Raw genomic sequence first — 70,155 nt, forward strand, 5'->3', positions numbered from 1 at the left:
AGGTAATTATCAGATTGCAAAGGGCCAGGCCTTTCATATGCAAAAGCCTCTGTGCACACCTTGGGTGGGGTGGGTCCCAGGGGATCAACAGGGCGGAGCGAGCAGTCATGGCTGCTCTCAGTCCTGCCCTCAGAGGTCCTGCTTCTCAGTGTCCCGGCAATTGCTGCAAGCAACCCCGAGAGAAAGCTGCCCTGGAGTTCCAACCGATGCCAGACAGTCCAGTTTCTCCCGTATGAGTCTGGGTCCCCAGAGACTCACCTGGACCTGGAGCTCAGAGCTTGAGACTCCCTCCCAATTGAAAAAGACAACGTGTCCTCAGCCGCCAGCTCTCTCCGCATGTGCCTCTGTACTGAAAGGGCGAGGGCTACGCCCTCCATCTTACCCCAGATCCTCCATTTTTGGGCAGCAGCCATTAGCCATGTGCTCAGCAAGGATCTTCTTCCCGGAAGCCCAAGCCTCTGCTAGAAACTAACCAATGACAATCAAGGGAAGTGCACACCATAGGCACAACCATATCCTTTGTAACGAGACCCAGACTTGCACCTGGCCAATCGGCAGGGCCCACAGTCCTCTCTCCTCCTCCCCTTACTCCAACCCCCCTATAAAACCCCTCTTCCCACAGAGCTAGCTCTCTTCCCCCCCCCCCCGCCGCTGCGTCGGCAAGTGTGGTCGGGGAGCTCGATCTAGCACGAATAAAGACTCTATTTGCTTTTGCATCGGACTCGGCTGGCTCCCTGGTGGTCTATTGGGGATCCTGAAATCTGGGCTTAACAGGTACTTCTGTATTTTACTTCTGCACCGCACCTCCTCTGAGTCTCAGTGTGCTTTTCTCTTTCCTTCTAGTTGTAGAATTTCCACTCAGCCAGCCTTCCTGTGGTTCTGGATGATGTCCATTCCATCTTTTAGTTGTATTTTTGAAGTGGTTGTGCGAGGCAGCAAACTCCGGTGTTTACCTATGCCGCCATCTTGGTTTTCTCCTGCAGGATTTATTTTCATTGTTACAAATTGAACATAATTAAAGCATATTGATTAATCACAAAAACAATATGTAATTATATACGTGTTTTCCAATGGTCTTAGGCAACCCCTGTGAAAGGATCGTATGATCCCCAAAGGGGTCGAGACCCACAGGTTGAGAACTGCTGCTTTAGAGGTTAAGGTAAGCAGGTGTGGGTGGAAAATGGCCTGTATTGTTCCTGGTAGAGCTGCAGAGGAGCTGATGTAAGGAAGTGGTTCTGGTTCGAGGGCAGGTTACATGGTGCGTACATAGTAATCTTTGGCCTGGAGTTCTCGTAAATGCTGTGGGTTGTTCTAGAATAGATGCTCTACATGCATGAACTTACTGAATCCTCACACCTAAGAGAAGGTGTTACTGTCCCCGTTTCCAGGTGAGGACAGGAGGCACAGAGGCTGGCACTCCCTGTAGGTCACAGCTGGGAGTGCAGCCACCCCAGGTGGACGGCTTTGAGCCTGGGTTCTGAAGGCCGCTCACCACACCGCCTCCACCAAGGCTACGGAAACACCGTCCCTGGGGACACGAGCTTTGGGAAGCTTCCCTAAGCCAAGTCTGCACCTTGACCCCACATGCAGTCCTCCGTTCAGAGCACCACCACCTTCATGGCCCCGTCTCCGTGTGCCCTCAGCCCAGCTTCAGACTCAGGGCTGGAAGTGGGTCACAGGATGGAAAATGAGAGGGGCTGGCCTGAGGGGAACTGGAAGTGTTTGCTATGACAGGAAAGCAGAAGAAAGGGAAAGTCCCTGCCTTCACCCTCCCTGGTGACGGGAAAGGGGTCAGGCCCTGTGTGTGCGAAGGTAGGGAAGGAAGAGAACGACCAGGGGAAAGTGGGAAAGGCAGGGAGGGCATGTGGGCAGACAGGCAGGGACCTGGAGCCACAGCAGCTTCTTCAGAAAGCGCTTCAGTTTGCAGCGTTAATGGCGGACGTGAACTTGCAGAGAACGCCCAGGCCTATAGGGTTTTCTAGCACCAACTCCTTCCCATACCCCCACCTACCAAAGGGCTCCACTCTCAGCCACACTCTCCCCTTGTGTAAATGTTTCCCCCCACGTCCCGTGTGGTTCAGGGTTCAGGATCTGGAAGAGGGCCGCACGCAAATGAAAGAGACAAGACAAGAAATAATAATTTGGAAATACTGGGGGGCCAGGCGGGCAAGTCCAACTCAAGGGGAAGGACTTCCCCTGGTGCTCAGGCCTCACCAACCTTTTATTGGTTTGGGATACACCCATAGCCCTTAGGCAGGCAATTTCCAGAAACAGGCAGACTAGCCCATCAGCAAGGATTTACATAATAAATGGGGAAGTTGCTTCAGCTACCATTGTCTGGACTAACAGTGGATGCACAGCCCTGACATTTGCCAGGGCTTCAAGGGTCTCCAGCCTTTCGGGTTCCTTGTCCACACCTCTCTGCTAGTGAAGACAATAGGCGGCTTCCCACACCCCTCCACCCCCACAGTGTTGGGAGGGACGTCTAGGATGAAGGCGTGTGGCCCCATGTAGGTCTCCATGGCAGTGAGATGAGAGCTGGACAAGTTCTTGGCTCTGCCTGTGCACAAAGCTGCTGGGCTGGGGAGAGCGAAGGGCAAGATTGTTCACTGGTGTGAGTCACTGTGAACCCCACCCACTTGAGGCAAACTTGGCCAGTTTAATTGGTGGGAACTGTCACCCAGGCGAGGGACTGTGGCTTTTTCAGCAGCCTCGTTAGCTCTCAGTCAACGAGGAAGCCTCTGGGTGAGGAAACTGTGGCCAGACCAGCAGCGGGCCGTGCTCTCGGCCCCCCGACTGGAGGCTGTGGGGCCTGTGCACAGGGCGCCTGCAGACGGAGCCGCCCGGCCACCTGCCTGTGGAGATGCTGGGGCCAGCTCTCGCCTTCCTAGTCCTGTTCCTGCAGGGACGGCACAGCCCAGGTGAGGCCCCATCTGCATGTAGGGGAAGGGGGGGACGGGGGTGCGGGGGGTGGGGGGATGGGGGGCGAGGGGGACGGGGGGGGGGGCGGGGGTGGTGGTGCTGCATGGACTAGCGGCCAGGCCCATGGGCGTCAGATCCTGCCCCCTCTGGGTGGTGTGGCTCGCCAGGATCATTTGGAACTGGGCTGAGCACCTGACGGGGGACAGGCTGGTGGAGGGTGGTGGGCACAGCCTCAGGCTTAGTTGACTTCTGTGTGGTGGGAGGGTGTCCTTCCTGGCTGCGAGGAGGGCCAAGGAAATAGCCTCTAATTGGGTGCTATTAGCAGCAGAAAGGAGAGGGGCCCTGGGCGTGGGTTTCCACCAGGAAGCGAGTGGTTCTGGGGGTCAGAGACCACAGATTGTCCCTGAGGCAGGAAAGCTGGTGCCCAGGTGTCCTCTGCCTGGTGGCCTGGCCCCGCTGGCAGCACCCAGGCCACAGGCGCCCGAAGGGGGAGAACGTGCTGCCACTGAGAAGCTGCACAGAGAAGCAGCTGGAAGCCTGAGGGGACCAGGCCGCTGCATTCAGTGGTCTCAGCTGCAGGCAGCCCCCTTTGGAGACTTGGAGGCATTCCAGGTTGACTAATCCTCCAGGGCATTGTGGGCGGGTGCGGGAGGGGCACACTGGGCATGAAGGGAGGAAACTGAGGCCCAGGAGTGTGTGTCCGGGGCCTGTGAGAAGGCTGAGGTCGGGCTGAGGGGTCAGGAGCCTGGCTTTGGGGATAGAAGGTCGAGGCCAAGATGAGATGATGAGACTGCGATGGGGCGAGCTCTCCTTCAGCTGCCGGCCCTGCAGACAGCCCCGGCGGGTGGCGCTGGGTGCGGGGTGGGGGCGATGGGCTCGGTCTGAGGAAACCGCTCGCAGTGTCCTGCAGGGCTGGCCTGGGTAGGCTGACGGAAACCACTCTTGTTTTTAATCTTTAAATGTTTAGTTTGAAAAAATTTCGGAGTTCCAGAGCAATTGTAAGAAAATGCTTGTATATATTTCTTCACCTGGACTCACCAGTTACATTTACTCTCCTTCGCTTGGGTCCCTCTTCTCTCCACATGATGCAGGTGCATAGAAATGTTTGCTGGTAATGGTTTTTGTTGAACCATTTGAGAGTGATGCCCCTTCACTCCTAAATGTTTTGGTCCACATCTTTTAAGAACAGGAATATTTCCTATCATATGACTTCATCACAACGATCACATTTAGAAAACCTGATACTGATCCCATCGAATACACAGTCCACTCGCAAATGCTGCTCGTTATGCCAGCAGCGCCGAGGCCATGGCAGTTCCCTGCCGCCACCGGGCGGACTGGGCGCTCCATCCACCGGCTCGTCCTCTGCAGCGCGCCCCGCGCTCCCGCTCCTCGCAGGCCATGGAGGGACAATCAGATGCTTGAGGCTCCTCATCTGCTTGGTCGGCTGTTTCCTCGTGTGGTTCGGGTCAACGCCTTTGGCAAGAATGCCGTCAACGCGATGCTGGCTTTCTGTTTTTGTGTTTAATCCTCACCCGAGGATGTTTTCCACTGACTTCTTTAGGGGGGAAGGCGGGGGGGGGGGGCGATTTGAGAGAGAGACACTGATGTGAGAGGGGCACGTTGATTGGTGCCTCCCACACACGCCCCAGGGCTAGTGACTGAAACTGCAACCCAGGAATGTGCCCTGGACCCAGAACCGAACTGGCGACCCTTTGGTGCTCGGGACAACGCTGTAACCACTGAGCCACCGGGCAGGGCCTGGGTGGGTTGGTTTGTTTCATTTCATCCCCTCAGGAGACACGATGACAGTGAAACGTTTTCTTAACAACTTGGGTTCCTGGGGAATTTAATGACACGTGCGGGAAACTCGCTCTCCAGCGCTGCCGTCTTCCGCAGGCTGCACCCCGTGGTCTGCGGGCTCTGCCCGCCTCTGCTGCTCATGGCCTTGCAGCCAGGCCGGCCTGCAGGCTCCTCCCCGCCACCCCTCAGGGTTCCGCTCGAACCCCGCCTCCCAGTGAGGTCTTCCTTCCCCAGAAACGCCCTCCCTGCCGCGCGAGGCCCTCCCGCTCTGGGCTCACTGTCTGCAGCGCAGCCTCCATTGCTCACCTCCCCCGATCACCTACTTATTTTGTCTCCCAGGCTGCTCTGTGCTCCGGGGCGCAGGTCTGAGGCCAGGCCTCTGTCTGTCCTGCGCAGACTCTCGGAACCAGAGTGAACGAGCCAAGTGCGAGTTGCGCTTCTGTGGCCGTGAGGACGGGGACTTGCCTCCTGCTTCCTCGTCTCTCGTGTGTCGAGTGGGGACAGCAGTGGTGCCCGCTCCCTGGGGCGGCGAGGCCCGGAGCAGGGGGCCCAGACCCAAGTGCTGGGAAGCCAGGCCCCCAGCCCGGCGCGCCCGTGGAGGCCGGGCGGCCGGGCACTGAGGCCCCTAACAGAGTCCAGAGAGACTGCGCAGCAGCCCTTCCTCCACCACTTAACTGAATGGAAAGTAAGAAAGTCTTGCGATGATGATAAACCTGCACCGTGTGGCTCTTGGCTGAGGTCTCTCATAATCGTAACCAGGAATGTAGGACCAGGAATGTAGGGAGACCTCAACACTTTTCCCTTAAGGAAGCATGTATTTCCCTTAGGAGACATTTAGTTGTATTATTGCATCATATTGTGAAATATTTTAATTGTTTTCTCGGCAACATCTCCCTCTCCATTCCCACTCCTTCCCTGGACGTGTTTTGAACAGCTGTCTGAGACCCTGGGTTCCACGGTCTTCCTCTCACATGGCTACAGGGTGGTTAGTGCGAAACACGCAGGGGCTAAGGCACGCCGACTGAAGAGGTGAATTCTTTTCAAGCAGCTCAGAGGCAGAGCGGGATGAGTGTGGGTCAGGTGAGTGGGGGGAGGGGGGCCTTCAGATCCCTGCCCACAGGAGGGGCCTGTCCTCAAGTTCACTTTGGACCCTAAACTCCGGTTTTGGCTGTGATTCCGAGGAAACCCCACAGGACATACTGGAGGCTGCGAACAAATGGGGGGGGGGGCGGGGGGGCGGGCAGCACCTGCGGGTCAGCTGAAGGGCTGCGGCCACAACCACTTCCCAGGAGGAATCGCCTGGCTGCAGGGTGCCCGGCAAGCTCTTCTCTTCCTCACAGTGAGTGGGGCCTGCGGGGCTCAGGAGAGCGCCTGGCGCAGGGGCGCTGGACCCGCTGGAAGGAGCCAGACCTGCAGAAATCACCGTAGGGCCGGCTGAGCAGTTTCAGCACCACACCTTGCCCACCGCAGTGTGACCGGCACAGAGGACACCGTTCGGGGAACAGAGCCCCGGGCGGACGCGTTTCCTCCCGCGTTTCTTCCCCCCTTTCCAGACCCAATCCCCCCCCCCCCGCCCCCCCACACACCCCGGCATCCTTGGCCAGTTCCCCGTGAATGGGGACAGCAGGTACTCTTGTGTTTGGCCTCTTTTGCTCCACATCTGATGAGATGGTCCTGTGTGTAGCTGATCATTTCATGGCCGATTGAGATTTCATTGTCTGACTATATGATAGTTCATTCACCCATTCTGCCATTGCGGACGCTGCGTCGCGCCCGGGTTTTCTGTGTAATGCTTCTGTGAGCCTTTTGTGCGTGCTACGTGAGTCATTTCTGGGAGTTAACTGAGGTAGATTTGGGAATTTTAGCAGTTAGGTAATTAATTAAACAGCTCCATTAAGCCCTTGTTATGTTCCAAGACATGCAAGATTTTGTGAGGGAAAAAGATGAAACAGATGTGGATTCTATCCTTAAGAATCTTCCCGATTGTTAGAGGAAGAGTCATGTAAAACAAGGAGAGACAGAAAATGCTGAGGGTTGCTCAGAGGCAAGCTGTGCTTAGAGAAGAAAGGCCTGAGAAAATGGAGCTTCCTGTTGGTGCAGACCCCGGGGAAGGGCCTTGCAGGATGAAGAGGAGTTCGGGAGGAGGGAGCAGGACAGTGCTAGCCCCGAGCAGCCTGGACAGAGTGGGGCGCACGCGGTGACTGGCACCCGCAAGGCGCCGCCCTCCTTTTCTTGGAGAGACGGTGTGAGTGACAGGATGCAGGTGAGGCTGGAGGTCTGGGCTGCCCTGGGAGAGAGGCCTGCGCGCGGCGGGTGCGGGTGCGCGCGGGGCCTGGGGGGTGGGGCGCGGGACCCGCCGTGGGGCTTTGCGGGACGGTCCTGCGCCGGCATCTGAGTCTCAGGCTCCGCAGACCCGCAGCCGCCTCCGGGCCGCCCGCTCCAGCCCTGAGCTGGGGAACCTCAGCGTCCTCTGTCGCTGGTGGAAGTTCCCCTCTCCGAGGCCCCTGCGCCCCCCGCCCTCGTCCAGAGCGACTCCCGGCTGCGGGGTCCGAGGCCTTGGGGGGGGGGCCCTTCCCCCGCCTCCCCCCTCCCCCGCCTCCCCCGCTCCCGCCTCCCCCCCTCCCGCCTGCCTCCCTCCCGCCTGCCTCCCTCCCGCGCCGGCGGCGGAGGCCGCAGAACAAAACGCAACAACAAAAAGCAGCTCCAAGTTTGAGGCCTCGGGACCCTCGCGCCGGACCCACTTTCCTAAGCGGTGGCTCCACAGGCCCGGTGCCCCCGGCGCGTCCCCAGCCTCCGCCCTCCTCCAGGCGGGCTCCGCCCACCGCCGCCGGGTCCCCACGTCGCGGCCAGCGAGGCCTCGGGGCCGCCCCCCGCCCTCCCGTCCCCCGCCCTCGCTCCTGCCCTCCCGGCGCCGCCGCCACCTGCCCCGCCGGTTCCTCCACCCGCTTCCCACTCCCTCCGTTTCCCCGCGATCAGAAGCCGCCGGGGCGCCCCTGCCTCCGCCCGCCTCGCTGCTCCCGGGCCGACGGGCGGGAGCGTCCCGGGTCGTTTCTGCGGCGCGTTTTGCCAAAGGCCCGGGCCTGGCTGTGCGGCTCAGTGGTGAGCACCCGCCCAGGACCCGGAGGCACAGTCAGGGCACGTGCTGGGCTCATCCCCAGCCGGGAGCGTGCCCGAGGCGGCCCGTCGGGCTTCTCGGCAGGGACGGTTCTGTCTCCCTCGCCCTCCCTCTCTAAAATCGGCTTAAAAAGGGCCAGTTTCGGAAGCATCTGCAAAGGAGGATTGCCAAGGGAATGGCCGTCTGCATCTGCCGCAGTAGTTCATGCTGGAATTCTCAAACTTACCCTTTCGTCCCCCGAACCTGAGAAACATCATTACTTTAAACTTACAGCCGATTCCTCCCTTACCCAGAGGCCCCTGGGCCTGTCTCTGTGGCTGTTCTCTTTCGATGTTGGGATGTGTTTCCTCTTGTTGGGCCCGTTTCTTTTGTTTGTTTGTTTTGTTTCATTTTGGGCAGCATATATGAAAACATCTAGAAGTAATTTAATGCTCTGGTTTATGGCATTTTCCTCCAGGAATAACTTCTAGCTGCCTCGAGTAGCCAGCCGGGTTGGAAATAGGAGAGATTCTGGAACACTGTGATCCAAGTCAGGGTGCACGCGATTCCAGCCTGGGTCTGAGCCTGTGAGAGCTGGCCGGTTTCTTGTTCCCTCTTTAAAAATGTTTTTACTTACTCATTTAGAGGGAGAGAGAGAGGCAGGGAAAGAGAGAGAAACCAGTTTGCTGCTGCACTTAGTGACGCATTCACTGGTTGACTGGGGATCGAACCCACAACCTTGGGGTGAGGGGGTGCCGCTGTCTGGGGGGGTTCTTGTTCACTCTTTATTTTTTTATTTTTATTTATTTATTTGTTTTTTTAAATCTTTAAATTCTTTATTAGTTAAGGAATTACAAATGTGTCCTCATTCCCTCTTGTTCACTCTTGATTCTCAGTGTGTACGCATTCCTGGCACCAACCCCGAGCCTGTGGGTGAGGCACCTGCACCTCCTTTCTGACGGCGGCTCCTGAGCTCCGTGCTCTCTTGGTTCCTTGAGTTGCTTGTAAACTCTGCTGAGCTGCTCAGCCTTTCCGCTGCTTTTATGGAATCAGAAGATGCCTCCAGGGAGCAACGGAAAACCGCTAACCCTCTGAATTTCCTTCTTTCCCATTCTGGCCCTTAATATTTCACCATTTTTGTTTTTGTTTTGTTTTGCTCTGGCTGGTGTGGCTAAATGGATAGAACATCGGCCTGCGGACTGAAGGGTCCTGGGTTCAATTCCAGCCAAGGGCACATGCCCAGTTTCAGGCTTGGTCCCCAGGGAGGGGGCAGGGGGGAGCGGGGGAGGACACGTGCAGGAAGCAGCCAATCAATGTTTCTCTCTCATCATTGATGTTTCTAGCTCTCTCTCCCTCGCCCTTCCTCTCTGAAATCAATAAAATAAATATATTTTTTTAAACAAAGAAAGCTATGCCAAAGTGTGTCTTACCATCTAAAACCCAAAAACGCTTTCTTATAAAAAATTTTTTTTCACCATTTTATTAGCTCCCTGATGCCTCCGTAATCACAGAACCCAGACCTCAAATCCCCCGGCGCCAGCAATCCCGAGGATCTCCTTTCCCCAGTCAGGGGCTGTGCCTGTCCCAAGAGACTCGGCTGTCTGCCATGCGGTCTCCCTCTGACCCTCTGGGCTCAGAGGTCTGGCCCAAAAACGCTTTCTTATAAAAAATTATTTTCACCATTTTATTAGCTCCCTGATGCCTTTAACAACATGCTCTTACATTTCGCCCATTTTTTCTTAGTTATTCTTAGTGGGAGCATTGGTTAGCATGTGTCTACCTGGTCTTCCATGATCAGAATTAAAATTCCTCAGGTGATTACTTCCTCAGGCACTAAGCGGATGCTGTGGAATTAAAAGTAGGATCTGGTCCCAGATCCCGGATTCTGGGGTCAGGAACGTGCTTACACAGGAGGAGGTCCGGGCTCCTCCGGGCTCTGGCTCCAGTGGGGGCAGTGCGGACGGAGCGCCCGAGGCCCTTTCTGTAGGCTTACTCATGACTTTCCATTCCCTGGGCCTTGGCGTGCTGGCCTGCTCTCAGGTGTAAGAGTCTGAGGACCACGGAGACGGACATGTGGCCCAGCCAAGCCCTTTAATTATTTGGTCAGTGTCTGGCGAGAATGCTGGGGTGAAGGTGTGGCCGAGTGAGTGCTTATAACACATATGGACATCCAAACCCCTCCCCCCATCGCTCTGTCTCAATAGCCTCATTTTAACAGGTCTGTTTGTATCAATATCCCATCTCCTAATCTCCTCCAAATTCTCTTTGACCCTCCCCAGCCCACCCAGACAGGCTGGTTTTCCTGCTTCATTGGCGATGCCTTGCAGCTCTCCTGCCCCAAATGACCACAGGGTCAGCCCCTTCTCTTCCCTGCCGCTGGCTGCTCTGTGAGGGCAGGGGCACCATCCTGTGCAACAGCTCCCACCCTAAACCAGGCAGGAGGCCTGGGAGGGAGGGGCCGGGCAGGAGGTGCTGGGGGGGAGGGACCGGGCAGCAGGCCTGGGAGGGAGGGACCGGGCAGCAGGCCTGGGAGGGACCGGGCAGGAGGTGCTGGGAGGGACCGGGCAGCAGGCCTGGGAGGGGCCGGGCAGCAGGCCTGGGAGGGGCCGGGCAGGAGGTGCTGGGAGGGACCAGGCAGCGTATTTTTCTTCTTGCCTTTCAATTTTGTTTCTACGGAGCAATACTGTGGAGACCTTCTGGTGACTGAAAACCTGGAACCACGAATAAAGAATGACCTGTTTGTTGCGCCAAGTTCTCCAGGGTGGGTAGGAGCCCAGCTCTATAGGAGGGCAGAGGAGGGCGCTGGGAATTCAGTGTGGAGTGTTCGTCTTACTTGGTCTGACTCTTCAGAACGTGTAGTGGTCACCGCTGGCCACCAATGGTCACCTCAGTGCTGCAGGGGGATGTCACATCAGATAGGATGTTTATTGAGAGCAGGGGTCCTCAAACTACGGCCCGCGGGCCACATGAGGCCCGCCGAAAACATTTATCCGGCCCGCGGGCCACATGCGGCCCGCCGAAAACATTTATCCGGCCCGCCGGGTGTTTCTGCCGCCGCCGCCTGTCCTGCTTAGCAGCCGACTCATCCCGGCCCGCAGTGCGCACGTGTGGAATGTCTGAGGGACAGGGAACTGGCCCCGTTTAAAAAGTCTGAGGGCCTCTGAAGAGTGTTGTAGTTAAGAATTCACCCTCCAGCACTAGCTGGTTTGGCTCAGTGGATGGAGTGTTGGCCTGCAGAACAAGGGCACATGCCTGGGTTGCAGGCTCCATACCCAGTAGGGGGTGGGCAGAAGGCAGACGACCAATGATTCTTGCTCATCATGGATGTTTCTATCTCTCTCTCCCTTCCTCTCTGAAATCAATAAAAATATATTACAATTCACCTTCTAATGAAGTGGTTCTCAACTTCCTAATGCCGCGACCCTTTAATACAGTTCCTCATGTTGAGGTGACCCCCAGTTTCATTGTTACAAATTGAACATAATTAAAGCATAGTGATTAATCACAAAAACAATATGTAATTAAATGTGTGTTTTCTGATGGTCTTAGGCGGCCCCTGTGAAAGGGTCGTTCGAACCCCAAAGGGGTCGCGACCCACAGGTTGAGAACCGCTGTTTAAAATGAAATTGAGTGGGTTGTAAGCTCGTTTTTCTCACTGTATAATTAGGGGTCGTGACTTTTAAGTTCTTTCTAAATCTGTTTCCTCGCTTGTAAGATGGGGATGAGAACCTTGTAGGGCCACTGTGAAGTGCAATTGTTAACACATGCAGAGAGTTTATCACCTGCCTGCGCCATGGTGAGAACTCGAAACGTTCACTCTCATGAGGGGCTGTGGGCGCCTTCCGAGCTCGGGGAGGAGGGGTGCCCATGAGGATATGTGCTCTCAGGTTCAGGCTCTGGGCCCCTCGTAGCGTCCAGCTGCCCCCATGCTGAGGCCTGGCGCCCTTCCTGCCCGCAGCCGCTTCCTCTTGCCCGGAACCCCTGTCTCCGGATGGACCTGTGGTGAGACCTTTGGGCACGTCTTTCTGCTTAGGGCCCGGCCACACCCTGACAGCGGTGAGGTCTTTTGACTGGAAGGTACGGCTGCGCTCAAACCCAAGCCCTTGTGTGCTGTTCACTTGGAAGAATGATTCTAGGCTGCATCATGCGCATCGGAATGCCAGTAACTGCAACAATAGGCTCAATTTTAGCATCAAGGAGTTAAGGCTCCTCCTCAAGGCCGCTCAGCCCAACGACAGCGGCACCTACTCCTTGGAGGTCACCTTTGAGAACGGCACCGTCAGGACCCACCGCTTCCACGTGTCCGTGTTGGGTGAGTGCCCCTCCCGGCGCGCAGGCTGGTGCTTGAAGCGCCTTCCTGATCAGAACCTCTGCTTCCAGACCCTGTGAGGAAGCCCGAGCTGCAGCTGCTGGAGCAGACGGCGGCCCTGGGCAGTGGACAGTGCCGAGTGACCCTGAACTGCTCGGCCTCCGGAGGTGGCGATGTGACCTACACCTGGTACCGAGGGGGCGAGAGGATCCCGACGCCCAGGAGCCCCTTCCGACTGGAGGAGCAGGTCGATGTCAACGGCGGGCACATATACACCTGCAACGTCAGCAACCCCGTCAGCTGGGCGCACCAGAGCCTCCAGCTCGGCCAGGGCTGTGGGAGCGCCCCCCAGAGTGAGTGCAGCGCTTGGGGCGGGACAGGGCGGAGGGTGCTGGGCCATCGCCAGGCTCAGGAGCAGGAGACGGGAGGACACCCCTGGGCTTGGAGCCCTTCTCCAGGGTCCTGGCCTCTAGGCACACAGGTCCTGGGCAGCCAGGCCGGTGTGAGGCTGGGAGGAATTCTGTCCCCATCAGAACCTCCGGGAAGACAGCATCTTCCTTCCATAGGAAATGCCTCGTTGTCTGGTGAGTGACAGCCCAGCCTGGCTGTGAGTTGTTTTCTTCTGAGGCTGTCGGGGACCTGCTTCCTCCTCTCAGGGGGCACCTCCCCAAGCCCTGTGGTCCCAGAGCAGCCCTGGGTCGTGGCAGCATCGGACGGGCACCTGGCGGAGGCACTGCTCATTGCTGTGCTTCTCCGAGGGTTACCCGGAGCCCACTTTGCACCCCTTTTCTCAGATAAAGACCTAATGTGCGTCCGCGTGGGCAGCACCTCCTGTGGCCCTGTCTTCAAAGGCCTCATAGCCTAACAGGGACAACAACATAAGCTCCCACCGCGAAGGGAAACAAGCAACTGAAGGCGGGGCCGGGGCTCTCGTTCCGGCGTCTAGAAGGTTCAGCAATCTGGAGAAGGGCTGTGCGTAGCTTAATCAAGAGTCCAGAGACGAAGCATAATTTTGAAAGGCATTTGGGGGTCAGAGGAGCCCAGCTAAAGAAACTAAGATCTCCTCGTCTCAGGGCCCCATGCTTTTTATTAACACAAATTGTCCTGAGAGGAGGCAGATATACACTTCAAAGGGTCAGGGTTCATATACAGAGTCCATTGTCAGATTGGAAGAATCGCCTATGGCTGTTCAGGTGTTTGGCCAGTAGGAGGCAATAACATGTAGATTAAGATGCCCTGAGCTATCTGGCAGCAAACAATCAATTTAATGCTTCCTTTTCAGGTGGGGAAATGCCCTGGCCACTCCAGGTGATTCAGCCCTGCTGTCATGCAGCGTGTGGCCAGCCAGGCCGGGTCTCTCACAAGCTCTGTGACCTCAGGCAGGTCATCACCTCTCTGAGTCCAGACAGTCTCCCGGGCACAATGGGAAGCTCCTACTAAGCACCTGGCAGAGCTGCTGCTCAGGGAAGTGGGTGATGTCTGCGAGGAGCCTCGCCAGCAGCATCTGGGGCACTTCCCTCCTTTCCCTGCGCTGCTCGCCCGCGGCACTTACCTTGGCTGCGGCTGCGGCTGCGGCTGTGTGTGTGACAGGCCCTGACGCAGAAGTCCACGCAGGAAGGGCAGAGGTCGCAGAAGGCGGGACAGAGGTGGCCTGGCCCAGAGCAGACATGTTTGTTGGGTTAAAACACAGGAATGTTCCTGTGTAACAGTTGCTGAGCTTGGCATCTGTCAGATGCTCTTAACTTGCTGTGTGGATACACTGACTCCTTCCTGTAAGTGAGAAAACAGGCCCAGAGAGTCTAAGGAGCTTGCCAAGGGCACAGAGCGTAGCGTTAGCATCTGGTCCTACGTCCCCTGCTCTTAGTGTCACTGGGCGGCCTCCTAGTTGAGCGGGAGACACCTCTGACCTGAATGCACAGGGTGTGAGAGCAGCCACCCCAGCGAGTGGGGGTGGAGCAGCCACTGCAGCAGGCGGGCAGGGAGGGAGAAGGTGAGTCCACGCCCATGTCTCGTCTCCCTCAGAGCTCGGCCTCCTGCCCCTCTTGATGATCATCTTGGTTCTCAAACTCACGCTGCTGGGCACCCTCACTAGCGTCTGTGTGTGGAGAAGGGGGAGGAAGCCGGCAGGTAAGTGGAGGGTCCTAGGACACGCTGCCTGGCCCGCCTCCCCGCACCAGGCTGCTCCCAGGTCTCGCTCCTGGGCCCCGATGGGCCCCGTCTGATCCCTAACAGCAGCTTCACTGGCTGGGGCTGGTTTGGGGAAACTGTCAGGCGGGTGCTGCCCTGAGCTCCCTGAGTCTCCTTGGACGAGCTCAAGCCATCCTCCCTTCTAGAACCTTCCTCAAGGTCTTGCCACCTGGGATGAGGGTGGGATGCGGGAGCAGGCGACTGGCCCGGTTCCGCCAGGAGGACTCTGTAGCTCTGCTCTTTGCTTCCCTCCCCCCAGAGTCTGGCCCAGAGGCATCGCTGACAGTTTATGAAGATGTCAACCACCCGCCAGGCAGGAGCGGCCAGGTGTTGCCCCGAGGGCTGGGGTTCCCTCCTTCCCTCTGGAAGTGCCCTGGGAGGATGGCCCTGCTGAGCAGGGGCCAGAGAGCCCGCTGTGCCCCAGAGTGGCCTCAAGCCCTGTCTCTGTCCCCCTCAGCGTCCTAGCTCTGGCCCTGGGTGGAGAGAAAACTGGGTGAGACGATGAAATGCGGCCGAAGGGCATTTGGGTGCAGAACTGAACCTGCTGAGCCAGGATGGGGACCCGGGCGGAGGCTGCCTCTGCTCCCTGGTGGCCCTCTGGTGCTCTTTCCTGAGGCCGGGCTAAGGCTCAGGGTGGTGCAACCTTGTCTGTTGCGTCGGACACAAATTCTCCTGCCCCTATAAGCCCACGTTTCCTTTTGGGGGCCCTTGGTCGTTGCCCGGCGGGGAGGATGCTGGCGGGTCAGTCTTGCCCTGGCTCTGCGTCTGTGCTCAGACGCTTGGGAAGAAGAGGCTGCGCCTGGCCGAGGTGCTGGGAGAGAGCAGCCCAGGGCGGTGAGCCGGGCGGCGCTCGGAGGGGCTGAGGACAGGCTGTGGGGTCAGGCCGGGACGCAGTGCTCGCTGAACTATCCGGTGGGGAAGCAGGGACAGGAAGGACCCTCCTCCCACCACTGTTCCTGGGGCTTGGCTTGGGGCAGCGAAGCAGGAAGTCATGTGTGGGGCCTCCTGCAACCACCAGGACAGAGAGCCTCCCTCAGGCGCTGTGGGGCCTTGTAGGGGCGCCGCAGCAGAATACCGGGTGTCTGTGCCTCCCTTCAGAGCTGAACCCTAGTGCAGTCACAGCAAATACAAATGCCCACAGCCACAGAGGCCCTACTCAGTGAAGGTCACTTTAGATTAGGAAAATGGAGGAGAATATTGGGGAAGATGAGGATTTAGGAGTAAAAAGTCTATTGGGGATTCAGGCCCGTTCCTGTGCTTCTGAGCCAGGGCTTTGTACCTCCTGGCCTCGTCCCCACTGTCTCCAAGGTTTGGTAAAGGCCTCAACCTCCACCCCCACGGGGTCCCCTAGGCCTTCCTGGGGACGCTTCCATCTATGAAGGGGTAAGATTCTTAATGGGCTTAGTGCCGTAGCATATCTGGGAAGTTGTGCACTTGCGACAACGTCATCCACAGTCTCAGGTCTGTAGGGATTTTAGGAGATTCTAACCCAAATCCTCACTTAGAGGTGAAGAAACTGAGGCCCAAGCAGAGTGAGGGTCTAACACAAGGTCACATCATGTGTTGGGGCTTGGCTCTTACTGGGGAGATTGAGTTTCAAATTAGGGCCATCTCCAGGCTAGTTCCCCAGCTGTGAACCCCACAATGGACACCTCTCCCTTCCAAGGGTGTTTGTGGGGGTGGGGAGATCAGAGAAGGGAGGCTTAGCAAGTCTGAATGATTTTCTAAAGTTAGCAAGTAATTGAGAGTCATTCCAGAATACAGGTGATCTTCGCTGCTTCTAGGGTGAAGACTGAGCAGAGGTGCCCCTGAGCATGGACCACTTAGGGAATGGAAAGCAGGGTCTCAACATTGACTAAGGGTGGGATGCTGCAGGTGGCCTGCCAGTGACTTCATACAGATGAGCTCATTTAATCCCACAGAATGTGTGAAGTAGGTATAATCCTACTTCCCATTTGTACCCATAGAAAGTAAGGCGCGAGAGCACCCCACTCTTTCCCCCTTAGCCTCCTCCTGCACCCAAGCTTCTACCTGTGGCCCAATAATAATGTTGCCATTGGTCCCAAGGGAGGGGAGGCTGGGTGCCTGCTGTGCTTCCTGGCATTTTGACAGCAGCTCCACATTAAAGCCACCTGGACAGTCCAGAGTTGCAGAGGACGCTGTGTGGCCCCAGGCAATCTAGGGGGAGTCAGGAGGAAGCATGGTTAACAACACTAGACTTGGAGCCAAAAGAATTGGATTCAAGCCCCTCCTGTACTCCAGTCAGTCATTCTGAGCTTCATTTTCTTAATCTGTAAAATGGGGTTAACAATTCATACCCCACAGAGTTGTTATGGGGATCTCCTAGTGGGAGTGTCTGAACTTCGTTTCTTCTGCAGGTTGGAAAGATACAACCCAGAGCTCAACACGCTGCCTGACTCAACACCAGGAGCTGGAGAGCTTTTCTATATAATCCCAGGGGCCACTGCTGGCCTCCCCTGTGTTAGGACCCGGCGTCTGTTTTGGGAATCAGTGCAACGGATGACACCATATGAGTCTACATAATAGTTCCTAGTCTGGGAGTTTGTTGATGGACTATATTTAGTTTTGAAAATGATTTTTAACAGCCATTAAAATGAAGCATCCATCTTCTATAAAAACTGCTGTTTGAAATTTTAACCCTGCTATTTCTGGCTTCTGTAGATGCTTGCTGGCTTAAATAATAAGGAAAATAAGACTACTCCCATTTCAGAGAGGCCATTAGACCTTCCCCAGACGAAGTTATCATTGCTGGCCTCAGGCCAAGCCTTTGTTTGAGGTCTCAAAGCATCAGCACATAGGGCCCTTTAAGAACTTGTAAAGGGAACCGGAAAAAACCCATATTGGGGAGACCAAGAGGGTAAGATAGTATAAATACAGGAAACTTCCTGTGTGATTTCACCCAGAATTTGAGAGACCTTTTCCTCTGGGCCCGCGCGTAATAAATGTAACTCCATCTCTCTAAGCGTTGCTTGGTTCTTCTCCGGTTTTTCTGTAACATTATTGGTTCCCTGACATTCTGGGAAAAGCAACCCATACGTGACCTTTTGGCCTCTGGTGTGGACGGGGTTTCAGGACTGGGGTAGCCGGACAGGCCTCCGGGAGGCGCCGCCCTGCTGATTTAGCAGAATTGAACTGGGGGACTCTGGGCGCCCCTGGACCTCAGCCCAGGACCCAGCCGGCATCTGGAGAGAGTGGATGGACACCTCTGGACCTGTCAACAGAATTGGTAAGATAGGGGCCCCAGTTAGTCAGGCCCACTCCAACTGAGTGGAAGGGGGAGCTTGATCACCTCCCTGAATGTCAAGGACTTCCTCAGGCAAATTAATCAGGAATTAGGTGGATTGTTTAAACGCTGGCTAAATATCTGGTAGAAGTAAAAACTTGTGCGGTCTGGTATATAAATGTGGGACTCCGGAGGTGAGTGGATTCAGATTCGATGAAGGAATTATGAGTTCACTTTGCTGTTTGTTGGTGTGGGACCAGCCAACTGCTACCAAGAAGGGGGACTAGATGCAGTCTTAACTCCTCCGGTAGGTTCTCACCAAAACGTTGGTCGAGAATTCTGTTCTGGCGCATGGGTGCCAGGAGTGCCCCCACGCCCGTCTGGGGAGTTGGGCATTGCTTCGTTTACCTGCTCAGCTACAGTTGGGCTAGTCTCCTGAGAGAGTGTGAGTACGGGTGTTTGTCTGTCTGGGCTGCTCATCAACTGGTCTGTGTGAAGCGAAAGCTACTTTGATTTATTCTGCATTTCTGTTGATTCGTCTGGCTAAACATTTGGGCTGGACCCTGTGATGGTCTGCCAAAGTCTCTAGCAGCTGCGAGATTTATTTTTCTGAGTCTTTTTCTCTCTATCAGAGAGGGAATTAGCCCACTTAGCTAATAAAAATTTCTGTCTATGTTTGTATAAGTAAGGGTTTCAGTTTGCTCTGATTTGTAAATTTGCTGTATTAAATTGAAATTTTGAAGTTCTGGGGTAGATTTAAAGGCTAAAACAAAGCTGGCTAGGTTCTAAGATTGCTTGGTTCTGAGATTGCTTGTAAAGAAAAGCAAGAGAGAAGTCTTTTCAAGTTAACTATTTGCTTAGCAAATTAACACATTGTATGCGGGAAAAGTATTTATACGTTTTACGTTGACTGGTAGTAGAGTGCGGGACACGTATTAATACGTTTTTTATAGCCTAGCGGTAGAATGCGGGCAACGTATAAATACGTTTATTTTTATACTTTTTTATTGCTCTAAAGGGATGCTAACATGCAGATATACGAATTCCAAAGGACAAAATTTGGGTCTCTAACACATACAATGGTGAATTATGTATGTACTTCCAGGTATAACGGTAACCTATTCAACTGCGTAGAGTCATCCCTTCACACAATTCTCTGCCTCGCCACGCATTCAGTGGGATTCTAAGAAAAATAATTCAGTATACATTTTATAGTAAATCACAAAAAGTTTCATTGAAAAAAAAAAAGTAAAACTAAAGTTATCGTAATTTTACTGAACGTTGCCATTTGCGCAAAAAATTAGCAAAAATGGCCCACGCCACCTGTTAGCTTGTGATAAAAACTACCTGCAAACAATGTGTTAACAAGTAGTAAATTTCAAAGAACAAAGAACTTGTTATTTATGGTTTTCTTATCTCTTTTGGTGGATGGAGACTTCCAGGGGCAGGGCTTACAGCTCTGCAGGGCGGAGAAATTTGCAGGCCCTGTCTCTGCCTGTGGCATCATAGTCCAACATGAGTCACCTGAGGTGGAACTAAGGCTGAAGTTATTATTAACTGTCTATGGACCCCGTTAACCCTGGTTGTGTGTCTTGTGCGGTCTGTTGTCTTCGTGGTTGTGTGTTTTGTTTGACTTGTCGTTTTCAGTTATTTACTAGGATCCTCATAGAGGATATAACCTGGTCTTTCCCTTCCTCCCTCATCCTGATTCTGACAGCATCTGTAACTGGATTAAAGATCTTTTCTTTCAGGAGGCCCTTCAGAGCTTTCAGTCTGCAAGAAATCTCCCTACACACCCTTATCCTCATCCGCTAATTTTCCAGGCCGACTAAGAGTCATTTTTCTCCACAGGTACGACCCCAGCCTCCGGGAGGTAGGACTGCTACAGCGGCAGTCTGTGGTTTTCTCTGAAACTCCCCTCTGTAGGAATTGTCTTCCTCTGACTCACAATAGGAAAGGGAGACAAAAAACTGGACTGGGGGACAGGGGGGTTGGTCGAGAGATCAAGAGTAGTAAAGGATGAGGATTTAAGATCCTCTAGGGCTTAAAGAGGAAAAATCTATAAGGGAAAGCAACTGTTACAGAGAGAAAGTATCTTTAAATGTAAAAGCCTAAATATACAGGATCTCAGGCCATTTGCCTTATTTCAGGACAGAGTAAATGGTTAATGCAGAGAGATGGTATGGGGGTGTCAGCAGTTAATTATGAAGCAGGGAGAGATAGGTTTTTGTTGATTTTACTGGCTGCGGACCACTCTGCAGGCGTAGGGGTCTTGTCCGTAGCCTACCACCAGGTGCCTTATCAGAACTTTGCTAGATTCAAGGTTGCAAGTTTTCTGCGAGCACAATTAATCTTTTTCTGCCCCGGTTTATTCTTTTTAACCCTTCCAATACTAAATTAGACTGATACAAAATACTTGAAATTACATAAGGAAAAATATAGCCGTTTGTACTAGACAAGTTTCAATTTACCTGTTCTTAGTTTTATCACAGAAGGTCTAGGTATATTTTCTTGAAAGTAAAAGTACATTTAAAATGTGTTCATAAATATTAATCTAAAATTCTGACTGTTCACTTTTGGTAATCATTAAAGAATTGAGGTTTCTAAGAATAAAGAATTCTAATACATTAAAAAAACAACAACAATTAAACTCCCAGGAGCCAAGTGAAGGAGAAACAGAGCTGAAGTCCGCAGCTGCCCTGGTGATTTAGAACTGGTTGCTAGGCAGACTCAGTTCCTGAAAGCCAGGTCGAAGAGGGGGGCATTGGATGCCCAAGCTGCCTGCAATGGCCCTGGAAGAAGCCGCCGCATCGAGAAAAGTGGGGGACAGCAGAAATTTACCTGACACTAGAGCTGCCCCACTGCCGCCCAATGAGTAATGAGTGTTTTACAACAAGCAATACAAGACTTGGGCTTTTAGCTTGCTGGCTACAGTAGTTAAAACAGAAGCCAGTGACTGCTACTAGCCTTCCTGCAGCCCCAGGAATAGAGCAGTGAGCCCAGGATCTATGAAAGCTGCAGCCAGAGCTAGTAAAAGGTCCCTGTTTGCAAATGTGCTGAAAGGGTTCAGTACCTATTGCTGCTGGAAGAGGAGAGGCTGATACCCCTTCCAGTGCACTCCCTTGGGAGAGGCCTGGTAGCTGCTCTGCCACAAAGGGGACTGATGGGAAGACAAGGATAGCAGGGCCCTGTAACTAATAGCAGGGTTAACAAAAGGGCAAAGAAAAGAGCACTCTCCCTGGACCCGGGAGCCATCAGGACTTTGAAATTCTCCAAGAGAGGAGGAGTCTGACTCAGAGACTGGCTGAGACCCCGTTGGGTTAGGAGGACCGGAGGCTGCATATTGAACTTACAGACTGCAGTTTGCTAGGCAGAGGTCCAAGCCCAGTTGTATAGGGGTTAAGCTGCCTGCGTATAGCAAAACAACTTTCTCCTGTGCCAGAATATATTTTAGGGAAATTGGACAGACTGTGTTTGTGGCTAGAAAGAAGAACTGGCCACAGTGCACAGCCCTGAAAGTGGCCTGCAGAAAACTGTATAATAGACTTAGATGGTGACTGCGTCTTCATGGACATGGCTCCAGAGAGACAAGGACAATTTTGCCTTGTGTGGGAAGGTCAAGAATAGACTTTAGTCACCTCCCTAAGATGTTTGTGTAGCCCTACCATGTGTCATGTATGGTAGCAGAAAATTTGGCTGCCAGAAGTAGCCACAGTGCCCATATTGTACCTCATTATGTTGATATGTTGCATTAACCTTAATTCTCTTACAGATTTGAATGCAGTTGTCAAAAGGGCAGGTGCCCAATTGGGCAAAGAAGAATACCCATCAGGTTTTGGTCTCTATTGAGAGACAGTTGGCAGCCTGTATACTGTCTTGCAGGCCTGTATGACCATGCCCATGTCAGGGGTGGCACAAACCTCAACTGTAGGAAACTGGGGAAGGCCTGTTTGGAACAGAGGGAAGTAGTGAGGTGGTGAGTACTAGCCCTCTGTTACAAGAATTACAGACCCTGTGAGGTCCTGTGACATATGAGACCCTATAAAGAAATAAAGCTCCCTTAGTCCGTTCCAAGAGAACAAGTCAAGTAAGGGGAGCCCTATTACAGGAACAGATGTAGCTATCTATTTGACTATAGACATATTGTAAATTTCTTTTTGCCATTTGAAGATATATTACTCTGAAGAGTCCATGAAAAGGACTGACAAGGAAAATCAGAAAATCTTAAAACAGGTCAGTATATTTTTCTCCTTATATAATTCCTCTGAAATTTGGCAATGCTTAATAAATCATGGCAATACATTTCTTTGCATATATTCAATAAGATTGGTTCCTAATAGTGGTTTTATTAACCAAAAACTTTGGAGTATCATGTTTTAAAGAGACCTGCCTGGACTCTGAAGACTTGAAGCCAATAAGAGTGCCATGGGAAAAGCCTGGTATCCTGCTTGGGAGCCCTGAAGATGGCTGGCGCTGGAGCGTCAGGCCCATGCCCTACCATCACTGGCAGTTGGTCAAGTAGAAGGGGAGCAATAAGGGCACCTCTGCATCCCTGCGGAACCCCCACACACTCTGGGCCATGACGAGTAGGAGGGCTGCTGAGAAGGGCCTTAAAACCTAGAGTGTGGGCCCAGATGGAGTCGCTACAGGTGAGGGATTCACCTAACTCAGCAGATACTGCAGGCAGGCCTGATGGCAGCTGGATGGCTTGGCTTCCTGGCCCTACGGGGCACACTAAGATTCAATCATGAAATTCCGGCAAAGGTAGTCTGTCGTAAGTGTTTCCCTCCACGTCCTGTGTGGTTCAGGGTTCGGGTCTGGAAGAGGAGCCGCACAACAAATGAAAAAGAAAAGACACAAGATAATTTGGGAATATTGGGGGACCAGGCGGCAAGTCCAACTCAAGAGAAAGGACTTCCACTGTGCTCAGGCCTCACCAAGCTTTTTATAGTGAGGGGTAAACAAGGTAGTGGTTACCAAAGTTACACTTTTCTTGTGAGTTTCACTTGTTTACACCATGGCTATACTTCCTGCACTTCCTCAGCCCATTAGATTCCCAGATAAGATCTAGGGAGTGTTATAAGGTCAAGCCTATTATGCTAAGAGGACTGCGCCCTCTAAGCTAGGACTTGTTTGTGACTTTGCCAGCAGGTCAGTCCGAGGCTTAACCCTATATCAGTTTCCCACAGTAGTCAGTTACCATTCTTGTTGTGTTTATGCAAATGATCAGGCCAAATTGAATACAATAGAAAAATTGATCTTGATTTGGCTTTTTTGATAAACATAGAGGTAATTTTGAGGAGAAAAATTCTATTTCAATAGAGGTTATTAAAACTGAAATATTTTCTTTCCCTTCCACCAGACCATTTGTTACAGTTTGTCTCCACCAGGTCACAAGCCCCCCTTCTTCTGTGCCCAGGCCTCATCGTCCCTCTGACAGACAGCAAGGATCTCTTGGCTCTGAGAGAAAACTCCATCCCTCCTCAGCATGAAGCAGCTACAGAAGAAATTCAACGTCCATTTTCCCTGAAAGAATTCAGAGCCAGGATCCTTGAGGTAATATATTAGGCAGTTAGACAGACATGAGCAGAGCAAGGACAATAGGCCAACTAGCGCTACCAGATGTAACTAAGTATTTCCACCTCTAGGTATGTAAGACAAGGGCATAGCCAAAGAGGTACTCACCCAAAGTCTCAGTCCCTAGAAAAGGTTGGTAGACTATTTGTCCAAAAGACTGGACCCCTTTGCATTTGGGTGACCTACTTGCCTCCGGGCGGCAGCAGCCACAGCTATGCTTAACAATTTATACTGATAGCAGGTACGTATTTGCAATGGCTCACGTATATAGTGCTATTTACAAGGTCAGGGGACTCCACAGAAGCAAGAGGGAACCGAGCCACAGACAAAGAGGCCAGGGAGGCTGCCCTAAAACCAGTGGGGCCTCTACAGATTCTAGTGATTTTTCCATACGCTGACCTACTCACCTCACCAGCTTACGTGGAAACCCAATCTAGAAAAGCTGAAACCTATAACCAATTTTTACTTGAGTTCCTACAGGTTTTACAGTCCACCCAGAAAGCAGTCCAGGAGCATGTCCAAGATGCTCTGCATGAACCCACTTCTGATCTGGTCCGTCCCTTCCAACCTGGTGACTCTGTTTGGGTGAAGAAATTTGCCACCCAAGGACTGACTCCTGCCTGGATAGGACCACCCCCACAGCAGTCAAGGTCAACGGGATCCCGACATGGCTTCATCACACCCTCTTAAGACAACCAGGCAAACTAGAGAGTCCAGGACTCTTCTAACTCTCTAGAGATTGTTCCTGGCCCTCATTCTGGGCCCTTATCTTATAAACAGGCCCACTGACTTTATTTGGCAGAGAATTAATTATAGTCCTCAGGGGTCAATATAACTCCCTCCCCAACAATGACCCAAAAGAGTTAATGATTTGACTCATGTACATAAAACCAGTGGGGAATGAAGCATCCATCTTATATAAAAACTGCTGTTTGAAATTTTAACCCTGATATTTCTGGCTTCTGTAAATGCTAGCTGGCTTAAATAATAAGGAAAATAAGACTACTCCCATTTCAGAGGGGCCATTAAACCTTCCCTAGATGAAGTTATTAGTGCTGGCATCAGGCCAAGCCTTTGGTCGAGGACTCAAAGCGCTAGCACATAAGGCCCTTTAAGAACTTGCAAAGGGAACCGGAAAAATCCCATATTGGGGAGACCAAGAGGGTAAGATAGTATAAATACAGGAAACTTCCTGTGTGATTTCACCCAGAATTTGGGAGTTTCAAGCTCCCGACTGCTCTGAACTCCAGTTCTGGGTGAGTCGTCTCTGGGGACCCAGACTTATACCGGGAGAAACTGGACTGTCTGGCATCCTGCGGAACTTGAGTTCGGCTTTCTCTCAGAGTTGCTTGTAGGGATTACTGCAGGACACTGAGACCCGGGACCTCTTAGGGCAGAACTGAGGAGCAGCCATAGCTGTTTGCCCTGCCCTGTTGATTCCCTGAGACCCCGCCCCACCCAAGCTGTGTGCAGAGGCTTTTGCATATGAAAGGCCTGGCCCTTTGCAATCTGAAAATTACTAACAAACTGCAGCTGGGTCAGAAAGACCCAGAATTTCCAAAAGAAGGCCCAAGGCCCCACAGCAGCTTGCATTGCTTCACAGCTGGGCCTCATCTGGGCACCTCCAAACCCCAAACAAAGAAGAGGAATCTGCAGATCTCTCCATAGCTCCTGTTGGGTAGCCTCAGGCAGAGGCTAAATTAACACCTCCTTAGAGATCCAAGAGCCCGTGTACATAGTGGTCAGAGTGGGACCATCCAGATTACAACTCCTCAGATCCATAAGGGACACACTCAGGGGGAAGACTCAGTGAGCACCAAAGCCCCACTGAAGCAAGTCTTGCCCCAGAAGAGTGTCTCCAGCACAGAAGTTCTCCCACTGTAGACACAGCTGATTCTCACAGCCAATTGGCCTGGAGGTTAATTCCTCCCAGTGATACCTACAACAATAAAGGCTTAACTACAACAAGACTGTAAAAATCCCACAAAGGGGTGCACCAAGAGTGTCCACCTCAGGTAATTGGGGAGGTTGAGCCACTGGGCCCTATAGGACACCTAGCACAGAAAGCCACTCTATCGACACGGCGAAGCATAAAAAATTGCAGAGACAAAGAAACAGGATACAAATGACAGAAATGGAGGAAAGCAAACTACTGGATATAGAGTTCAAAACCACACTTTTAAGGTTTTTCAAGAATTTTCTAGAAACCGCCGATAAACTTAATGAGACCCTCAAGAAATCTAATGAGACCCTCGAGGTTGTGATAAAGGACCAACTAGAAATTAAGCATACACTGACTGAAATAAAGAATATTATACAGAATCCCAACAGCAGACTAGAGGATCACAAGAATCAAGTCAAAGATTTGAAATATGAAGAAGCAAAAAACACCCAACTGGAAAAGCAAAATGAAAAAAGAATCCAAAAATACGAAGATAGTGTAAGGAGCCTCTGGGACAGCTTCAAGCATACCAACATCTGAATTATAGGGGTACCAGAAGAAGAGAGAGCGCAAGATATTGAATAACTATTTGAAGAAATAATGACAGAAAACTTCCCCTACCTGGTGAAAGAAATAGACTTACAAGTCCAGGAAGTGCAGAGAACCCCAAACAAAAGGAATCCAAAGAGGACCACATCAAGACACATCATAATTAAAATGCCAAGAGCAAAAGACAAAGAGAGAATCTTAAAGGCAGCAAGAGAAAGACAGTCAGTTACCTACAAGGGAGTACCCATATGACTGTCAGCTGATTTCTCAACAGAAACTTTGCAGGCCAGAAGGGAGTGGCAAGAAATATTCAAAGTGATGAATACCAAGAACCTACAACCAAGATTACTTTATCCAGCAAAGCTATCATTCAGAATTGAAGGTCAGATAAAGAGCTTCACAGATAAGAAAAAGCTAAAGGAGTTCATCACCACCAAAGCAGTATTATATGAAATGCTGAAAGGTATCCTTTAAGAAGAGGAAGAAGAAGAAAAAGGTAAAGATACAAATTATGAACAACAAATACACATCTATCAACAAGTGAACCTAAAAATCAAGTGAATAAATAATCTGATGAACAGAATAAACTGGTGAATATAATAGAATCAGGGACATAGAAAGGGAGTGGACTGACAATTCTCAGGAGTGAAAGGGGTGGGGGAAGAGACTGGACAAAAATTGTATGCCTATGGATAAGGACAGTGCGGGGTGGGGGAGTAAGGGCAGAGGGTGGGGTGGGAACCGGATGGAGGGGAGCTATGGGGGGAAATAAGAGGAACAACTGTAATAATCTGAACAATAAAGATTTATTTTAAAAAAAGTGTTGGACTTTGTCAAATGATTTTTCTGCATCAATTGATATGATCATGTGATTTTTGTCTCTCAATTTATTTATGTGGTGTATCACGATTATTGATTTGTGCATATTGTACCAGTCTTGCATCCCCAGAATAAATCCCACTTGGTCATGGTGTATGATCTTTCTAATGTAATGCTGGATCTGATTGGCAGACATCTCCCATTCTTAGGAAACTATGATTAGTCTCAAAGGCCGTGTGATTAGAGGAAGCTGAGTCCGGGATGGTTCTCTCTACTTCAAAGCTGAGTTCCTACTGGTAGATGCATGGAGGGTGGGCTGTGGAGGAAGATTGGTCCTGGAAAGGGCCTTTCAGCGTCTGGATGAGACACTGCTAGCAGGAAGGCGAGGAGAAGCAGATGGATGAAGGACGATGCTGAAGGATGGGTGGGTGACGTGAAGGCTGGATATGCCCGGGGATGGTGAAGGGAAAGAACTGATTCTGGACTCTGGGTTTTAGGCTTGAGCAACCGAAGTGCATAATGTATCATTTCATGTTAAAGGGACACGTGTTTGAAGAGTTTGTCCAGTGTGGGGCGGGGCTGGGGGAGAAGCGTGGCGTTTGGCTTTAGCCCTGCTGTGTGTGTCGATGCCTGTTAGGCGCAGAGGGGAAGGTGTCACCTCAAAGGTCACGGAGCACCCGGGGAGCCGCCTGGTGGAGGTTCACAAGCACCTTCCTCGCGGCTCTCCTCTCCCTTAGGAGCTCCCCCCAGGCTGCGGGCTGAAACCGGTTCGCCTGGGCTCAGTGACTCCCCAAGTCTAGGCTGGAAACCTGCCAGCTCTTTAGTTTTTTTAAATAAAGAAATGCACTGAGTGGCCAGATTATTATGACCACCTGACGTTTGTAGGCAAATTAGCTATAATTTCACACTGAAGTTGCTAGAGGGCCAAACCATTATAAATAGGGAAGCGGGTTGTTTACTATGACAGTAGAAGTGATTTTTTTTTCTGAATATATGGGTAAACAAGGCAATTTAACAGCCTTTGAATGTGGGATATATTTGAACATGAGTGGCCAGATTATTATGACCACCCCATCAATACTTCGTTGAACCACCTTTTGCCTTCAATACTGCAGCGATTCTTCTTGCGAGGCGAACGTGATAACCACTACACTACGGAAACAACTGCGATTCTTCTTGGCATTGACTCCACGAGATGTTGAAAGGTGATGCGAGGAATCGGACACCATGCCTGATGAATAGCACTGTCCAGTTCTGTGAGATTTGATGGCTGTGGAACCAGCTGCCTGATGGCTCTTTTAACTTCATCCCACAAATGCTCAACTTCATCCCACAGATCTGGTGATTGTGGGGGCCACCTAAGCAAGGTAAAGTCTCCATCGTGTTCTTGAAACCACTCCTGCACAATACGAGCACCGTGGCATGGCGCCTTGTCTTGTTGGAAGAAGCCATCTCCATTTGGATACGCCATCAACAAGATAGGATGAACCTGATCAGCAACGATACTTAGGGATGTGGTGCTATTCAGACGTTGTTCCACACGAATTAAAGGGCCCAAATCATGCCAGGAAAACATGCCCCAAACCATAACACTGCCCCCACCAGCTTGAAGGGTTGTACTCATGCATGTGGGGTGCATGCTTTCATGCTGTTTCCGCCCAATTCTCACTCTGCCATCTGCATGATGCAACTGGAATCTGATTCATTGGATCACATGACTTTTTTCCAATGCTCGACTGTCCAATCCTTGTGTTCCTGTGTGAATTGGAGACGTTTTATCTCGGTAACTGCAGACAGCAAAGGTGTTGGTTCGAATAGGCCTTCAGCTTCCATATCCCATACGATGCAGTGTATAGCTAATTTGCCTACAAACGTCAGGTGGTCATAATAATCTGGCCACTCAGTGTATATTCTAAGTTTCAAACAGTGCATGCCTGCCCTGGGAGCACTGCCGCTGTGGGTCAGCGCTGCCCTGCTTCCCGCCTGCCCCTCTGGCCCAGTCAGCATGGGGAGTGGCGGGGAGGGACTGTGGGAGGGCTCGGCTGGGTGTCTGCACAGATGTCACTGGCATGAGAATCACATTTGCGCCGCACAGTGCCCTGGATATTGTCGAGTAAGACTCCCTCCACGTTCTGCATGGAGTAGGGTTCAGTATCTGAAAGAGGAGCCACACAGCAAATGAGAGAAAAAGACAGGAGATAATTTTGCAATATTGGGGGACCAGGCAGCAAGTCCCGAAGGACTTCCTCTGTGCTCAGGCCTCACCAAGCTTTTATTGATCTGGGATGCACCCATAGCATAGCCCTTAGGCAGGTGACCCCCTAGTAACAAGCAGACTAGCCCATCAGCAAGGATTTACATAATAATAAATGGGGGAGTAGTTTCAGCTACCACTGTCTGGACAAACAGAGGTGGCGCCTAGCTCCGACCTTTGCTAGGGCTTCAAAGGCACCCAGCCTTGGGGGTGGGGGGTGGGAGTGGGGTTTCTCTGTCTACGAAGGCAATAAACAGTTTCCCACAGATATAGCCCAGTTCTCGGACAGGACGGACCCTGTGCTGGAGAGCTGAGAGGCGTGGCTCCGGGGCCCGCAGCCACACAGACACCGCACCGTGTGGTCTGCGAAAACAGCACCTGGGGGAGTCCACAGACACACCCACAAGCCGGGACACCAGTGGCACCTGGGACACACCATGGACAGACCCGGAGTCAGACAAGCCTGACTCCAGCCACAGCGGGTGCCTTCACCTGTAAAAGGGTCACTTCACCTGCGTGAGCTTTTCAGTGTCCTGACCATGAAACGGAGGCGACAACACCCACCTCATTTGCTTTCTCACTGTTGATTGGTGCATTCATTCATTCATTCATTCATTCATTCATTCAACAAATACTTCTTGAGCATCTGCTACGCACCAGGCTTTCCCAAGAATGTTGGGTGTCTGCAGAGGTAAACGTGGAGCAGAAAAGAGCCAGAATGGGAGAGTCTCCTTAGGAATCACCGGGACCTATAGACCCAGGGGCGTTAGCGAGATTCCTGGTGTGGGGCCCCCGAGACTTTCTCCTGGGGAAGTTCACTGGGAAGGAGCCATTGGACTGACTGTGTGCGCGGCTCAGTGAACCGGCCTCTCCAGAGAAGGCAAATCCTAAGTGATTGGGTTTTGGGCCTTGGCTGGCAGAGCGATGACATTGACAAACAGCCAGCGGCTGTGCTCCCGTTAGAAATGCTCAGGGGAAGGAGTCATGATGTCCCAGACTCCCAGGCCTCCCTCCTCCCCTCCCTCCCTCCTTCTCTCTTCCCCTCCCTCCTCCCCTCCCTCCCCCTCTTCTCTTCTCCTCCCTCCCCCTCCTCTCTTCTCCTCCCTCCTTCTCTCCCTACCCTCCCTCCCTCCCCTCTCCCTCTCTCCCTCCCTTTTTCCCCTCCCTCCCTCCCTGCTCCCTCCCTCCCTCCCTCCCTCTCTCTTCCTTCTCTCCCTCCCTCTGTCCTCCATTCTCCTGCCTTCACTCCCTCCCCACTTCCCTGTCTCCTTCCCTCTCTCTCTCTCCTTCAGTCTCTCTTCCTTCCCTGCCTCCTTCCCTCCCTCCCCTCTTCTTCCCTCCCTTCCTCCCTCCCTCCCTGACCCCTGCAACCCACTGTGGGATGGGACACAGGAGTTGCTGAGGGTGGCCTGGGGAGAAGGGTGAGGAAGGGAGCTGTTCCCAGCATCCTCTGGCTGCATTGGGAGCCCAAGGTCTCGGGCCCTGGTGCCTGTCCCACAGCAGCGGCAGTGCAAGGCAAGACAGTGACTTAGCAGGACCCACTCCCGTGCCAGGCAGTGATGCCTGGCTTCCTCAGGGGGTGGCAGAGCTCTGGGTCCCTCAGCATACAGGTCCCCTCTGCCACCAGCATTGGCCCCACAGCAGGCACTGCCTCAGTCCTCCCAGGGGAGAGGAGAACCATGGAAACTGTGGCCGAGGCGCCGAGTTCACAGGCAGGTCCAGTCTGGCGCTGGGGCTTGGTTTCCGCAGGTCGGTCAGCAAGGGCGCAGGTGTGTGGTGCCCTCGGCTGTGAGCACTGAAGCTGGGGCCGGACACCACCCGGAGCCCTGCAGCATGCCCACTGCTGTGCCCCGGGAGCCCAGGCCCTGCAGCGGAGGGAGATGCCAGGGTGCAGCAGGAGGAACTGAGGCTGATTGTTAGGATGGAAGTCTCTTTCACAGGAGTTTACGTCAGATTTTTATTGACTAAGTTATTATTTTTGCTTTAAAAAGTCCTGCAGATATGCTGGTTAAAAAGAAAAAGTCATCTCTGTGCCTGACGTGCAATGGACCAGCCACCCAGCGCTTCCTAGAGTCTGGGCCGAGCCTCCCCGGGGTCCCAGCCCAGCTCCAGGGACCCACCTCAGCCCGAGCAGCAGCCTGGCCTCTGGGGAACAGGGTTAGGTGACAGCTGAGACGCGCCCATGGGGCAGAGTCTACTTCAAGGGAGGACAGAAGAGCCTGGGAGCGGCCGGCCTGGACGGAGGTGGCCTTGTGAAGGAAAACCCCTATTCTGTAAAAATACTGTTTGAAATTCTCTGCTATTCTTTGGACAGCCTCTTATTCTGAAAAAGTAACTTTGCTTTCTAGCATGCTTGAATAGCGGGGGAGATAAACTTAGCTATCTGACCTTGTAGGCCAGAGACTAGATACACCCAATGCCATGCCAGGTGCATTTTTTAATTGGACAGAACTGTATAATTTTCAAGGCCGCCGCCAGCAAGCACACAAAGGGCTGGCTCTTCTATAAGAAGGGAAGTTCTGCTTGTAGCTGTGCTTAGATTTGGATGCATTTCCCTGAGCCCGCCGCGGTGAATAAAGTGTAACTCCAAACTCTCAGAGCGCTGTTTGGTTCTGGTCCGGCTTTTTCTGTAACAGCCTCAGCCCCTCTGCAGAGGACGGAGGGCAGCTGGCCCATCGCCTGCTTTTCCCCTGAGGCCATCTGGCTGCCCCTAACCTGCCCTTGCACGCCTGAGCTCTACATCGAAGCACATCTTTCCGGTGGGAACACCCACTGTATCCATGTGGAATCACCGCAAAGCATGGGGTCCTCCCTGGCAAGAAGCTTACAATTGTACTGAAATGGTGACACAGCAGCCTGTCCCCTTGAGCAGGTCGCGGCAGGACAGCCGGCCCCGCACTCCAGGGGGGCGAGGTCCCCGCACGGGATGGAAGCCGTCTAACCGCTGAGGCGCAGCCCGTTTCCCCTGCCTCCTGTGTGTGATCCGTCCTTTCAGCAGATCTGGAAATTGAGGCTCAGAGAAACCCAGGAACTTGTCCAAGGTCACACACAGAAAGCGAGTGAGCTCCAGCCTGACTGTCCACAGAGACGCCACCGCGTGGGCCGAGTGCCGAGGGCTGCAGCCAGGACGCTGCGGTGGGAGGAGTGCGCTCGGCGGCCTGTTGCAAGTTCCTCTCACAGGCCCGCTGCCCCTCTACCTGTGTCATCTCGTTAGTTCTCATAATCTTGCAGACTTGAATATTCCAACTCTCATTTTAGCAATAAAGAAACTAAAGATCAAAGGAAAATTCAAGAAGGAAGGTCCCCGGGCTGTGAGGGGCTGGGATTCCACCTCGCCAGCCCCCACGGGTGTGGCTTTCACAGAGGGGGCAGAGCTCCCGGGACCAGGAGCTTAGGGGGTGGGAGCAGGCAGGAGCTCAGGGGGACCCCGGGGCCCACAGGCGCAGGAAGGGCAGAGGTTGAGGCGTTGGGAGGGGAAGTAATGGGTCAAATGAGGAGTTGGGTTTGAGACTCCATGAGCTCAGGGGCTGCCAGTGGCTGGGCAGGGCTGCGGCGGGGGAAGAGAGCGGGTCCCAGAGTGACAGCGAAGGGGAGTGAGGGGACGGGCGAGTGCCTGGGAGGCCCCCACACCTGCCTAATCAGTGGTCACGGGAATGGTTTTGACCCAGAGACATCACACATACTTACCTATTGAATATTCCCAATAACTCAATGAAGTGTTATCACCATCCGCATTTTACAACCAGGAGACAGGCTGGGAGACAGTGACGTGCAGGGCTGGGACACCGACCCGGTGGGGACTCGCCAGCCCGGGCAGCGCTGGGCGGGGAGGCCTGGCCCCCGCTGGCCCCGTGGGCACCACTGCCTGCACAGACCAGCCCGGCACGCGAAGGAAGCCCTGCCTGCTCCCCGGTCTGCCTGCCCCGCACACGTGAGCGCGGGCTCAGGCGCACCCCTCCACCCCCTCACCGGCACGGGCGCAGGCGTCCCAGGCAGGAGGCTCAGGCTCCACAAGCTGTTTCGGCCAGTGACAGAGCTGGGTGTGGCCCTGGCTCTGAGAGCTTCAGCAGGCACTGATTGCACCCCGGGCCCCGCTTCCCTTGCATTCTTGTCCCCTTCTCTCCAAGAAGCTGAGGAGTCCCTAGGAGCCACCATCACTGCGCGCGTGGCAGAGGGTGAGGTAGAGCAGCCCTCTCTCCGGTGCAGGGATGGGGGGGGGGGAGGGCATGACCGAGACGTTTCTCTGAAGCTCCATGTTTCATCTTAAAAATCTGTGTAAGTTTCCATTCGCACAAAACACACCTGTGCTCTGCAGTGAAATGTTTTCCAAGGGAGAGCGTGGGCCCTGGCAGTCCGACAGGTTCACGTGCTCCCTCTTAATTCCAAAGTTTACAAAGTCCACTGAGACACCAGCAACGATTTTCAGCTAGACCGCTGCGTCCCCTCCTCTGGGGGCTGCCCTCCCAGCCGACTTCCCTGCAGGCGGAGGGAGCCAGGGAGCGTGACCCACAGCAGGTCCGGCACCAGGGCGCCCGCTCAGAACAGGCCATCGCTCAGGCTCCCAGTGCCCATGGCGGTCAGGACAGGGCAGTGGTTCAGGGCAGGACAGGGACTGTCAGAGCCACGGCTCCGATTCCAGCCGCGATGGCGATGGCTGAGGCACAGGCTCGTGTGCTCCCGCCTCTCACTCAGGGGGTTCCTACCTGATACACAGCCCCGGCAGAGCAGCAACTGGCACATTGCAGATGCTCAGTAACAGCCTGAATTATGCTTAATAACGTTTAGATCACTAGATTCATTGTTGAATGTAACATTTAAAACTATATGATCAAAATATTGCAAAAGATTATTATCTCTTAAAAGGAAAGTAACAATTAATAGTAGAAAATATTCAAGTATTGTCTATTAGGTCTTGGAACCTGAAACAAAATTCTAGGTTAAGTTTTCAAAACAATAATGCCACATGGTCCCTGCCCGGCAGGGTATGGAAGGAAACATCGTGACACAGGAAAATAACTGCAAACAGACACACACACACACACACACACACACACACACACACACACACACACACGGAAGCTACGAGAAGGCATCAGTGAACTAAAGCCATTTCTCCAGGTTAGACAGCTCCATTTTCAGTGTTTGGGAACCCTCCTGTCCTCCCCCATCCTGCAGCAACGCACAGGGCCCTTTGCTCCACACCCTCCCAGCACCTGCTCGCTGACTGACGACAGTCATTCCCACCAGGTGGGAGGTGACATGTCACAGCCCCATGAAGTGCGGCAAATTGGTGTTCGGCCTGGCCAGTTGGCACAACCTGGGCCAGCACCACGTGCTAGTCTGCAGTTGGAAGGGCCAGTGCCTGGGATGGCGGGAAAGGAGGGACAGGCCAGACACTCTGATGCCACCTCCACCATCGGCCCAGCCGCACTCCTGAGCAGCCCCGTTGATGCACAGTCACACCCCAGAGACGCTGGGGTTCCCTCCAGGCACCTTTCCTGACCCGCAGCCAGGCCTCGGGGGTCCTGCTCCTCTCCTGGCGGAGTCCTCTCGTCTGTACAATCAGAAGTTGGCCAGGCCCCTGCGTCTCTAACTCCAACGCACAGGCACCCGGTCCCGGATCAGGTGCTGATGCGATCAGCGGGGAGCGGCCTGACAGTGGATTTCTAACCCCCTCCCGCTCTCTCTGAACCAACAGCTCAGGCTCTGCTGAACCCAGGGCCACGTTTCAGGTTTCAGGCTCTGATTCCGTGGTTCCTTGAACCCCGACTCCACAAGCACCCGCCCCACTCCCTCCTGGGAAACAAGCCTTCCATCCGGCGGCGGTCGCCAGAGCTGGCAGTCTGTCCATCTAGGAACCAACAGCACAGACAGGCGCAGTGTCCGCCCGCGTGCCCACAGGCGCCCAGCTTGGATCCTCTCCGGACAGCACTGACCAGGCAGAGAGGACGGCACTGACCAGGCAGAGAGGACGGCACTGACCAGGCGGGGAGGACGGCACTGGCCCACTCACCAGGCGGGGAGGACGGCACTGGCCCAGGCGGGGGGGGCGGCACTGGCCCAGGCGGGGGGGGCGGGGGGGGGGAAGGCTCACGTCCCAAACCGCAGCAGGAAGCTGTCCTTCAGCAGTCCGGGCAGTAGAGCGACACCGACCCCTCTGAGCAAGGGCCTGGCGAGGGGCCCACGACACCCCCTTGGGGACCTGCTTCCTGCAGACACAGGAGGTTCCCGGCAGAAGGTGCCCTGGGGATGCCAGCGGGGCTTCCTCCGCTTCCAGGAAAGCCTTTCTCCGTTCCCATAGCAATTCCGGTCGCTCCCTCCCCCGCTGCGCAGGGAGCCCTGGCACCATCCGCTAGTGAGAACAGAGTCACCGCACACCCACCTCATGTGGAATTTGTTAGAATTTGGGGCTCAAATGCCTTTTAAAAACCCTCACCTGAGGATATTTTTTCCCCTTGCTTTTTCAGAGAGAGTGGAAGGGAAGAAGGGGAGAGAGAGAGAGAGAGAGAGAGAGAGAGAGAGAGAGAGAGAGAGAGAGAGAGAGAGAGATAGAGAGAGAGATCCACTGGTTGCCTCCCGCATGCACCTGCGCAGGGGGTGGGGAGCGAGCCTGCAGCCCAGGTACGTGCCCTTGACCAGGAAGCAAACCGGCCGCCCTCCTGTGCCGGCCACACGCTAACCACTGAGCCGGGAGCTACATGCTCTTTTCTAGTTCAGGCCACGTGCTCTGGTTTTATAAACACCCCCATCTGCCACCACAGGCAGTGGAACAGGAGCCTGTAGTTCCTGACTCAGAGGCTGGGCCCGCCTTCCTGTGTGCCCCTCAGAGTGGGGGCCAGGCAGACTGGTTCCAACCAAACAGAATGAGCAGTGAGTGTCCCCCCCCACAGCCCCACACTGAGGTCCCCCCACACCCCACACTGAGTCCCCCCACCCACAGCCCCACACTGAGGTCCCCCCACCCACACCCCACACTGAGGTCACCCCACCCACAGCCCACACTGAGGTCCCCCCACCCACACCCCAAACTGAGGTCCCCCCACCCACACCCTACACTGAGGTCCCTGCACCCACAGCCCACACTGAGGTCCCTGCACCCACACCCCACACTGAGGAGGTCCCTGCACCCACAGCCCACACTGAGGTCCCTGCACCCACAGCCTCCACACTGAGGTCCCTGCACCCACAGCCTCCACACTGAGGTCCCTGCACCCACAGCCCACACTGAGGAGGTCCCTGCACCCACAGCCCACACTGAGGAGGTCCCTGCACCCACAGCCCACACTGAGGTCCCTGCACCCACAGCCCACACTGAGGAGGTCCCTGCACCCACAGCCCACACTGAGGTTCCTGCACCCACAGCCCACACTGAGGACGTCCCTGTACCCACAGCCCACACTGAGGAGGTCCCTGCACCCACAGCCCACACTGAGGAGGTCCCTGCACCCACAGCCCACACTGAGGTCCCTGCACCCACAGCCCACACTGAGGAGGTCCCTGCACCCACAGCCCACACTGAGGTTCCTGCACCCACAGCCCAAACTGAGGACGTCCCTGTACCCACAGCCCACACTGAGGAGGTCCCTGCACCCACAGCCCACACTGAGGAGGTCCCTGCACCCACAGCCCACACTGAGGAGGTCCCTGCACCCACAGCCCACACTGAGGAGGTCCCTGCACCCACAGCCCACACTGAGGTCCCTGCACCCACAGCCCACACTGAGGAGGTCCCTGAACCCACAGCCCACACTGAGGTCCCTGCACCCACAGCCCACACTGAGGAGGTCCCTGCACCCACAGCCTCCACACTGAGGTCCCTGAACCCACAGCCCACACTGAGGTCCCTGTACCCACAGCCCACACTGAGGAGGTCCCTGCACCCACAGCCCACACTGAGGAGGTCCCTGAACCCACAGCCCACACTGAGGTCCCTGCACCCACAGCCTCCACACTGAGGAGGTCCCTGTACCCACAGCCCACACTGAGGAGGTCCCTGCACCCACAGCCCACACTGAGGAGGTCCCTGCACCCACAGCCTCCACACTGAGGTCCCTGTACCCACAGCCCACACTGAGGAGGTCCCTGCACCCACAGCCCACACTGAGGAGGTCCCTGCACCCACAGCCTCCACACTGAGGTCCCTGCACCCACAGCCCACACTGAGGAGGTCCCTGCACCCACAGCCCACACTGAGGACGTCCCTGTACCCACAGCCCACACTGAGGAGGTCCCTGTACCCACAGCCCACACTGAGGAGGTCCCTGCACCCACAGCCCACACTGAGGAGGTCCCTGCACCCACAGCCTCCACACTGAGGAGGTCCCTGCACCCACACCCCACACTGAGGAGGTCCCTGCACCCACACCCCACACTGAGGAGGTCCCTGTACCCACAGCCCACACTGAGGAGGTCCCTGTACCCACAGCCCACACTGAGGTCCCTGCACCCACAGCCCACACTGAGGAGGTCCCTGTACCCACAGCCCACACTGAGGAGGTCCCTGCACCCACAGCCCACACTGATGAGGTCCCTGTACCCACAGCCCACACTGAGGAGGTCCCTGGACCCACAGCCCACACTGAGGAGGTCCCTGCACCCACAGCCCACACTGAGGTCCCTGCACCCACAGCCCACACTGAGGTCCCTGCACCCACAGCCCACACTGAGGAGGTCCCTGAACCCACAGCCCACACTGAGGAGGTCCCTGCACCCACAGCCTCCACACTGAGGTCCCTGCACCCACAGCCCACACTGAGGAGGTCCCTGCACCCACAGTCCACACTGAGGACGTCCCTGTACCCACAGCCCACACTGAGGAGGTCCCTGTTCCCACAGCCCACACTGAGGAGGTCCCTGCACCCACAGCCCACACTGAGGAGGTCCCTGCACCCACAGCCTCCACACTGAGGTCCCTGCACCCACAGCCCACACTGAGGAGGTCCCTGCACCCACAGCCCACACTGAGGAGGTCCCTGCACCCACAGCCTCCACACTGAGGTCCCTGCACCCACACCCCACACTGAGGAGGTCCCTGAACCCACAGCCCACACTGAGGAGGTCCCTGTACCCACAGCCCACACTGAGGACGTCCCTGCCCCCACAGCCCACACTGAGGAGGTCCCTGCACCCACAGCCCACACTGAGGAGGTCCCTGCACCCACAGCCCACACTGAGGTCCCTGCACCCACAGCCCACACTGAGGAGGTCCCTGCACCCACAGCCCCCACTGAGGTCCCTGCACCCACAGCCCACACTGAGGAGGTCCCTGAACCCACAGCCCACACTGAGGTCCCTGCACCCACAGCCCACACTGAGGTCCCTGCACCCACAGCCCACACTGAGGAGGTCCCTGTACCCACAGCCCACACTGAGGAGGTCCCTGCACCCACAGCCCACACTGATGAGGTCCCTGTACCCACAGCCCACACTGAGGAGGTCCCTGCACCCACAGCCCACACTGAGGAGGTCCCTGCACCCACAGCCCACACTGAGGAGGTCCCTGCACCCACAGCCCACACTGAGGTCCCTGCACCCACAGCCCACACTGAGGAGGTCCCTGAACCCACAGCCCACACTGAGGAGGTCCCTGCACCCACAGCCTCCACACTGAGGTCCCTGCACCCACAGCCCACACTGAGGAGGTCCCTGCACCCACAGCCCACACTGAGGACGTCCCTGTACCCACAGCCCACACTGAGGAGGTCCCTGTACCCACAGCCCACACTGAGGAGGTCCCTGCACCCACAGCCCACACTGAGGAGGTCCCTGCACCCACAGCCTCCACACTGAGGTCCCTGCACCCACAGCCCACACTGAGGAGGTCCCTGCACCCACAGCCCACACTGAGGAGGTCCCTGCACCCACAGCCTCCACACTGAGGTCCCTGCACCCACAGCCCACACTGAGGAGGTCCCTGAACCCACAGCCCACACTGAGGAGGTCCCTGTACCCACAGCCCACACTGAGGAGGTCCCTGCACCCACAGCCCACACTGAGGAGGTCCCTGCACCCACAGCCCACACTGAGGTCCCTGCACCCACAGCCCACACTGAGGAGGTCCCTGCACCCACAGCCCACACTGAGGTCCCTGCACCCACAGCCCACACTGAGGAGGTCCCTGAACCCACAGCCCACACTGAGGTCCCTGCACCCACAGCCCACACTGAGGTCCCTGCACCCACAGCCCACACTGAGGAGGTCCCTGAACCCACAGCCCACACTGAGGAGGTCCCTGCACCCACAGCCTCCACACTGAGGTCCCTGCACCCACAGCCCACACTGAGGAGGTCCCTGCATCCACAGCCCACACTGAGGAGGTCCCTGCACCCACAGCCCACACTGAGGTCCCTGCACCCACACCCCACACTGAGGTCCCTGCACCCACAGCCTCCACACTGAGGTCCCTGCGCCCACACCCCACACTGAGGAGGTCCCTGCACCCCACCCCCATGCTGACGTGCAGTGGAGGGCAGACTGGGAGCCGCCCGCCATAGGTGCTGGGCCTGTGTCTCCGTAGCGTTTCCGAAGGCTCCCGGGTCGTGCTGCTGTAGGGCGGGTAGGGAACTTTTCTGCCGAGAGCCCGGTCGGTATTTACAGCATCACCACAGGCCACACAAGCCACCCACCTACACATTAACTGTATTTGATCAAACATTTAATGAACTCACCCCTGATGCCTCAGCTGGGCCAGACCCTGTGGTTTCAGGGCCTCCTACGGCCCGTGGGCCGGTCGTTCCCCGTCCCGGCTGTAGACAGAACACAGACGCGTCTCCCCGTCCTGTCACTTCTGGACTCCCTTTGGGAAAAGGGCTCACCTCATTTCCCCGCAGCTGCGGGGCGTCCTGGCTGCAGGCCCGGCCCAGGCGAGGGTGCACCTGGCAGGCAGGTGTGCCTGAGCCATAGCTCCCATGGGTCTGAAGGCCTGGGGCCAGCATGGGACCCGCGGTGACTCCTTCCTCCTCGCTTGCCACACACGAGGAGGTTGGGACAGGCCTCGCCAGGCCTCTCGCAGGAGGAAGGTCCCTGGGCTAGCACACGGCACCGCTAGGAGCTGAGAGAGTGGGGAGGACATGTTGGTGAAGAGTCCAGCCATCCTCATCGTCACCTGCCCTGTTAACCACATGTCTGCCTCTCCTCCCAGCCACATGGCAACCCCACGCCACGCTGCAGGGAGAGGGTGTGGGGGCGGGCGGGAGCTCGCGTCCGGTAGGCAATGCTGGTCACCTGTCAGACCTGACTGCGGCTTGGGGACCCGGATGGGGGGAGTGTGGGCAGAGATCTCACCATCTGGGCTCACGTCCCCTTGGTTGTATTCATGGCTCAGCACGTGTCCACGGGGAGCCGGTCACATTGCCCCCCAAGCAAGTGCACTGTCCTTGCTCCTTGGGGCCCCCCGGGGGGCTGATGGGTGGGTGAGAGGCCTCCTAACCAGGATCAGGGCGCATGGAGCTGAGATGACGTCCACTCCTCTGTGCCTGGGCCGGGTGGTTGGCCCCTGGGCACAGGGCACAGACCACGGCCCCTTCGCGCTGTCCTGCTCACCCGCAGGAACACGGGAGCTGGACACAGAGGTCTTCCCCATCGCGGCCCCACTGCAGCCCTGGGGGCTCCTTTCTCAGCTGCCAGGGTTCAGTGGACCCGGAAAACTAGGTCACGACGTGCTCCGTCTGCTAGCAGAGGGTGAGTGGCACTTGTTCCCGCTCCTCTACCGGATGTGACGGTGACTTGTTGGCCTCGAGGCCCTTGTGAATGTGGGAATCTGACTCAGGACCAGCAGCAGGCCGAGTGGGAGCTGGTAGGTGGAGCCTCAGTCACCCTGAGCCATCGGCCCTGGCCTGTCCCCTGACCAGGCTGAGGGCTTCCTTCCAGCCAGCACCGGCAGCACCAGGATCTGAGGGCGAGTTCCTCCCACCCCGCGTGGCTCCTTCCAGGGGACCCAGACCACGGCTTCCAGGGACTGGACTACAGAATTCCGCCTCTGGGTCTTTAAAAGTCAGCACGAGGGTTCCCTGGAGGAAAAGTGATGGATTGATGGGTGCAGTTTAGCTAGACAAAGAAGCAGAGTATTGAGTAGATAAAGCCACAGGCCAATCGACAAACAAATGCTCAACAAATCAGTAAATCAGCACTTTTAACAAAGTGCCGTGTCGCCCAGCCCTGAGCAGGGCTCTCTCAGGGGCGGAGGAGAGGGGACAAAACGCTGTGGGGGAGCCGGGCAGCCGGGCAGCCAGGCCCCCATCGTCTCCTGTTATGACGGGATGCGGTGGAGGTGCTCTGGCTGTCACCGCAATCCTCTGTGGAATAAAATAAAATGCATTTAGGCCATGGAGTGCCCGGCCTGTCACTGGGGAGGGACGAGGCCTGGCCCCTCCGCGTGAGGCCCCTGCACGCGGCTGTTCAGCAGCAGCTGCGAAGACAATCACTATTTCACAGAAACCAAACCTGCTTCCTCCAGGGATTAATCAAGACAAGGGCAACCGAAACCTCATTAAAACACGTCTGATCCCTCCCCGCTCTGCGCGCTCTGACCCGGGGGCCTGGCTGGTCTTGGTGTCTCCCCGGCACCTCCGCGGGACGGCCATGCAGGCCTTCACTTCTCCAGTAGGGGAGCGAACCCTCGTGAAGTCGCGGTGCCAAGCATCACCTGGCAATGCTGGCAAGAGCCGGAGGCTGGTGGAGGGAGCACCGCGGTGGAATCTACGGCCAGATAGCGCCGCCGTTCCTACCCAACAGGTGGCACGTTTCCCCCACTTCTCCCCGAGGAGCCTCTGCCATGACCAACCTCAGAGCATAGATCTTCTCTTTCTCAGACAAATCTGATCCAAGTCAGCACAGCACCTCCTATGAGCACAGAAGAGAAGTCGAAATAAGCAAGACAGGACCTCGCCCTGAACGATGACCGTGTGATGAGGGGGCTGATCAACATGGCAGCCAGAGCCCGAGGCCGCGCGGTGAGGACGGAGTGCACGGGCTGGGAGACTCAGGCAGACTCCCGAGGAGGTGGCCTCGCGCTGGGACATGCCATGGAGATGAGAGAGGGGAGGGAGGCACATCGATCGGAGGAAGCATGAAGAAATCACCACCCATGGAAGCCTGTGGCACGTTTAGGAAAGTGAGCCGTGTGGCGGATGGCGTGGTGGGTGGGAGACGGAGACAGGGCGGAGGCGCTGGGACGCGGGCCGAGGGCAGCCTTGGATGCTGCGGGTTTGGACCAGGCTCTTACGATTCGCTCATGAGAATAAAAACACATTTTGTATTTCTTTTGCACAGAAAACCAGAGGCCGCATCCTAGCACGGCGCTATTTGGTTTTGTAAACTTCCATTTAGTCCATCGCCTTATTTCCGCTCAAACACCCCATTTATCTCTTTAATGAAAACCAGCTGTTCCGCCCTCAAAGAGCTGGAGGCACGCAGTGAGGAGCGGCTGCTGTTTACCCTCTGCTGCAGGGAGAGTGTCCTTTCTGCTCCGAATTCCCTTCAGAGAAACAAACGGGCCCCCAGCTGCTGCAAAGCAAGAATGTGCTTCCTAGAAGTGGGGCCGCCCTAACCGTTGCGTCCCGTGGAGTCGGGCGCCGGCGGGGCGGGCGGTGTCCACGCTTCTGCGGGCGGCTGCGCCTCCGGAGGGACAGTCCCCGCGTGCCGCTCCGGCCACGTGCACGGCCTGGCTGCTAAGCCACAGAGCGCACACCTGGTGCTGCTTTCAGACGCATTTGTCTCTCCTGTGCTTGTGCCCGGCCAGATGGCAGCCCAGGCGCAGCCCTGCGCAGCCTCCCCCGCGGGCTCTGCATCGGACCCCGAGGGCCGTTGTACATGAGGCCGAGGGGTCGTTGGAACTCGCTGGAGAATTACACTGCAGGGGCCTAACTCGATTAGATTTGACAGGAGGCCCATGAGACAGGGTGACTGTGACCGACTGTGGGGGTGCAGGTCTTCTCCTGGGGAGCCTTCGGATGCGGAGGCACTGGGCGCCATCCTGGGGGAAAATGCCATCGCTCGGTGGCAGTGGTGTGTGTGACAGATGTCACAGAGTGGCTGTGGAACCAGCGTGGCCATTCCCAGAGCCGATGAGAAGGATTTCAGCTATCCCCGGAGGAACAGCGCAGAATAGAGGGCCCGGAGCAACCCGCCACGGCTTCTGGGAAGCGCCTGAAACAGTGGTTCTCAGATGTGGCCGCCCCTCGCCATGGGGACGCGCCCAGGAAGCCCTGAGCCCCTGCACGCCGGAGCCACGGGGACGTTGGTGCAGCACCGTTGGAAAAGTCCAGGCCTCTGGGCTGGGTTCGCACGTGGCAGGTGCACACGTGTGTTCACGCCAGGTGTGTGCGGGAGTGGAATGGTCTGAACTGGAAACCAGCCAGCGCCCAGTGCGTGAAGCTGCAGTGATGGACACGGGTATGACAGTGCCTCATGTTCCCTGAGCCAAGGTCTGTGCACGAGTGATTCTCCTCAAGTAAAGGCCCACCGGCGTGGCGACCCGCGCTGCTGGAGCCGGTGGCGGCTGTCCCGGGGGAGGGGAGACGGAGGAAGCACCCAGGGCGGCTGGGGTGTGGGGGACGCAGTGCCTTGATTTGGGAGCTGACTGCACAGTTACGTTCATTTGGTGACAATTCACCAAGCTGTGTACTTATGACCTGGTCGGTCACTTTTTAAAAAAAATATTCTTATTGATTTCAGAGAGGAAAGGAGAGGGAGAGAAAGAAGCATCAATGATGAGAGAGAATCACTGATCTGTTGCCTCCTGCAGGCCCCCTACTAGGGATTGAGTCTGCAACCTGGGCATGTGCCCTTGACAGGAATCGAACCCGGGACCCTTCAGTCCACAGGCTGATGCTCTATCCCAGCCGTGGGCAAACTACGGCCCGTTTGAAATGAATAAAACTAAAAAAAAAAAAGGACCGTACCCTTTTATATAATGATGTTTAATTTGAATTTATATTAGTTCACACAAACACTCCATCCATGCTTTTGTTCCGGCCCTTGGGTCCAGTTTAAGAACCCATTGTGGCCCTTGAGTCAAAAAGTTTGTCCACCCCTGCTCTATCCACTGAGCCAAACCGGCTAGGGCCCTGGTAACTTTTTAAAAATATATTTTTTATTGCTTTTTAGAGAGAGGAAGGGAGAGGGAGAGAGAGGGAGATGTGAGCAAAACATCAACTGGTTGCCTCCTGCACATTCCCTATCTGGGATCGAACCCACAACCGGGGCTTGTGCCCTGACTGGGAATCAAACCAGCAACCTTTTAGTGCACGAGACAATGCCCTACACACTGAGCCACACAGCCAGGGTGACTGTTCACGTTTAGTGCTACTGTGCTAGGGTAGGAAGTTGAAATTAATCCCACACAGTGTGGTATTAGCGAAAGAACAGATCCAGATCCAAGGAACAGAACAGCTGGGAATAGACCCACACTCCTCAAGTGGACTGATCTACAAGTGAGCAAGGGCAATTCATGGAGAAAGGATGATCTTTCTGACAAATGAAGCTGGAAGAAATGAAAATTACATGCAAAAATAAAAAAAAAGGATCTAGACACAGACCTCACACCATTCACAAAAATTAACTAAAAATAAGTCATGGGCCTAATAGTAAAAGGCAAAAACACACAATTTCTAGAAGATAGGATAGGAGAAGATCTAGTTGACCTTGAACTTAGTAGTAAAATTTTAGATTCAACACCAAAAGCATGATCCATGACAGAAAAAATTGATAAGATGGGCTTCATTAAAATCTTTTGCTTTGTGGAAGATACCATTAAGAGAATGAAAAGACAAGCAACAGATTGAGAGAAAATATCTGCAAAACATGTATTTGACAAAGGACTTGTATCCACAGTATATAAAGTACTTTTAAAATTCAACAATAAGAAAATAGACAACCCTACTAAATAATGGGCAAGAGCTCTGGACAGACCTCTCCCCTGAGAAGATATACAGGTAACAGGTAATCACATGAAAAGATGCTCAACATTTTTATTAGAGAACTAGAGGCCCAGTGCATGAAATTTGTGCACTGGGGGTGGGGTCGTGCAGCCTGGCCTGCGCCCTCTCGCAGTCCCGCAGTCAGATATCCCTCTCACAGTCTGGGACCCCTCGCTCTTACTGCCCGCCTGCTCCCTGCTCCTTAGCACTGCTGTGGAGGCGGGAGAGGCTCCCGCCACCGCCACTGTGCTTGCCAGCCATGAGCCTGGCTTCTGGCTGAGCAGCGCTCCTGTATTGAGCATCTGCCCCCTGGTGGTCAGTGTGCACCATAATGCCTGGTTGTTCTGGTCATTCCACCATAGTGGTTGCTTAGGCTTTTATTATATAGATTGCAAATTAAACAATGAGATACCATTTCGCACATTTTCAAACGGCTAAAATCTAAAAACCTGGCAATACAAGGCACCGGCGAGGAAACCGAGCACAGGAAGTCTCACTCACGGCTGGTGAGGGTGCGAAATGATGCAGCAACTTCAGAAGATGGTCTGGAGTTTCTTACAGAGCCAAGCATCGTCTTACCACAGCCCCGAGCAGCTGGCTCCCAAATACAACTGGTGAGTCGAAACGTACACCCACACATGCACCTGCCCAGAAATGCGGATAGCAGCTCCACCATATCACTTAGAACTGGGGGCAACTCATATGCCCCTTAACAGGTGAATGGAGACACTGTGGTCCATCCATACCACAGAATATTATCTATTTATCTATATAAAAGGCTAAGCGACCGTCTGACTGTCCGACCGGCCGGTAGGTATGATGCGCACTGACCACCAGGGGGCAGACACTCAATGCAGGAGCTGCCCAGCTGGGGTGACTTGGCAGTGGTGGTTCTCAGGTGACACACCCTGAAACCAGAGAGGAGGGAGCCCGGTTCCTCATGGGGCCAGGCTATTCCACCTTCGCCATGGGTTATGTTGTTGCTGGGGCACTTCTGGCCCCAAATCTGGTTACTGCACACTTGTGTTTGTGTTCCACACCCTGTATGACAGCAACTTTCCAGAGTGCCCTCTTGCACCGCGGGACCCCTCAGGGTATGTCAGAGGGCTGGTTTCGGCCTGATCCCCACAGGCCAGGCTGAGGGACTCCACCTGCTAAGGGACCTTGCTCACTCCACAGACACCCTTCGAGCCACAGCGCTGCCCCAGGTGGGGCCAGCCAGGGAGGGACCGAGGGAGATTGGCTCCAGGGCTTGTCTGGCCCGTCTTGCCTAGTCCCACCTCACCGGACACCTTCTAATTAATTTCCTTTCAATGTTCACGAATCTGTGCACTGGGGCACTAGTTCAACAACTAAAAGAAATGAGTTAGCAAGGCACAAAGAGACATGGAGGAACTGTAAATGCATTGCTAAGTGAAAAATCCAGTATTTTATGTTTCATTCTGGACAAAAGAAACAAAGGGATAGTAGAAAGCCCAGAGGTTGCCAGGGGTTCGGTGGGGTGCAGTGGACAGATGAGGCACAGGGGACTTTTACGGTGACGAGACTACTCTGCAGAGACCCTACGGTCATTGCGCTACACATTATGCATTTGTCCAAATCCTTAGCACATGCAGCACAAAGAGTGAACCTTAATGTGCACAAAATACAATTGTTTTAGGAGGGCCAGACGACCCAAGGGCGGAATGCAGGCGGTGACAGGCTGTGGCAGGCAATCTGGCCGCAGCAGATGCCTGAGACAGCCTCCCTGGGAGGGGCAGGTGCCCAGGCCGCTGCAGAACTAAGTGGGGATGGTGAGCTGCTTGCTGCTCCAGTCCATTAGGTTGCTCCCTGGGGCGGGGAGGGCAGAGTGCAGGCCCTGCCATTGTATACACTGGGCACGAACCGTTCTGTGAGTAGGCGGCAGGTGGCCAAGCCAGCATTCCCTGCTGGATCTGGGGCACAGCAGAGGGCGGAGGCTTGAGGGGATTAGAGTCGGAGACCATAGAACTCACATTTCACTTAATATGTGCATTGACATCGGTTTCTTAATTGTAATGAATGTACCACATCTATACCTATACCTGTACCTGTACCTGTACCTATATCTATACCTATACCTGTACCTGTACCTGTACCTGTACCTGTACCTGTACCTATACCTGTACCTGTACCTATACCTGTACCTGTACCTGTACCTATATCTATACCTATACCTGTACCTGTACCTGTACCTGTACCTATACCTGTACCTGTACCTATACCTATATCTGTACCTATACTTATACCTGTACCTGTACCTGTACCTATACCTATATCTGTACCTATACCTATACCTGTACCTGTACCTGTACCTGTACCTGTATCTGTACCTATATCTGTACCTGTACCTGTACCTGTACCTATACCTGTACCTGTACCTGTACCTATAACTGTACCTGTACCTGTACCTATACCTATATCTGTACCTTTACCTTTACCTGTACCTGTACCTGTACCTATACCTATATCTGTACCTATACCTATACCTGTACCTGTACCTGTACCTGTACCTGTACCTGTATCTGTACCTATATCTGTACCTGTATCTGTACCTATACCTATACCTGTACCTGTACCTATACCTGTACCTGTACCTGTACCTGTACCTATACCTATACCTATACCTGTACCTATACCTGTACCTGTACCTGTACCTGTACCTGTACCTGTACCTATACCTATATCTGTACCTATACCTATACCTGTACCTGTACCTGTACTTGTACCTATACCTGTACCTACACCTATGCCTGTATTTATATCTGTACTGTTAGCATAAAAAACATTCAAACCAGTAAATAGATTTTGTGAATTTATTTGAGCCAAACTGTCAACAAGGTGGGGAGCAGGGTCTCAACATATTGGGATAATATTCCAGAGAATGGTGGCTTTCCACTTTGTTTTGTACATCACAATAGAAGGAGGAGACGTAAGTGGGTTACGTGAACTCCACTGGTGATGGATTAGGGAGGCAGGAGAAAGCAAAGTGGGGGAACCTCTGGGATTGGATAAAAAGTAAAAGGATAGGCACACACTCCTTTACAGAGGTGTGTGCAGGATAGGGAACAGTCAACAATTAACTCAGTAACAATGAGGGGATTTGTGGTCTCTGCAGAGGGTGCCTGTGCTTTGAGGGGTCTGGGAAAAGGAAAATTACTTTGACATTCCAAGGATATGTTATCGCAGATGCAAAGGACAACAGGCTCAGTTAAGGTAAAGGTTGACCTTTGTCAGGGAAGATACTGGCCTAGGACGTGACTGCCTACCATAACTGCTTTTAGTTAAAGTTTAATTTCAGACCATCCTTTGTGACTACTTTAGGTCTACAAGTTGCAAAACTGCCACGCAGGCCTTCCCTGGGCTTGTCAGGTTAGAATGAGGCCTTTAACAGTCAACAATTAACTCAGTAAAATGAGGGGATTTGTGGTCTCCAATTGTACCTGTACCTGTACCTGTACCTGTACCTGTACCTGTACCTGTACCTGTACCTCTAACTGTACCTGTACCTGTACCTGTATTTATCTCCATATCTATACCTATGTCTATGTCTACATCACATTTTGTTCTGCTCCCTGGGTGCCGGGAGCCGGTCCATCCTTGCTGTTTCAAGGGACCTGGCATATATGGCATACTGTTCTTAATATGTTTGCTCACCTTCTTGGCACTATGAGTTTTAACCAAGGTCACCTCTCTGAGAAAGGTTGTTTCCCCAGGTAGGGATTTTCCCCTGAAGTTAGGGAGGGAATAAAACCCCTTAACTAAGTGCCAGGCGGGTAATTAATCACTTTAACTACGAACAATCATGCTTAAGCTACATAATCTTTACTCCCTGGAATGGAGATAAGAAACGCCCTAACCTTTGGAATAGAGATTGATAGGATTGGAATCAACTGGTATAAATACAGATGTAACAAGACAACAGGACACAAAACCTAGACACAGAACCTACACAGAACCTAGAGACAGAAGAACTTCGCTGGAGAGAACATGGCAAAAGATCCTGGACAGAAACTGGCCACAGAACCTAGAGACAGAACCTAGCGAGAGAACCTGGCTGAAGAACCTAGAGACAGAACCTGGCTACAGAACCTGGATAGAACATGGCAAGAGAACCTGACTAGAACCTGGTGACTGAACCTGGCAAAAGATCCTGGACAGGACCTGGCTACAGAACTTGGTTGGAGAACCTAGCCAGAACCTGGCTGAAGAACCTGGCTATAGAATCTGGTGACCGAACCTGGCTGGGGAACCTGGGGAACCTGGCTGGAGAACCTAGCAAGAGAACATGGACACAGAACCTGGCTGGAGATCCTAACCAGAACTTCACTGGAGATCCTGGACAGAACCAGTCTGGAGAACCTAGCGACAGAACCTGACGACAGAACCTGACTGGAGATCCTAGATAGAACCAGGAGAGAGAACCCAACCATGCTGGTCAACTGAACGCTGCCTCCATGTCATTCCTTCTTCGCTGACTCCGTCCACACCTTTGAGGACCCCTGGACCTGCTGGGGCAGGACCCTAGCACCTGGGGAACTGATCCACCCACGAGAGGAAATTCTGGCGGAGAACACCGCTGGGAGGGCGGTGTGGGTGCGTGATGCTGGTGAGGCCGCGGGCTCGCCTCCGCGGAGGGTGGTGGTTTCCTCCCACGCATAGAGAGAAGCACAGCACCGATAGGATAGACACGCAGTTTTAAATCCTCACGCTCTCACCTGGAGAGCATGGGATTGTCTAAGGAGCATGGCCACAGTCCAGAAGGCAGGCTGATTGTTCTCAGAGGGAGCTGGTGGAAGTGAAGAAGAGTGTGGATATCTATACTAATAAAAGGGTAATATGCTAATTAGACCAGACATCTTCCAGACATCCATCCGGACATCCTTCTGGACAAAGCCTCGATGGCGGGGGCCCAGGCAGAGGTGGTTAGGGTTGATCAGATCAGCAAGGGAGAGCAGTTAGGGGCGACCAGGGGAAGTCAGTTAGGGGCAACCAGGCCAGCAGGAGAGGGCAGTTAGGGACGACCAGGCTGGCAGGGGAAGGCAGTTAAGGGTGATCAGGTCGGCAGGCAGAGAGGTTAGGGGTGATCAGGCAGGCAGGGGAGCAGTTAGGGGCATTAGGCAGGCAGGCAGAGTGGTTAGGGGTGATCAGGCAGGCAGGCAGGTGAGCAGTTAGGAGCCTGTGGGATTGGACCTAAACCGTCAGTCAGACATCCCCTGGGGGGGTTCTGGATTGGAGAGGGTGCAGGCCAGGCTGAGGGATGCGCGCCCCCCCCCCCCAGTGCACGAATTTTGTGCACCGGGCCTCTAGTAATAATATATGTGCTGTAGATGAAATCAGCAGAATTCAGCACTCCCCACAGAGATGTCATTTACTGGGTGAGAAACACTGGAAGAGAAGCAAGTTTGGGAAAGCTCAGTAAATGCCACTGTTGTTTACTTAGTGATACGTACGTGAGGGATAGCTTTCACTTTAATCAAGAATGCCCTTTACCAGGACTTAAACGTGAGATGGGAAACCATAAAAATCTTAGAAGAATCCATAGGCAGCAAAATATCAGACATATATTGTAGTAATATCTTGACTGATATATCTCCTAGGGCAATGGAAACTGAGGAGAAAATAAACAAATGGGACTACATCAAAATAAAAAGCTTCTGCACAGCAAAAGAAACCATCAACAAAACAACGAGAGAGCTCACTGCATGGGAGAACACATTTGCCAATGCTATCTCCGATAAGGGCCTAATCTCCAAAATTTATAGGGAACTCATACACTTTAACAAAAGGAAGATAAACAATCCAATCAAAAAATGGGCAAAGGACTTAAATAGATACTTTTTGAAAGTGGACATACAGAAGGCCACAGGATATATGAAAAAATGTTCAAAATCACTAATCATCCGAGAGATGCAAAGCAAAATGACAATGAGGTATCACCTCACACCTGTCAGAATGGCTATCATCAACAAATCAACAAACAAGTGCTGGTGAGGATGTGAGAAAAAGGAACCCTCGTGCACTGCTGGTGGGAACGCAGACTGGTGCAGCCACTGTGGAGAACAGTATGGCGTTTCCTCAAAAAATTAAAAATGGAACTCCCATTTGACCCAGCGATCCCACTTCTAGGAATATATCCCAAGAAACCAGAAATACCAATCAGAAAGGATATATGTACCCCTATGTTCATAGCAGCACCATTTACAATAGCTAAGATTTGGAAATAGCCTAAGTGCCCATCAGCAGATGAGTGGATTAAAAGATAGTAGTACATCTACACAATGGAATATTACACTGCTGTAAAAAAGAAGGTATTCTTACCATTTGCAACAGCATGGATGGACCTGGAGAGCATTATGCTAAGCGAAATAAGCCAGCTGGAGAAAGACAAATATCACACAATCTCACTTATTTGTGGAATACAATGAACAACATAAACTGATGAACAAAAATAGATCCAGAGACAGAGAAGCGTTGAACAGACCATCAAACCTCAGAGGGAAGGCAGGAAGTGGAGATGTTAAGAGACCGACCAAAGGACTCGCATGCACGCATATGAACATAACCAGTGGACACAGACACTAGGGGGGCGAGGGCATGTGCTGGGGGTTGGGAGTGGCCAGGGAGAGGTAAATGCGGGGAAAAGGAGACATATGTAATATTTTAATTTTTTAAATTAAAAAAATCATTACTGTATAAAACAAAAAACTTTTCATTTTCCTCTAGAATAAATCAGAGTGATTTTATAACAATGGGGGGAAAAAAGAATGCCCTTTAGCACCCTGGCCCGGTGGCTCAGTGGGTTGGAGCGTTGTCCTGTGCTCCAAAAAGGTGGTGGGTTATATTCCTGGTCAGGGCACTTACCGAGGTTGGGGGTTCAATCCTTGGTCGGGACGCATGCAGGAGGCAACCAATTGATCTTTCTATCTCTCCCACTTCTCTCTCTCTAAAAATCAATGAAAAAATATCCTTGGGTGAGGATTATATAAATTTAAAGAATGCCATTTATTTATAAGTATTAAGCAAACAAGAGGGGTGCTAGCACACCATTTGCTTGAATAGAAGCTCATTTTTCTCATTATTTTATGAAACTCATTCGAGAAAATTACCTTTTAATATATAATTTGAGACCAGTTACTATAAATGAGCCTGGACTTCTTTGGTAATTTGTTGAGTATGAATAATGAGCTAGAGGCTGTTAGTTATATAACTGAAACAGCCACATGGTCCTATTTAAAGGCTGTTTATGGAAGATGGTTGCATGACTGGCAGATTCCTGGGGAGGCTCCTGGGCAATGGACTTCCACTCAGTCATTACGGTAAACTGTACTCACTGTTTCCTGACACATGGGACGTCTACAGACATGGCTGGAAGGCGGCCGTGTCGTGGAGCGCAGCTAGTACACAGGCGGCAGGGAGGCAGGGGCGGGAGCAGTCTACCAGGCCAGCCAGGCCGGGCTGTTTCCTGAGGACCTGCCCGTGCACCCCGTGCTCCGTGGAAAGCCAGCGGCCGCGCTGCAGGCTCCTCCGCGTTCAGAGACGTTATCCACGCAATGGAGACAGTCACTGTTTCTCCTCTAATTCCTGCTAATGATACATGCTTTGCACGCACATATTTTCATAAATATTCAACCTCCAACCTCTTCAAGGAAACTCATGCATTTGCACTTTTAGGAATTGAGTGCCCGGGAGAAATCCCACGCCTGAGAGTCAGTCACGGGCTCTGCGTGGGTGGAGGTCAGGCTGCGGGTGGGAGGCACTGCCTGAAAGCGAGCGGCAGGCAGCCAGCTCTTTGTGTCCTAGCTCTTTGTTTTTGTTTTCTTCCGTGTTTTATTTTAGAGGCGGAACGTCATAATTTAAAACAACAGGCACATTCATGCCTAGCTCAGGAGCAGGTTAGTAATTGGCAGCTTTCAGAGCGTGTTCTGAGACCGTGGCCGTCCGCAGCGCTGCCCTCGGCGGTGGGGCTGGCGACAGGACGGCTCATCCTGGACAAAGCGGCGGCTGCCGGGCTTCTCTCTGGTTCTCTGGCCTGGGCACCTCCACGTCTCTTTCCGAGAGAGAACCTGCCACATGGAGGGCGGGAGGGCGGTGACGGCCTCCAGCTGCCACCTGCAGGGTGGCCCGTGCTCACTGGACAGCCACGCTCCACAGTGCCCTGTTGTAGGTGGCGGGACGGCACCTGGTGTGAGACCAGGGGGCTCAGAGCAGACCTGGGTTCCGTGACCTCGGTACTTGGGTTCTGGCTGGGAAAGAATTCAGAGCCAGGACTCAAACTGTTAGAGAACACTGACGTAGAAAATCCCAGAAGGGGAGGAGTAGCTCATAGAAGAAGTGGCCCAGGGAACAAGTGACAGAGGCAAAGGAAGGGCCCTGGGAGCATAGAAGGGAGGAGGGCAAAGATGTGGCCCCTGAGGGTTGAGGGTGGAGACGTGGGGGAGGTCCCGGAGGAGCTCGAGGGAATACCCAGCAGCTGCCCAGGGTGTCCTTTCAGGCTGTGGTCTCCCCGGTTGATTGGCCAGCGCCAGGTTAGGGGTCATTGTCCAAGGCAGCTGGTCCCGGGCAGCCTTGGTGTTGCTTGTCTGGTTTTGCTGCTTTTCTGGGCCTGGAGCTGACATACAAGGGAGGCCTGGATGTTATCTCTAGGGAGGAAAGGCCACCCTGGGGCGAGGTCCCACCCTCCGTCTGCCCGTCTGTCCTTTGCTCGGCATCCAGGGCTTCCAGCCTGTGACCTGCTGTGCCTGGGCCACCGCGCTTGCTCTGCCCATGTCTGTCCAGCTGCCTCCATGTCACCAGGAGCAGGTGCGGCAGTTCCGGGCGGACTGCTGATTGCCTAGCCCGGGCCAGGCCCCTCCTGGTCCTCACCTGCAGGATTTCCTTCTTATTTGGGGAGCACTGTGCCCAACCAAAGCTCGAACACCTCCGTCTTCGCCCAAGGCCGCTTTGCGGTTGGAGCTCCAGGAACAGCCTGCAGGTGATGTTCCTGCCTGGCCTTTCCGCCTTTCTCTCCCCGCCTCTCATGCGGCCTGGGGTTTAGAGGCCCTGCCTGGGCCGAAGCCACTGCCAGGGACCAGGAGGCAGCCTGGAGCAGGAGGGCACCTGCTGGACACACAGAGGAGCCAGCTCGCGGGGCTGGGGTCCGGCTCTGGCCCACCAGCTCCCAAGTTCTCCTACATGAGAAAAAATGGAACGCCGTCTTGCCGAAGCCACTGCTACTTCCTATGCAGCAGGAATACATTCTAATGCACGTGCAACGCCATGAATGCTGTGTCTTCAGGTGTTAAACAAGGTTCAGGGAGAACTTGAGCGTTAACATTACCAACCACCCTTAGCTCTCCCAGCGCCGGGTGCCCTTTCCTCTTACGGTTGAGGACCTTCAGCTCAGGGACCAGCTGTCCTGAGCAAGGGCGGGGGACGAGCCGGCGGGAGCCAGAGGGCCTGACCCCAAGCCCTCCTCTCCTGAGGGGGCAGGCAGCGGGGGCGCTCACCTGCAACCCGGCCCCATCGCCTCCTGCCGGGACCAAGCCACGAGCACTGCACCCTGGCCTTCCTCCCGCGTGGCCCACTGGCCCCGGGGCCTCCGTGGTCTCTTCAGAGTGTCACCCTCGGAGCTCAGGCCTTGCTGTGGGGGCTCCTGTGGAGGCCCCTTGTCCCTGGGCCCTGGGTGGCCACAGGTGCGTGGCCTCAGGATCCCTTCATTGTCTTAAAAATTATCAGAAGCCTCAAAGGGCTTTTGTTTTGTGGGGATAATTTATATTTATCATTTTAGAAATGAAAACAAAACGACCTTTAAAATATTTAAAAATAACAATTAAAAACCCATTACTATTAATATAAATAACATTTTAAATGAAAATACTATATTTTTCAAAACATAAAGTTAGGGCCTGGCTGGCGTGGCTCGGTGGTTGAGTGTCAACCTACAAACCCAGGAGGTCACGGTTCGATTCCTGGTCAGGACACATGCCCAGGCTGCAGGCTCGACCCCCCAGTGGGGGGCGTCCAGGAGGCAGCCAGTCAAAGATTCTCTCTCATCATTGATATTTCTATCTCTCCCTCTCCCTTCCTCTCTGAAATCCATACAATATATTTTAAGAAGTAGAGAGAAGAACGGTATTCTTTTTACATTGTTTTCATTTGTTACAGTCCCTGTACTGTTGATTTAAAAGAAGACAGCTAGATTCTCCCATCAGCGTACAGGCTGGGCAGGGTGATGGGCAGACCCACCAGATGCTAGTAGGGCCCCCGCCCCCGCCCCCGCCCCGTTGTGACACTTAAAAGGCTCCAGGCATTGCCCCATGTCCCGTGGAGGACAGAGCCACCCTGGCAGAGAGTCGTTGGTCCACGTGGACAGAGACAGTGGTGACGGGCCAGCAGGAGACGGAATTGGGCAGGGCCACGTGTGCCCTCCGCCCTGAGTCCGGCGCCCTCCTGGCTTCACAGCCTTGCGCTTGGATTGAGCGTGGGCCGGGCTCCAGCAGCCCAGCTCCGAAGTGGCTCTGCTGCTGCCCAGTGAGTCTGCATCTGTGTTAACCTCCGTGTGTCTCCCTGTCTCCTCTGGGTGGCTGAGGGTGGACCAGAGGAAGCATCCAGTGCCTGACGCAGGCCGGGCGTGGGGCTTCTCTGTGAAAACGCGCTCCTGTCACCCTTTCTGCTGTGTTGGGAGCGGCAGGAGCAGGTGGCCCCGGACGTGGTCCTCCCTGGCCACTGTCTCAGGGCGGATTCGGGGTGGGCGGGAGGGGCCCGGCGTTAGAAACAGGAGGGAAAGACCGCGAGGAAGCCGTGGGCAGCGACACTGAGTCAGAGGGGATGAGCAAGCAGCACTGAGGTGCATTTGATTTCCCTGAAGAGGGAAAGGCGAGGCATGAGCACCACGTGCCAGGGCTCTGACAAGCCTGGCGGGAGGCGGCACACCGTGCAGCCCCCAACTTCACCTGCCACATCTGCACTCGGGGGGCCTCCCAGGTGGTGCCATCTGCTAACGGAGTTTTGGGGGCAGGCGTGTGCCTCCATTGCATCCACACACCACACGCACATGTGCACACTCACACACACATAAACACAAACACACACCACACACAGACTCATGCACATGCACATACCACACACATGCACCTACAAACACACTGCACATGCCACACACATGCAGACATGCACACACCACACGCACTACATACATGCTCACAGGCACACTCACGCACATGCACACACATATTTGCACATATACGCACACACACACAACACGCACATTTTCCCCCAAGAGAGAATTGCTATATTAGGCTGTGCCTGTGAGCCCGAGACGCACAAAACAGTAATCACTGGAAATGACTGCATACGGAGCTACGCGGACTCGGTGCCCTACTTACCTAATTATTCTGCCCTTGAGATATTTCTGTTTAAAGCCACCAGAAGAGTGTTGCCATAGAAACCTGCTGTGGGCTGCTGCTGGGCATCTCTGAGTGGGTTGAAGCACCATCGCCACCAGCCACCTGCGTTTCCCACCAGCTTCCGGGGAAGTGGAACCAGCTGAGGGCCCCGGGCGGCCCTGCCGTTCTGTGTGGCTCCCGCCTGCTCCAGAGGGCCACGTCTCGGAGCCGCTGCGGTCCCCGGAGGACTGGACTGGAGTCGGAAGACCTGGGCCCGGCATTACCAGAGATTACCTATTGGCAATGTCCTCCAGGCTGCCTGGAGCAGCGGCGGGAGCAGGTGCTGGCAGCTGCGGACACAGGGCCTGTCCGACCCAGCCCAGGCCCGGCCCACATGGCGCCAACCCCGTGGGGTCCCACAGGAGCCTCTGCCGGAGCCACACCTTCCGTTCCCAGTTAGTCTCAGAGGGAATTCGATCTGGAAAGTAGGGTTCCCTGTAGAACAAGATGGTCCCAGCTGCTTTCTTGGATGAATAATCCAACAGTAACGAACTTCCTTTTCAAAGATTTCTAGAAGCAAACTCCTCCCTGTTTTCTCCGAAGGGAAAAGTAAGATACGTTTATCTCCTGAACAAAACGAGAACTAATCTTGTAAATGGAGGAAACACTGCTGGGATCTAAGTGGTGCCTCACAGCTCGGGGCGGACGGGGAGTGCTGGGGTCCAACCCCAGCAGGTCCAGGGGTCCCCAAAGGTGTGGACAGAGTCGGCAAAGAAGGAATGACACGGAGACAGCGTTCAGTTGATCAGCAGCCTAGCCAGGATCTCTAGCCAGGATCTCCAGCCAAGTTCTGGTCTGGATCTCCAGTGAAGTTCTGGTTTGGATCTCCAGCCAGGTTCTGTGTCCATGTTCTCTTGCTAGGTTCTCCAGCCAGGTTCTGTCCAGGTTTTCCAGCCAGGTTCAGTCACCAGGTTCTAGTCAGGTTCTCTTGCCATGTTCTATCCAGGTTCTGTAGCCAGGTTCTCTCGCTAGGTTCTGTCTCTAGGTTCTGTGGCCAGTTTCTGTCCAGGATCTTTTGCCATGTTCTCTCGCTAGTTTCTGTCTCTAGGTTCTGTCTCCAGTTTCTGTCCAGGATCTTTTGCCATGTTCTCTCCAGCGAAGTTCTTCTGTCTCTAGGTTCTGTGTAGGTTCTGTGTCTAGGTTCTGTGTCTAGGTTCTGTATTTAGGTTCTGTGTCCTGTTGTCTTGTTACATCTGTATTTATACCAGTTGATTCCAATCCTATCAATCTCTATTCCAAAGGTTAGGGCGTTTCTTATCTCCATTCCAGGGAGTAAAGATTATGTAGCTTAAGCATGATTGTTCGTAGTTAAAGTGATTAATTACCCGCCTGGCACTTAGTTAAGGGGTTTTATTCCCTCCCTAACTTCAGGGGAAAATCCCTACCTGGGGAAACAACCTTTCTCAGAGAGGTGACCTTGGTTAAAACACATAGTGCCAAGAAGGTGAGCAAACATATTAAGAACAGTATGCCATATATGCCAGGTCCCTTGAAGCAGCAAGGATGGACTGGCTCCCGGCAGGGGAGGTTCTCGGTTAGGCCTGTCTGGGGCGGAGGCAGGAGACAGGGTCCAGGAGCCAAGAGGAGGGGAGGCCGTGAGGCAAGGGGGAGCAGGGAAATTTCTCCCACGTCCACACTTCCTCCTGAAACCCCCCTCTCAGGGCGACAGCCAGAGAGACAAGGAGCAAAAATGACACACATAAAACTGGACCCACGCGCCGCCTCCAGGCTGGGCAGACACGGACCTCAGGTGAGGCCTGAACTGAGGGTGGCACCAGGCCAGAGGTGAGGCTCCCGCCCGCCCTCCTGCCCGCCCCTCCCCCATCTAACCTACCTCTGGGCCCACTGGGACCACAAGCCCAGTCCCCCTGCCCTCACACCTGACCCCTCGGCGGGAAGCGTGGTTCACCATCATTGCGCCCCATTTCCCGATGACCTGAAATGGGGAGGTTGCCATCTCAGCACAGCCTGACACCGTCTTTCCAAGTGCTTTAGCCCTTTTCTGCCCCGGGTGGGGGTGCGGGGGGCTGTGAGGGCGCTGTGCCGGCTGCCAGCTGGGCAGGGACAGGGTGGGCATTCATTCCCATTTGTGGGTGAGGCAGGGCTCGGTGGGCAGGGCCCGCGGATGGGCTGGGGTGTCCCATCCTGCCCTGGAAGCTCTTAGAAAGAGCCCCTGAAGGAAGTGCTCCCCACGGAACCTGACTTTTCCTCCTAAAGTTGAATCCGGCTTCAATGGTGTGACAGAACATTAAGGTGTGCAGCCTCCAGCAACCCAGTGTCGCGGCGCCTTGGCCCCCGATTTGGGACGTGCAGTCAATCCCACTGTTGCACCTGCTGAGACCAGGTGGGAGGAAGCCAGTGCAGGTCCCGAGACCCCGGGGCTCCTCTGCTTGGCCTCCCCCAAGGGAGCCGCTGGCTCCTCGGGACACCGATCCCCGCTGCCCTAGAGTTTCTCGGGCCTCGGGCCAGGCTTTCAGACAGGTGGGCGCCAGCCTCCCCCCTCTCCCCTTTGAAAAGAGGTCGGTCCTGGGCGCGGCAGCTCTCGGCCTCCAGAGTCCCCACCAGCCCTGAGTGCTCCACACCAAGGTCACGGTCAGAGGCCGGGAGCTTCGGGGAGGGGTGCGGGGACCGGGAGCCCTCAGCCCACAAGGCAGCCACAAGAGGGGTTAAGGAGGCACAGCCGTGGGTTGCCAGTTGGGTGTGTTTATGATCAGAACTCATTTCCATTGCTACTTGATTTTCGAGGGGCCCCTGGGATTAATCGGAGCATGTTGTATTTTTTGAAACCCGTGTTGTCTTTCAGGGCTTCTCACGGCACGGCTTCCGTGATACCCTCCTGTCCCTCCTAACGGACTCGACCCGCCTCTCCTCCTCCCCAGACCCTCGCCCCGCACCTCCGCACCTCCGCACCTCCGCACCTCCGCACCTCCGCACCTCCGCACCCTCACCTCTGTGCACGCCTCATGCTTACTCCCTGTGATGGGACCGGAAGGTGCCTTGGCGGTCGTGACAGTCATGCTCTGTGTGTCTGCACCATGGAGCCGTGGGCGGTTCCTGCGCATGAGCAGCGGGGCCCTCTCCAGGTGCGGGTTCCAGGCTCCCTGCCCTGCCCTGCACCTGCTGGGCGCCACCTGCACGTCCCCACACCCAGGTGCAAGCGCGATGATTGGTAGGCCTTCCCCTCTTTTTAAAAAAAATATATTTCTTTATTGATTTCAGAGAGGAAGGGAGAAGGAGAGAGAGATAGAAACATCAATGATGAGAGAGAATCATTGATTAGCTGCCTCCTGCACCCCCCCCCACTGGGGATCAAGCCCGCAACCCAGGCATGTGCCCCCGGCCAGAATGAACCTGGGACCCTGCAATCCGTAGGCCGACGCTCCATCCACAGAGCCAAGCCGGCCAGGGTCCCCTCTCGCCTCTTAAAGCCAACAAAGACTGATTTTACCTCAACACCAGCAGCCTGTCTCTAGTCCGCCTCCTTCTACGTCTGCTCTGGTTCCCCAGAAAGAGTCACGTGAATGACGGTGACCAGGAGAGACGGCGGGGGACTGGGGAGGAGGCAGCTGGGAGCCCTGAGAGCCCCTTGGGTCCTCTGAGGAGCAGAGGCCTGGCTGGGTTCAGCCTTGGAGGTTTCCCTGGGGAAACGTCGTGTTCGATGGGTAGGGGCATCAGATCAGGTCAGGGGAGTCCCCGGTGAGTGGCACGTCCGACCCCATATGCGGCCAGAGGGGAGGCAGTGGTGGGAGAGGCCCAGCCACTGTCCAGGCCACAGTCCCTGAGCGACATCACAGCAGAGGGGTGTGTTCCGCCTGAGACCCTCACCCTCGTCCGTGGTCGGGGGGCCACGGCCACGGTCCCCAGGTCTCCGGTCGGTTGTTCCGTCTGCAGTCGATGTCTGTGCGGTGCGGTCTGATGGCCACAGCCCCAGCCGCGGATTTCCTCCGAGGCCGCCTCAGCCTGCCCAGGGCTCCGTGGTGGACGATGGCCCCGACGGCACAGACCCCCCGCTGTCGCTGAAGGAAGGGGCGGGCAGTGAGGGGCGGGGCTGGGAGGCGGCAGGAAGCTCACAGAAACAGAAGGGGACTCAGGACTCTGGTCAAGCTCTGCCGTGTCTGCTGCACCTTCATGCGTCACCTTCTGTTCTCACGCCGCTGGAGCGAGCGCGACACGGTGTCGGTGCCTTGTCGACTGTGGCCTCCGGGAAACCAGGTGGACGTCTGTCGCCTTCCCTGGGCCTCGCGTCAGGCCTGGAACAGAGTAGAAGGGAATTCACTGTTGGTTGAATTTTCCATAGAAATGGCCAGGAATCTGAAAGTGTGGACGTGGGAGAAATTTCCCTGCTCCCACTTTCCTCACGGCCTCCCTTCCTCTCGGCTCCTGGACCCCGTCTTCCGTCTCCACCCCAGACAGGCCCCAACCGAGAGCTTCCTCATCCGCCCCGAGCTGTGAGGCACCACTTAGATCCCAGCAGCGTTTTCAAGGTTAGTTCTCATTTTGATCAAGGAGATAAATGTATCTTATTTTTCCCTTTGGAGAAAACAGGGAGGAGTTTACTTCTAGAAATCTTTGAAAAGGAAGTTCATTACTATTGGATTATTCATCCAAGGAAGCCACTAGGAACCATCTTATTCTACAGGTTTTATATGAACCAAATTCAAAAAATGTTGCCATTAATGGGAAGATGTATTGAGTTAAGGACACACACATGAACCAAGTCTCCCTCCCCGCTGAGTGGTGCCTGGAGAGGGGCCGTGCGCCAGAGCCCCCACTCACCGCGCCCTCACCAGGCTGCCTTTCCACCTGTGGCCACAGTATGTGGCTCCCTAACGTGGATTTGCTAAAGGAGCTGACGTAAAGAAGCCACTGATCTTGCCTGTTTTCGGCGGGGTCAGCGGTCAGTGCACCCTCTCTCCTCCACACCTGCTTTATCCCTCGATGGCCAGATCTGTGGTCTCGTATGAGAAACGAGACCACAGATCAAATGACTTCCTTTGGTGGACGAGAAAGGGGCCACATGCTAACCTGATGAGCTTGGGGAGGCCGTGTGCGGCCTTGCAAACCCAGGAGACCTAACGTAACCACAAAGGATGTTTGAAATTAAAGCTTTCTAGCTCAAAGCAGTTCTGCCTGCCGCTGGTCAGTCCCAGATTGAGCTTCCCTGACAAGGCCAATCTTCACCCTAACAGAGCCTGTCTGCTGTCGTTTTGCATCTATGATAACACACCTGATAACACGCCTTTGCAAAACAAAGCAGTTCTCCTTTTCCCAGACCCTCAAAGCACAGCACCGCTCTGCGGAGGCCGCAAATCCCCTCATTGTCACTGTTACCGGGTTACTTGTTGACTGTTGACTGTCCTGCACCCACCTGTGTAAAAGGAGGGTGTGTCTATCATTTTGCTTTTCATCCAATCCCAGAGGTTTCCCCGCTGTGCTTTCTCCCGCCTCCCTAAGCTGTCCCCCATGGATTTCATGCAACCCACTTACGTCTATCTTTTTATTGTAATGTATAAAGCGGAATGCAAAACTGCCATTTTCTGAGTTTATTGAGATTTTGCTTCCCGGCAATTGTCATCAGTTTGGCTCAAATAAACTCATAAAAGTTCTCTCAGGTTTGGACGTTTCTTAGGTGGGACTTGGGACCTGGGCTGCCCTCACCGGCCAGTGACTCTGGACGGAGCTCTTGGTGCCCTTGGCTGACCTTGTTCTTGTTTGGAGTATTGGCTGCCCCTCCTGGGGAGATGCGCCTACTGCCCTGCCCCTTGGGCATCTTGCTTGGCCATGTGACTTGCTTTGGCCAATGAAATATGAACATGAGGGACGTGTCCATCTCAGCAGAAGGTGGGAGTGCCGTGTCCTGCTGGCTGTTTTCTCCTTCTCTCCACGTGAATTCCAGAGGCTGCTCTGAGCCGGGGCAGCGGGACCACGGCTCCGTGACGTAAGGCCCACATGGACGAGCGAGAACACGTCTTTGCTCTTTTCAGTGCGTTTAGGGGCTGTGTGTTCCCGAAGCAAAAACCAACTCACCCCAACAGACACATGTCTGATTTCTTAGCTGACTCATTTGTGAAATGCGAGTTCTCAGACTCCCACCCTCAGGGCCCAGGTTCCCCGGGGCGGCGGCTCCTCAGCTTGGCTTGTTAAATGCAAGACCTGGAAACCCGGAGGCTGTGCGGGATGAGATATGGCCAACCGACTTCCCAGGGCAGGAAAGCACGAAGCAAATGAAATAAGCAGGCGCACGTTCTGAGGTACATATGTGATTCGGGACGGAATCCGCTCAAGGCGGTGGGGAAGGATCTGGGGCAGTGATGGAGGGGGCCCTTGGGCTGGGAGCTGACTGCCCCGAGGACCCCGGCCGGACGCAGCTGGGAGCTCCCACACTGAAGGCCTTGGGTGGGGGCAGGACCACTGGACAGAAACAGAAACCCGCGGCGAGCCCGGGAGGGGCTGGAAGTTAATGAGGAGCAGGCGGAGAGGTTTGACCTTTATTTTGTAGACTGTGCGTAGCATAGCCATCCGGGGCGGCACGTGTGGGATGTGTTGGAAGAATTAGAGGAAGAAGAGCTCACGGAGGCCCCCTGAGCGTCACCGTGGTGCTGCAGGCCGGCGGCCACCGGGGCTTTTCTGTAAATGCCAGACAGTCAATATTTTAGCCTCCGAGAGCCACCTGGTCTCTTCAACTCGGCAAAGATCCCGCCAGGAGGGAGGGCGCTGTGCGCAGGACACGCCTCTGTCCCGCTCTGCTCTGCGGGCCCGGGGAAGGGGGGCAGCTGTGTGCTCCAGGACAGGCTGGGGGCCTGGAGAGGGACCAGAGGGGATGTCCGACGGAGAACTCGGGAGGCTGAGCAGTTTGCGAGGGAAATTGACGGCCACTGGGGCGTGCTGAGTCTGATGTGAAGGGAAGCGAGAGGGTTCGAGGGGCCGTGCCGGCGGCTGGTGCTGCGGAGGGAGCTGGTGGCAAGAGGAAAAGGCTGGGACATGTATGACTCAGCGCAAGCCACCGACACTCCTGAGGAGCCGTCCCACGCCCGGACAGCTCACAGAGGGCCAGCCTCGGGCCGGCCACTGTCCGTCCTCTGGAACGGCCGGCGTTCTGGAGACGGGTGGGTGTGGGTCATGTGCTTGTGGGTCAGGTCCCTCGGTAACAGCTCCTCCACAGTTTCAGCGGGTCCCCGCCCCCCCCCGCCCCCCTCCGGCCGCTCCCGCCTGTCAGAGCTGGAGGGACTCGGGTGGGTGACCTCTTAGCAGTGTCCTGCCTGTTGCGTTACACTCGACCATTCTAGGACAGCTACAGTGACTCCTTCACACCTTCGCCAAATGGTTATACATTTGAAACAAGTGGCTTTGAAGGCAAGGTTCATTGTCAGAGAAATTCGTCCTGGTGGGAACGGCCACGTGACCCCACAGCACATCTGTGGCTGCCCGGCCCTCCTTCTGGGCTTCTCTCGGCCTCTCCAGCTACATCCGTGCCGTGCCGTTCAAGGCCGCTGGGCAGGTGCGTCACCCACACGGGGGCTGGCTCCGCGGCCCAGGCTCCCAGGCAGAGGGGAGGCACACACTCCTGGCGGAGCCGGCGCGGGGCCAGGGACGCAGCGGAGGCCACGCCACGTGAGATGGCACGTGGAGAGGGTCAGTCTGGCTGTCACTTCCCAGGTGGTCACCCTGAGCCACTTGCTTAACTCCCGGGGGCCCAGGTCCATCATCTGGAGGATGGGACAACGCGACGCCACGCTCTGAGGGGAGGCAGCATCGGCTACTGTGGGTCCCCAGGGGCAACAGAGCCATGGCAGCCAGAGGGCGGGCCGCGGGCTGAAATGAAAGCGCGGGACCAGGACCCCGGGGCAAGGCCAGAGGGGCGGACACGTCCAGGCTCAGACACGGCGTCGGTGGGAGACACTGAAATGTGGTGGAGAACACAGGAGGAGGCCGGGAAGGAAGGGAGGACAGGGGGCAGGGCCCGAGAACCTGCTCCCACAGGCTCCTCCCTGGGTGCAGCCCCTGGGGTGGGGTCCTCCTCCCGGGAGGAGCACGGAGGCACCGGTCTAACCCTCCCCCTTCTCCTCCAGGCCATTGCTCCTCATGGCTGTGGGTTGTGCTGCTGGTACTTTCCTTCAGATGCTTCCAAGTCCTTCTTACGTAAGGAAAGCACAGTTCACACGCATCCCGAGACTGTGGCGGGAGTTAAGATGTTTACCCAGCTTTCTACCAGATTCTGGACAGGACGTGTAAACGCTGACACACCTCAATCGCTACCACCTCCATCGCTACCTCCTCCTCAATCACTACCTCCTCCTCCATCACTACCTCCTCCTCCTCCTCAATCGCTACCGTGCAGGCAGTGCCCCTGGGTCGACCGTGGGGGGTCAATGCCCGAGTTACTCTGCACAGTGCGTGGTGGACACGGTGCAGAAGCAGCGCGAGGGCGAGGCCTGAAAACCGGAGCCAGAGCGGCGGCGTCTCCCCGCCTGGGCCCACCTGGGCAGCCCCTGAGTTCGGGGTCTTCAGCGGCATTTCCGGGTGTTGGACCCCTGCCGTGAGGGTAGGACCCAGATGCAGAGGGACCCCACCAGCCCTGGGGAGGGGTTACCGAGTGGGAGCAGTGTCATCGTAGGGACCACACTCCGAGAACGTCTGTAGGGACCCACGCTCCCTGCTGGCACCACCGCCAGGGCCTCTGCTCAGACTGGCTGCCTGTGCCCCGAACCCTGACCCGTCCCCCGGGAGCCGGGCTGGGAAGTGCCTGCCGACCTCCCTGGATCCGCATCCTCCAGCCGATGTGTTTGCTTTTTCAGCCTGAAAAGTCAGTCACAGTGAACTCTCACTGACATGGAGGAATCGTCTCCCGAGATGGTGTGGGCGCCGCTGGAGGCCGAGCTCCTCCCCACCCGCCAGCGGGGACAGGTGCCCCTTGTGAACCTGGTACAAGGGCCCAGCGTGGCCACAAGAGCTGGCTTCCCTGTGTTAGATCCTCCCTGAGCTAAGGGTGGGGACACTGGACACTCACCGCAGACCACACACAGTCCCCGCCCGTGGCTCCCTGTCCCCAGCCGGAGGCGGGAGGCGGAGCCTGCATGCCCCGCGTGTTGCGTGTGAGCGGCACTGCACGTGCTTCGCTGCGTTTGACTCGCTACGGCGTTGGCCGGCAGTGTGTTTTACCATCTTCATCTTTCACATCGACTATTCCCGAGCCTCAGACTGTCTGCGTTCCCCTAACCCCATCTCCTCCCTCCTGCCTGCACGTCCTTCGCCTGGGCTGGCCCCAGAACCGCAGGGTAAAATGTGGTCTTCAGTGCGACCAGGCATGGCCCGCGTCTCAAGGACCCGCCATTCCTGTCCCCTCTCCCGACTCCACAGTCACACTCACTATCTCCATGGGCTCCGGACCTGGGCGCGGATCCTTTCTGACGGCACCCCCTTTCTGACCGGGAGGCACCCCCTTTCTGACCGGGAGGCACCCCCTTGTCCCCCTCGCTGGCCTCCTGTCTCTACTGATGAGTAGACCTGTAGCCTCAGGTAGCTGACTTAAGCCCCGGATGTCTCATTGGTAAAATGGGATCATCATAGGCCCTTCTTTCAGGGTGAACTGTGACGAGCAGTGAGTTATTAACACCAAGTGCTGAGGCCGTGGCCTGCACACTCGGTGCCGGGGACGCGCCCCCCATCCTGCCCCTGCGACGCTTCTCTCCTCTGAACACACCCTCTCGCCTCCCCCGTCAGCAGGGCCTTTGTGAGGACTCGGCTCCACATTCCGAAGGCTGTGCTTCCTCCCCGGCCGCAGCGCGTCCTCGATTCTGTGTGAACAGTTTATAGTGACGTCACCCAGCCGAGTGCTTTGTTACTCGGGGGCCTCCCCATGCCTGTGAGCTCCCGAGGCACAGGCCGTTTCTGACTCACGCTTGGTCACAAGCCTCCTAGAATGCCGAGCCCATAGTCTCTAATCCGTATTACAGGTAAACACAGACGCTGGGGCCAACCGCTGGCGCCGCTGCCCGCCTGCTCCCAGGCCCCTCACTCAGCCTCCCACCAGCTCACAGCCGGAACCGCGCCAGAACCGCCACGCCCCGCACCCGCGCCGTCTCTGGTGGATTTCCACCCCCTTGAGAAGGGCCAGCCTCCGGACCACGGCCCTCAGGCCTGGCAGGTCCTGGGCAGGGCCGCGCCGCCTCCCTGTGCTCAGGCTCCAGCTGCCCCCGCCCCCCGTTGAGACAAGGCACCTTCACTTGCTCCCGCCTGTTTGGAATGTTATCTCCTGTGCTCCTCCCACTGCTCCTTCCTGCACATCCGTCCAATCCCGGGCTGACACCGCTCTTCCTCTCCCGGCCGCCTCTCCTAGCCCTCAGCGACAGGAGCCTTGTCATCCAGGTACCGGTCCCCTCACTCGCGGACTTCCTGACGGCCTGGCCCCAGGTCTGGAATGATCCATGTTTCTGACCCGTCCCACTGGGACGGCCCCACCAGGGTGGGCTCTGTCTGCTCGCTCCCCATGCTCCCCGCACCGGCCGCAGCGTCCGCGCTCCGCAGACATGTCTGACAGGAATAGATCATAATTAGGTCATGCTCTGTGTGTGTCAGAGAGGGTGGGATGGCTGCAGTATCATGCTGGCCTCGCCCCTGCCTCCTCAAACAGGCGGGTCCCACAGTGAAAGCTAAGCCAGCGCCTGGGAAGTTTCCGGACATTCTGGAAAGTACGAGCCTAAGCTGCCTGGCAGGGCTCACGGGCTGGAGCATCGTCCCGTACAGCAAAGGTGGTGGGGTCGATGCTTGCTCAGGCGCATACCTAGGTTTGAGCGCATATGGGAGGCAGCTGATGGATGTTTCTCTCTCATATCGATGTCTCTCTCCCTTCCTCTCTCTAAAAATAAATAAATAAACACATACATACATACATATCCTCGGGAGGATTAAAAATGCCTAATTAAGAAGTAATTAAAGAAGTGAAGGTGACACGCGTGGACGGGTGAGCAGAGGGCCTGGTTTCCATGACCCAGCAGTGAATGTGGCGCCACTGTCTCTCCGGGAGAAAGAGCGAGTCCTCGGTGAAGGGAGCGCGCATCATTACTACTGTGTTCTGTCGTCCACCACGTGTAACCCCACAATCACAACCTGCCGGGCCCTTGACGGCAGTGGCTCTGTTAGAAGCTGTGACCGTGGCACGTCGTGTCCCCGACCATTTCTTCCTGCTGCAATGAGGGTGTCAGTCTGGATCATTTAAACCCCATTCGGCCCCTCTGTTGGAGCTTTTCTTTGATTTCTGTCCAAGATGTCAAGTTCTTGCTGGGTCTGCATTCATGTGCCTCAAATCTAATGACTTGAATGGTCACTCTCTTGGGTGACCTTCTCTCCCTTTTAGTTTTTTTTATCCTCACCCGAGCATGTTTATTAGTTCTAGAGAGATGGGGAGGGAAAGAGAAACAAGACAAACACCGATGTAGGAGAGAAACATGGGTTATCTCCCATATGTGCTCGACCAGGAATCAAACCTGCGGCCGTTCAGTATAGAGGATGACACTCCAATCAACGGAGCCACCGGTCAGGGCCCTTCTCTCCCTTTCAATGATCTCTCCTCTTTGATACCCTTTCTGAGCGGCTCGCCCCCCGCTTGGTGATCTCTGCCATTTCGCACTGCACTGCCATCCCTTCTACAAGGCCACCAGAGAAACAAGCTGTTCCATGTGGCCCCTCAAGGAAAAGTTGCCCGTAGCCAATCTAATAAATGTTTTTTACCCCCATGGGAGACTTTTCCTACAATTTAAATGCATCTTCTGGCCCCTCTACCTGCCTACACTTCTCAGCCATCTCCTTGCTGTGCTTGCCGTGGCCGGGCCAGGTGGGGTCCGCGTGGGGTGTTTGCCGGCCGAGGTGGGGTCCGCGTGGGGTGTTTGCCGGCCGAGGTGGGGTCCGCGTGGGGTGTTTGCCGGCCAAGGTGGGGTCTGCGTGGGGTGTTTGCCGGGTGAGGTGGGGTCGGGGTGAGGTGGGGTCCGTGTGGGGTGTTTGCTGGCCGAGGTGGGGTCCGCGTGGGGTGTTTGCTGGGCGAGGTGGGGTCCGCGTGGGGTGTTTGCCGGGTGAGGTGGGGTCCGCGTGGTGGGGACGAGTCTTACCACATTGCCTTCACTTCTCACTGGCACCCATCCCTCTGCACCTTCTTCACCTCATCAGTAGATGTCTCAGCTTTTTTGTTGTTGTTGTCAATCCTCACCTGAGGATATTTTCCCACTGATTTTTAGGGAGAGTAGAGGAGAGAGGGAAAGAGAGAGAAACATTGATGTGAGAGAGACACACTGATCGGTTGCCTCTTGCACGAGCCCTGACCAGGGCCCTTGACCGGAATCTAATCCGGGACCCTCTGGTCCGCAGGCCGGCGCTCTATCCCCTGTGCCAAACCGGCCAGGGCTGTCTCTACTTCTTATACGTAAAGTACGGCTCCTGGGTCTTGTGCCCAGGGGCCTGTCTACTTTCAGAACGCTGCCCGCCGACACAGACACGAACGTCTCCTGCCCTCACAGCTTCGGGGCTGCGACTGTTGGAACAGCAGTCCATCTACTGTGGACAACCCAGGAGTTGCCCAGGCGCTCAGAAGCACGGGGTCAATCGCCTAGGTTCACTCTGAAGACTGTGACATGCAAGGCAGACACGCGCTTTTCTCTGTCTTTCTCACAGTTTGAAATCCGGGTTGGAGACTCAGGGTGCATAGGCAATAGGCTAAGCCATTTGCTCCTCTCCTCCGGTCCGGTCCGGCTGCTGTGTGGCAGCTCTTTGCTGGAGGCAGAGAGGCCGTGGCTGCTGGGCTGAATCCCGCTCTGAGCGGGAGTTCTAGAAGAGGATCCACAGCCAGGCGGAGCAGCTGCGTGGTCTGTCCGCGGGGCCAGCCTCAGCTGCCCTCCCAGCCCTGTGTGGCCGTGGCCACCCTGCGGCCACCCCTGCAGACCCAGCCTGGAAACAGGAAGGTGAGAGCTGGGACCCCGCGGTCCGCTATTTCTAATCCAAAAAGACAGAAGGTGAGTCAGCCCCAGCTAAACCCAGTCCTGCGGGGGCTCTCCTTGTTGGGCAAGTGCCCTTGGCGTTGTTTTTACAGAGAAATGAGTGAACCCCATGGTTTGCAGCAACACAGAGGTGCCCTCTCCGCTCTTCTGGAAATTCAAAGCCTCCGACGTGGGAAGAGACAGGAAGGAACCTGTTTGCTGTGCGTCTGCTTTGCAAAGGTTTTCCTGCGCTTCGCCCTGCGCGGTGGAAGCCGCCGCATCCCGCCTCCTAAAGTCTGCGGAGGCTGCAGAGGCCCCAGCGGGGGTGTCACAGCAACGCTGATTGGCTGCAGAGGCGTTGTTACAGCGCCGCTGATTGGCTGCCCCGCGGTGGCTGGGCTTTAAATGAGACCGGCAGGCGGAGGGAGCCGGGATCTGAAGCATCTGCAGGCAGACAAGGCAGAGCGCTTGGCTCCCAGCTCCTCCCGTCTCCTCCTGCCGCGAACGCCAACCCGCAGCAAAGATGTGCAAAGGTCTGGCGGGGCTGCCCGCTTCCTGCCTGCGGAGGTAAGACGCCTTCAGCCCGCCCTGCCACATGTGGCGGTTGCACAGCTGCTGTGGACCCCGCTCTGTGGGTTAGGATCCCCGTGGCCAGTGGGGCTCAGCACCCGCCTTCCTCCGCGAGGAGCTAGAGACGGTGCCCGAGGAAGTGTGTGCTCCCGGATCCGGGCACCTCTGTGCGCTGTGACTGGCCTTGGTCTGAGGACCGTCGGAACCTCGGCCAGGCCAGCTCGCAGGGAGCAGGGCGGCCAGGGTTGGACGGCCCGCTGGGCTGCTGTGTCTCAGCTGTGATGGGTGCTGAGCGTCGCGGGGCTCGCAGACTCGGGCCGGGGCTCTAGGTCCTGTGTAGGGGAAGACACCCCAGGGTGCGCTGTGGCACCTGCTGGGAAGGCTCTGTGCTGCTGTGTGGGCTGAGGGTCCCTCCCCGCCTGTGTTCCATGAGCAGATGCTACGGTGACTGCAGCTCCAGACCACACCCCCTGGGCCCGGTCACAGCAGGGCTCAGGCTCAGGCTCAGGTTCTGGCTCAGGGCTCTGTGGAAGGTCTCACCCTGCAAACACTGCTTTATCAT

At 55.2% G+C, this 70,155-nt stretch overlaps 2 protein-coding genes across 4 annotated transcripts in view; both read left to right on the forward strand.

Annotated features, from left to right (window-relative positions):
- The first annotated feature begins 2,466 nt into the window (after positions 1-2,466).
- On the forward strand, positions 2,467-17,281 carry LOC118673676 (natural killer cell receptor 2B4-like). 2 transcript variants are annotated; one of them, XM_036344821.1, is made up of 6 exons: positions 2,469-2,921; positions 11,778-12,131; positions 12,200-12,481; positions 14,151-14,255; positions 14,575-14,642; positions 16,694-17,281. In XM_036344821.1, exons 1-6 carry the CDS (start codon positions 2,864-2,866, stop codon positions 16,730-16,732), a joined length of 906 nt encoding a protein of 301 aa, XP_036200714.1. In that variant the 5' UTR covers positions 2,469-2,863; the 3' UTR covers positions 16,733-17,281. The 2 variants fall into 2 exon arrangements, with proteins under 2 accessions (XP_036200715.1, XP_036200714.1); XM_036344822.1 differs by lacking the exons at positions 14,151-14,255; positions 14,575-14,642; positions 16,694-17,281 and adding an exon at positions 13,411-13,817 and having other exon boundaries at positions 2,467-2,921.
- Positions 17,282-69,469: 52,188 nt separating this feature from the next.
- Positions 69,470-70,155, forward strand: part of RGS4 (regulator of G protein signaling 4) — a 5,569-nt gene continuing 4,883 nt past the window's right edge. For both annotated transcript variants that reach the window (XM_036344942.1, XM_036344943.1), the window contains exon 1: positions 69,470-69,590. In XM_036344942.1, coding sequence (XP_036200835.1) covers positions 69,547-69,590 — 44 coding nt within the window. In that variant the 5' untranslated portion in view covers positions 69,470-69,546. The remainder of the gene's footprint in view (positions 69,591-70,155) is intronic.

Source organism: Myotis myotis, unplaced genomic scaffold (genome assembly GCF_014108235.1).
Source record: "Myotis myotis isolate mMyoMyo1 unplaced genomic scaffold, mMyoMyo1.p scaffold_m19_p_18, whole genome shotgun sequence".
In the NCBI taxonomy this organism is placed as follows: Eukaryota; Metazoa; Chordata; class Mammalia; order Chiroptera; family Vespertilionidae; genus Myotis; species Myotis myotis.

Coding starts and splice junctions, on each gene's coding strand:
- LOC118673676 (XM_036344821.1), top strand. CDS start 2,864: ATGCTGGGGCCAGCTCTCGCCTTCCTAGTCCTGTTCCTGCAGGGACGG. Junction 14,256..14,574: donor AAGGGGGAGGAAGCCGGCAG/GTAAGTGGAGGG, acceptor CCCTCCCCCCAG/AGTCTGGCCCAGAGGCATCG. Junction 14,643..16,693: donor CGCCAGGCAGGAGCGGCCAG/GTGTTGCCCCGA, acceptor TTTCTTCTGCAG/GTTGGAAAGATACAACCCAG.